Source organism: Equus przewalskii, chromosome 1 (genome assembly GCF_037783145.1).
Source record: "Equus przewalskii isolate Varuska chromosome 1, EquPr2, whole genome shotgun sequence".
Classification (NCBI taxonomy): Eukaryota; Metazoa; Chordata; class Mammalia; order Perissodactyla; family Equidae; genus Equus; species Equus przewalskii.
The window spans coordinates 121,194,944-121,266,259 of record NC_091831.1 but is presented as its reverse complement, the minus strand read 5'-3'; the positions used below and the strand labels follow the sequence as shown (position 1 = coordinate 121,266,259).

The 71,316-nt window shown below is 41.1% G+C and overlaps 3 protein-coding genes and 1 pseudogene across 11 annotated transcripts in view; 2 read left to right on the top strand and 2 right to left on the bottom strand.

Annotated features, from left to right (window-relative positions):
- HEXA (hexosaminidase subunit alpha) overlaps positions 1–19,032 on the bottom strand; it is a 24,810-nt gene extending 5,778 nt beyond the window's left edge. The window contains exons 1-6 of one of the 5 annotated variants that reach the window (XM_008527027.2): positions 18,326–19,032; positions 4,377–4,469; positions 3,407–3,472; positions 1,947–1,993; positions 1,321–1,431; positions 322–423 (exon numbers count right to left, since the gene is read on the bottom strand). In XM_008527027.2, the coding sequence (XP_008525249.2) occupies positions 322–423; positions 1,321–1,431; positions 1,947–1,993; positions 3,407–3,472; positions 4,377–4,469; positions 18,326–18,578 (672 nt within the window). In that variant the 5' untranslated portion in view covers positions 18,579–19,032. Of the gene's footprint in view, positions 1–321; positions 424–1,320; positions 1,432–1,946; positions 1,994–3,406; positions 3,473–4,376; positions 4,470–10,667; positions 10,745–14,907; positions 14,999–18,325 lie in introns of those variants that run through there. The other 4 variants (XM_070575761.1, XM_070575734.1, XM_070575745.1 and 1 more) reach the window with 4 other exon arrangements.
- An 11,888-nt stretch (positions 19,033–30,920) lies between these two features.
- LOC103555476 (NADH dehydrogenase (ubiquinone) complex I, assembly factor 6-like) lies at positions 30,921–31,763 on the bottom strand (annotated as a pseudogene).
- A 2,594-nt stretch (positions 31,764–34,357) lies between these two features.
- LOC103555468 (transmembrane protein 202-like) lies at positions 34,358–43,087 on the top strand. 4 transcript variants are annotated; one of them, XM_008527026.2, is made up of 6 exons: positions 34,359–34,482; positions 34,726–34,981; positions 40,998–41,147; positions 41,496–41,627; positions 42,344–42,502; positions 42,930–43,087. In XM_008527026.2, exons 1-6 carry the CDS (start codon positions 34,402–34,404, stop codon positions 42,983–42,985), a joined length of 834 nt encoding a protein of 277 aa, XP_008525248.2. In that variant the 5' UTR covers positions 34,359–34,401; the 3' UTR covers positions 42,986–43,087. The 4 variants fall into 4 exon arrangements, with proteins under 4 accessions (XP_070431896.1, XP_008525248.2, XP_070431905.1 ...); XM_070575795.1 differs by lacking the exon at positions 41,496–41,627 and having other exon boundaries at positions 34,358–34,482; XM_070575784.1 differs by lacking the exon at positions 42,930–43,087 and having other exon boundaries at positions 34,360–34,482; positions 42,344–42,686.
- A 17,076-nt stretch (positions 43,088–60,163) lies between these two features.
- Positions 60,164–64,116, top strand: LOC103555467 (transmembrane protein 202-like). 2 transcript variants are annotated; one of them, XM_008527025.2, is made up of 5 exons: positions 60,164–60,321; positions 60,658–60,904; positions 61,531–61,677; positions 62,263–62,394; positions 63,282–64,116. In XM_008527025.2, exons 1-5 carry the CDS (start codon positions 60,208–60,210, stop codon positions 63,839–63,841), a joined length of 1,200 nt encoding a protein of 399 aa, XP_008525247.1. In that variant the 5' UTR covers positions 60,164–60,207; the 3' UTR covers positions 63,842–64,116. The 2 variants fall into 2 exon arrangements, with proteins under 2 accessions (XP_008525247.1, XP_070431815.1); XM_070575714.1 differs by having other exon boundaries at positions 60,191–60,403.
- The last annotated feature ends 7,200 nt before the right edge of the window (positions 64,117–71,316 follow it).

Below are 71,316 nucleotides of genomic sequence, written 5' to 3'. Positions count from 1 at the left end.
CTATCACATCTATTATTTTAGCTGAGTGTCATAATGCCACTGAGATGAACAAGGTAGGTATTATGCCCATCTAACAGAACAGAAATAAATAAAAAGGGAATGAGACCAGGAGAGAGTATCTCCTGAAGGTCACAAGGCAAATTAATGGCAAAGTTTGGACTTGGACTCAGGTCTCCTAAATCCAAATCCAGAGCCTTCCCCTATGTTAGTGTGTCCCTAAAACTGGCTGGTTAGGATGAGAGCCAGTGTCCTTGCCAGCAGGGCCATGGCCAGGCTCAGACACTGACCTATAAACTTGGTCTTGGAAAAATTGAGACATACCTTTCTGGTGAGCTCTGGAAAAGTGAAGCTTTCATATGGGAAGGAAGGGTCATCGACCATATGCCAGTGGAAAACGTTGAATTTACTGTATGCCATGACATCCTGTAGGTCAGAGCACACACTGTGAACCCATCTCAGCCTCTCCAGTTTCAGTGTCAAACTTGGGAAGCTGGGCACACTGGCAGGTTGCTCCACACACCCCCATAGGCTCAACCTGCCCCAGCTTACTGTTAAGTGTTTATAGGGTCTCTCTATCACACTCTCCTATCAGCGAGTGCCTGGCATGGAGGAAAGAAAGACCCAGAACATTTTTTCTTTTCCTGGGGCACATCCAAAGATGGCTGACAGAAGCGGTGTCTCCCTTTTGAGATGAGTTCTAGCCACACTGAGAAGAGGGATGGTATGTGTACCCTGGAGTCTTCCAAAAGCCCCCAAATGCTCTGAAGACTAATTCTTCCTCCTGCCATTTGTTTTGGGTTGCCTGACTAGTGTTTAACCAAAGTGTGAGTTCTTTTGGGAATTTAGTAGTCCCATAACTCATAAATCTCAGAAGCCAAGACTGATGGATGTGTCCACTCCTTTGGTTCCAGCAGAGAGGCAAAGGAAAAGGTAGACACGTGAGAAGGATCAGTAACAGTCAGATAAGACCGCCCATCCAACCTGAGATAGTTAGGAACGTCCCCAGCTGAGGCTTTGAACATCTCTTTCCTATGACCTTGTCCTAACTAAATGAAAGTTACCCCGGTTTGGTCAAAGAAGCCAATTCCCCAAACCACCTTCTGCTAGCCTGGACATTGGTCCATAGTAGCCAGTGGGGTAGATTTAAATAACTCTTGTGATTTTTTTGAGTCCTAGAGCAGGTCATCTTCCACATTTTCCCCAGGAGCTCATAAAGTTACATAAATTCTCTGTAACTCTTTAGGAATATGGTACCTGGTTTATCCCTCGCCCCATCACCCCAGAACCCTAAGGGCAAAGAAGGCCTTAAGGCCTGGGTACCAGAGTGTTCAGGATGCTAGACAGTGGCAGGTAGTGGCGAGATGTATCCAACAACAAGCCCCGGTGAGGGAAGCGGGGAAAGTCCTCAATCTCCGTCTTGTTGATAAAGAACTGTGCCGAATAAACATTGAATGTGTCAGAATTCAAAGGGAACTCACTGTGGGGGTGGAAGAGAATGAGGAAAATCTCCCAGGATGCCCAAAAAGCTAATCTGTCACCGTTCTGCAGGGTAAGTATCTCCCCAACGCCCCACACCTCTACCTCAATGACCACAAGCGGGCAGTCTAGACAGCAACTGCCTCACGCTAGCCAAACACGGCTGTCCCACACACCACTCAGCCTACAAATTCTGGATTTTCACTGACTGTTAATATGTTTGCTTTTTTCAAAGAAGGTGGTCTAAGGTCATTAATAAATAATGACTCAGGGGAACGAACTTAGTAATTCCAAACAGGCCAAATCTCCCAAACCAGTTTCCACCCATATCTCCTTGTATACTCTTGTTGGGGCCATCTCAAGCCATCGGGACTCTGTCTAAGGCAAAAAAAAGATTTTTCCAGGACTCTCAACATTGGGAGCAAACCCCAGAGATTGAAAAGGAGCCCTTTTTGAGAGCCCACACTCACCGTGCCCTCAGGAGATCTCCATACGAGCTGGCTGAAAGTCTCCAGGCCTACAGGGAAGTAGGCAGAGCAAAAACTCAGGGAGGTGGGAAAAGAGATGCACCTGTTTGGAAGGTTCTCAGTGTGGCAGAGGATAATGCCTGGGCACACAGGAAAGTGGATGTGGTGTAGCCTGATGATTCTCAACACTTATGAAAAGAGGAACTAGGAAGCCAGTACCTATTTTCACTCTGTATTGTATTTTGGGAGGTGGCAATGTAAGGGGTTTCAGTGCTCCCCCTAGCAACACACTAACCCTCAAAACCCACATAACTCTTATCCATATTTCCTAAGCCTTGAACTCCCACGAATATTACGAAGCAAGGCCAAGATGTGTGCTTGTGAGGAGAGATGCAGGGACATGCCAGCTCGCAAGGGGTTAAGGCTTTCCATGGGCAATACCATTCAGGAGCTAAGGGAGCTGAGGAAAAGGGTCCCCAATCTGCTGCCCCTTCACTTCTCCCAGACTGAATGGTGAGAAAGTGATCATAAGCTTGAGTTTCCAAGAAGCCTGGGTCCACGGCTGGACCTAGAAGACAAAGAATCAACCACTTTTCCTCTTCAGAGCTTGAGAGGAGAACCAGCTAGATGGAGCTGAGGTATGACAGGCAGCAGCTGCCCCAGAGGACGGCTCAGTTTGCTGGATGCAGACTCCTAGATTCCAGCAAGGCCCAAGGGCAGGCATGTTGAGTCCAGAGCATTATATATTCCCAACTGCTGGGGCCCCACTACTGAAAACCCAGCAGAAGCCCCGTGAAGGACTCCCAGAGTCCCAAATTTTCAGAATGAAAGGATCTGTGAGACCTTCGTGGTCACTCAGCACCTAATTTGAGGCAGGCTGCTAGAATACTGTTTTGGCTTCTCTCTCTCATCATTCACCAGCACAGGTTTTACCAAAAGTAGTGGAGATATTGGGCTAACTCTGTATATGGGGACCAAATACCTTTCCAGTAAACCAAGAAGAAGGTCGTGGGCCTATCACTTATTAAGTAATAAAGTCCTAATTTTCTCCTGAAATATAGTTCTACGTATTTTTCTACTATTTACCTCTTTTTTGACATTTACCTATTTCTTTGATATAGTTTTCCTTTTTAAAGAACTTTTCCAATTACGTGGCTTTAGTGAGAGCTGAATAGGCAGTGTTTGTGGCAAAGCCAGCCCTCTTCGCCACTGGCACCCTCAGCGTCAGCCTGCAGCGGGAGCTGCTGCCACTGCACAGGCTGACGCCTGTCAACTTCTAGGACAGCTGTAAGGAGAACACTCCCATCAGGGAGATGGGGGAATACTCCAATGGTCTCCACAAAGGAAGCTTCCTAAAGTGGGGGCATTCACTGGGTCCCCAGTCCCGGGCCCCCACCCCTCCAATGCCAACCTTCCCACATCACCCTTTTCTCTACCTCCCCACATCAGCCCCACCTTGTTACCTCGGAGAGCTCCCCAGACAGTCTCAGAGAAGAGGAAATTCTGCTCATCGTTTATGGTTAGAGTGTCTGAAATGACAGAAATGACCCCATTTGGTTAAGGATTTCTACTCTCAGATTACAGATCACATGTTCTGTGTAAATCCTTGGATTAAAAACCAACAGCAAGATCACTGTTTTTTTAAATCTTTCAAAGAAGAGACGTCCCCAGAGCAGGGGCAGCTGCAGGGCAAGCAGGACTAGAGCCAGAGTGGGAGGGTGGTCACCCAGGGCCTCTGTAGAGATGACATGTGACAAGGGTCAGGCTGGAGCAGAGTCCTCGGCAAAGCACCACCTGCTTTGTGGGTCAGTTTCCCCCACCAGAAACGTGACTTCCTGCCAGCTCTTAGCTGAAAGGAAGAAGGGGACAGGGACATGTGGAGGGGTTAGTCCAGGTTACGATGTTCCCAAAGCCTTCATAATCACCCTCCTTTCCCTTTGTCTCCAGGCTGTGGCTGCTTCATCCAGGAGTGCGAGGGAGAAGCTGAGACTTGAATGTTCGCTTTGGAGACTGAGAAGTCCCCAAATGCTGCTGTTCATGGAAGACAGGAGGCAGTCACAGGACAGGGACTTGACTTCATCTCAGTACAAATGACTAAAAACGAATTCTCCCCCCACTGTAGAGTCACTTAGAGAAAAATCAGCAAAGTGTACAAATTCCTAAAATGGCAATGGAATTATACTCAGTCCAGAAGACGAGCGTCCTGTGGGATTCAGTGAGCAGCCAGTGTGATGTTCCACAGTCAGCCTTCAGACACTGGTTAGAATGCACAAGAAAGACTCACCTTCTAGGGCTCTCAGCACATGGTGACCATTGGTCCCCACAGTCTAGGAGGCTCCAGGCCTAGCATCAGCAACTTAGGCCAGGCCATCCAGAGTCAGAGCTCCAGACAAGTGCTTGCTTTTCTAGAATAGGGAACAGGGTGGTACTTACAATTCTCTGCTGACTCCAAAGAAGGAAGTTGGTCACACCCAGGAGTGGCCACATGGATAACCAACGAATTAATCTCCAATGTATGCTGTTTTTCTGTAAGGACAGGGTAAACTTAGTGTGGCTGACCTGCCAGCAGAAGCAAGAGGCAAAAACAAAGTCCTACAGGAGGGTCCCTAGCTCTAGCCCCTTTGGCTCACATGCTTGTGGTAAGAGGGAAGGGAGGACATTACCAAGGCATTACCCTTGGCACAGGCACTGCCTAGTCATCCGCCCAACTTTTTCATTTTGGCTGTGCTCCCCTCTCTCCCCAGTAACCAGCCCTGACCCATGTATACAGGGTCCAGCAGCAGCTCTTTGTGACCAGGGCTCTATATTTCTGGCTTGGTACCATCCAAGCACACGATTTTAGGACCTCAACAACTGCTTCTCAACTCGAGGCAGCTCCTCAAAGTGTGGTCTGCACATTAGCTGCTGATTTACAGACCGTGTTACTGGTTGGTCACTAGATAGGAAGCTTATATGACGCCAGAATGTAAATCAATTATGTCAAAGTAAACACTCTGTTTAGTTCTAATATTTTTTCCTAACAAGGTTTTCTTGATGAAGGGAACAGTTTTACACTGTGGTGCGTATGCTTCTCATCTCACTGCAGACTGGCGCATGAAGAAGCACTGCTCTTGAGGGCTTTGGATGAAGAGTTTCTAATTTTGTTAATTAGATGTGAGCAGATAATAGGAGGTTGTCTTATGCAAGGGGGCCTGAGATGATCCAGCTGGTGCTCCAGTCACCGGCCCATCCTGCTTCCTTCCCTCCGCTTCCTAAACAGGTTGTCTGTCTAAGGTAGACTTCTGCCCAACAGTGGAAAGCCACCCAGTATGAGCCAACCCACTATCTAATATAGTCCTACAGATCCCAGTCTATGCAAAAAAAAAAGCCAAAATACAAATGCGCTGTCTCTTCCCACCCTCCTACCGGTTCTTCTCCATGACCTTCAGGGGGGTTATAATTGTACCACCCCAAGCCTGAACCTCAATGAACTCACTCTATTTTTTTATGGAGCCACATGCAACCCCACTGGCACCACAACATCCATGACTTCCTATGGAACTACAAGGTCAGGAATAGGGTAGCCTGGCAGAAAGCACAGAGAGAGGATTCAGAACCAAACTGGAATCCCAAATGTTATCCGTATCTAGGCAGAAGGAACCCAAGAGCCTTGAACCATCCCAAACAAGCCTGCTCAAACCTCCTGAGCACCACCACATGGCTGCATCTCAGCTCTCAGCTCCGCCACGAAGCAAGCCAATCAGAGGCCCTTTCCTACCATCACATGCTCTCCCCTCCCAGTAAAGACCCTGTAGCCCCACTCTAATATTTGCCTAAACTCTGCAGGGAGAAGGGAACTTGAGGCTACTCTGGGCCAGGCCAACTCATAACTCTATTCCAAACCCTAAAAAATCACCCTCACAACAGAGAAAGACAACCAGGCTTTCAGGGCAGAGACCACTCTCAAAGCAGAATCTGTAGGGTCATTCCAAGCTCCCCAGGCAGACAGGCTACGTGTGCAAACCCAAGACCAAGGAGGGCTTAACTGAGGGGCAGGGGTGAAGAGCTACAGAAGAACATTCCTCCCGAGACTGTGTCTTCATCCCCTGCCTCCTTGTCCCCTTCCACCCTACACATCACAGAGCTCCAATGTCATCGTGCAGAGTCCACCTGCGTATCTACCCAAGTGGCCACTCAAAAGAGGGCAAAAGTCCTGAGCTTTAGTGTTTAGCCTCTGGACTTCAGTCCACAAATTGAGGAGAAATCACGACTAATCCATATGCAACTGCCACGGTAACTGCCCTGATGACAAGAGAGGTGCACAAATACCAGGTTTATCTGAACTATTACTTGCAAGAAAAAAAAAAATCTAATTGTTTTTATTGTTACTATTATATTTTTATTTTCTAAAACACCCTGCACTCCCTTCTATAAATCCATAGTCTTTTAGAGGGGAGGGCCACAGACTCCTTCGAAGATCTGATGAAAAGAAAGGATTTTTTTTCCCTAAAACAATGTCCCTAATTTAAGGGCTCACCCTTCCACCTCCTGCTACCAATCTTACGGTGAAGGGTCCCTGTCCTGAGTGCTCTCAGTGACTCATCTGGGTTTGAGCTGATAAGAAGAGACAGAGCCATGGTTGCTGTTTGAACAAGCAATGAGGGGGAGGGTTTGGAGGAGGCAGCAATGTGAGAGCTGGCAAAACAGGAGGGACACTGGGTCATTTAAAAGGATGTAAATAGAGTGTCATCATTGGAGTTTTCCGCCTCCAAGTTGCTACTCTGAAGAGAGCAGGAAACAAGCAGGGGACAGGCCAGCCGCCTCTGCACACACCCACACCCTGCACTGAGAAGGACAGAGGTGTGGGAAGCACGGCATGGCAAACAGCCCGATCAGCCAGCAGTCTCATGGGCACGCTCACAATGAGCCCAGGTGGGATGGCAGGAAATTCTGAAGCCTCAAGTGCTCAGGAAGCAGCATGGAAAACAGCAGCGAGCTGGAGAATCAGGAAAGGTTGGTTCTGGTTCTGGTTCTGCACTGCCAAGCTGCATGAGTCTCGGGCTCCTACTTGCTTGCCTGTAAACAAGGGCAGGGTGGGTCCAGACTCCAGCCCCTCCTCTTCAGAGCCAATACTTCTGGTTCCACAGACAGATCATATACTCTAGGGTCCCATTCCTCAACCACTGCCTCCTATCTCCGCAGCTCCCTCATCCCCCTGCTTTCACACAAACCTGCTCTTTTCTTTGGGTTCACTGAAAAGCTTGTATTTTTTTAAATTTAAGAACTGAAAAAATTCAAACAGTACAGAAGTGTTCACAACAAAAAAATAAAAGTTATCTTTAGCTCCCCTCCTCAGTGCCGTCTCTGAAGAGATAAGTGCTGTTAGTTTTCTACCCTTGTATCCCTTTTTAAGCAGAATTTAACCTTGTTCATGACAGACAGGTCCGCTCTGGATGTGGAACTCTGAGAACAAGGGAACTCTGAGGCCCTTTTACTACCCAAGTCCCACTGTTGAACTTTCTCCAGAAGCCAGTACAATGACCCTTCCATCACCTTTCTGTGCTCAGTCCTCTCCCATCTTCACTTCCTTCCCTGCTGGCATAGATGTGGTGATTCACCATCTCAAACACAGTCTACCAATACTCTCAACAACCTTTTTTTTTTTTTCTCTTGCACCCAGTGGACAGAACCCTCAACCCTGGATCAATCTAACATCTGCCTTCTGTGCACCTAATCCTGGCTACCGTGCCCCATGGGAGGGAAGGGAGAAAAATCACATAACAGCGTGGTTGGGCCACTGTAAAGTCAGGATCTCTCATCTTGACTGGGACCTCAATGCTGCCCTGAAAATCCATCTCTACCACTGCTTTTTTCTATTTTCTGCAACAGCTGTTTCAAACTTGTACCACTTTCTTCAAGTGTATGACTTGATCACTGCCTCCCTTACTTTCAGCAGACAATCAGGAGAGAATGCCCGTCTTCCCCTGCTCTCCCCTCTTCTGACAAAAATATCTGCAGCACACACTAGGGCTTTACCTTCGCCTCCTGCTACCTCGACGGAAGGGGTTCCCTTTCACCTGTGCTCTGGATCTCTCCTCAGGCTCCTTCGGTATAAATTGTTTCTCTTTTCTCCAACATCTTCAAATTATTTTTTCTGCTGATTCTTTCCCATCGGCATTAAAATATTTGCAAGTCTTCCTGGTCTCAACTCCACATCATCTCAGTCACTCCTTCTCTCACCTTGCAGTCACAAACAAACTCTAGAGGAAATGTAGCCTGAGCAGTTAGGTTCTGAACTTCAAAGTCAGACAGATCTGGGTTCGAATTTTGGTTCTAACACTTTCTAGCTGTGGGACCCTGGGCAAGTTATGTTCCCTCTCTGGGCTGCAGTTTCCTCATCTGTAAAATGGGGATCATGACAGCACCTATCTTATTGAGCTGTTGGGAAGATTAAATGAGTTAATGCATGTGAAGTGCTTGGCTCAGTGCTCGGCACATGACAGTGCTCATGGAGTTGGTCATCCTTAGTCCTCTTTTTGTACCCACTTCCTGACATCCTATCTACTCCTCAGTCCACGATAATCTGGCTTCCTTCTCCACCACTCCTCTGAAAATGCCTTTCCCAAGGTCCTGTATTTCTGTAACTAAGTTCAAGGATCCTTTTCAATTCATTCATTCATTCATTCAACAGCTATTTACTGAGCACTTACTATGTGCCAGGCTGTTCTAAATGCTGGGGATACAACAGTGATCAAAACAACAAAAATCCCTGCTCTCATAGAGGTAATATTATAGCGACCACTCACTTCTTCAAAGACCTCTTGGCAGCATCAGACACCCCTGACCTTCTTGAAACTAAACTCCTTTAGCTTGGAGGGCACTGCTCTCTCTTGGTTTTCCTTCTAACTCTTTGAATATGTTTGCTCATTCTCCTTTTCCTTCAAAAACCCTCACATGCTGGTTTTCCCCAGGGTCTCCAGGGTCCAGACTTCTTTTTTCCTCCTCGCTTACACTCTCCCTGGACAATGCCATCCATTCCCACAGAAGCCTGATGATTCTCAAATCTGCCTTTCCATGCCACTCTTCTTCTGGAGCTCCAGACTCATGCACCTCCACTCAAATGTCTCAAAAGCACATCAAATCTGAAATACAAAATTGAACTAATTCTTCATTCCTCTTCCTGGCTGATCTTCTCTCTCAGTTTGATAACAGCACCATCAATTGATTTACCCAGACCAGAAACCTCCTCCTTCTCCCATCTTTATGAGTAGATCTCAAGTTCATTCACTCATAACATTAACTGTCTACTATGTGTCAAACACTGCTAAGCACTGAGATTACAACAGTAAAAAAGAAAGACCCAATTAAGTCTTATAACTACAAAATCCTTATTATCTCTTAACACCATCACCACTTTTCCACTCCCATTGGGTCAAAAGCCTTAATCCAGCCTCTCACAAATTCCCACCTGGATAACTGTAAAAAATCTCCCAGTTCTCTCCCTGCTTCCATATATGCCCCATTTCAATCTACTATCCTCTGTGATCTTTTAATATGAAAATCAGATTATGATAATCTCTGCTCAAAATCCTACAAAGGTTCCCCATAGCTTTCAGGATAAAGTCCAGAATCCACTGGATGATTATAAGAACTCCAGCCTTGTATTTCTCTGTTCGTGAGCAGGAACTCTCACAGTTAACACAATGAACTCTTTATAGAACCATGAAAATGCCACATTTTCTCCATACTTTTCTTTACATATATTGCTTCCGTCAGTTGAAACAACTTTGCATTGCCTCCGCATCTCACCTGATTAAGAAACAGTTCTAGTTTTCCTTTTATAAAAATTTTCTATCATTCTCCCACCCTTTCCTAAGAGACTTTCCTATGTGATCATGAAGCAACATATACACACATTTTCACAACACTTATCTTAATATATGTTGCTTATTGGTCTATCTCCTCACCAAGCCTGTAAGTTCCTCAACAGTGGGGACCAATCCCAGTGCCTCTGTATTCCCAGTGCCTGACATATGGTAGTCATTCAATAAATGTTTGCTGAAGAAATGAATGAGGCTAGAATTTAAAAAATGCATATTTAATGCTATGTATGCAAAATGATTATCCACATGATAATTACTCATAAATGGCAAACAGTTAAGATAGAGATTACTTTTATACACCCGAACTTAGTATTTCTGAAGTCCTGGGATTGAAGTGGGGAATGGTAAGAAGACACCCTGGCACCCAGAAAGTGCCTTTCAAGACACTGCTCTGAAGACCCTTGGGTCCATAAATCCAAAGACAGCTCTTTGTACTTCTCTGGGAGGGAGAACTCATTCCTGTATTAGGGGACCTGGAAACTGTGCCCAACAGCCTCTCCCTCTACCTGCCCTGCTCCTCCCTGAATCCAAACGTTTAATTCACAGAATCTCAGCAGCATGGAGAAAACACATTCGTTTGGGTTATAAGTGGCATTTGGTTTGGCTTCTGGAGTGAGAACTGGGAAAGTCAACTCAGCTTTTGTCAACCTTCCCACTCTTTCAGGTCTACCCTGCCCCCATATGTCCTGGCTCTCTCCTAGGCTGGTGCCAATATTGGTCTCCACATCCATTTTGTCCCCCCTCCTCTTTATATACATCACATCTAGGCTTCCTCTCCCGATACTCAGCCTAATGAAAGCCCTTGAAATCATGCATTTCCCACTCATTTCTTCATTCCAACCAAGATATATTGAGCACTTACTGCGCATCAGGAACTGTGCTAGGTGCTGGGGCAGTTAAAAAGAAAAACAAGCCCTGGGCCCTGCCCTTGAGGAGCTCACAGTCTAGTGGGAGAGACAAATACAAACAACAATTACAAAACAGTGTGATAAGGGCTTCGGTAGATATTATAGCTACCTCCAGAAAGGGAGGAAGGCTGAACCTTGGAGGGCACCTCTGAGCAGGACCTTGAACCCTGAGTTGGCATTTGCCAGGCTACCAAGAAGGTGGTAGGTATCCCAAGCCTGGGAAACAGTCGAAGCGAAAAAACATTGGTGTGGCTAGGGGAAGAGGCAAGGCCAGCCCTGTCAAATTTCTCATCCCAGCAAAGCGGGCATCTGAGAACCCAACTGCCCTGAGTCTGGAGCCTCTGCATAGTGCTGAACTCAGCCTGGACCACGGTGCCTCCTCCCAGGGGTCTCAAGATTTTCCACCCTCCAGAGACTACTAATGCCTACTCAGAAGTGCAACCTCCCCAGCCCAGAGACGAATCCTGAATGTTCTCCCTTCCATCTTCTTTTGTAAAAGTTGTAGTTAAAAGTTTTCATTTTCCTCCTACTTTTGAAACTTAATCCATTCTCCTCCTCTCCCCCGACCCTCCCACTAGAAAGATAACATCTCCCTATAATTCTAGATCCCAAGAGATAACTTTGGTTGACATTTTGCACAGTCTTTCCATTGTCTTGTAGATACACAGATTTACTATTTATTTTTAAAACAAAAATGAGATCAAAATGCATAGCAGTTTGTAACTTTTTTCCACTTACCAAAATGATCTGCAGATCTTTTAATGTCAATATACATAGATTTATGTCATTATTTTAAGTGCTGAGTAGAATTCCATTTTTGGTATATACTTCAACTTTAAAAAGTTGGGGGCTGACCCCGTGGCTGAGCGGTTAAGTTCGTGCACTCCTGCTTCAACGGCCCAGGGTTTCGCTGGTTTGGATCCTGGGCACGGACATGGCACCTCTCATCAGGCCATGCTGAGGCAGCATCCCACATGCCACAACTAGAAGGACCCACAACTAAAATATATACAACTACGTACCAGGGGGCTTTGGGGAGAAAAAGGAAAAATAAAATAAAATCTTTAAAAAAGTTGAAAGTCCTAACTTCTCTCCTCTTTGTAGGCATTCGGGAATGCTTCTAAGTTTCTGATATTATAAACAATGCTCTAGTAAATATTGTCATATATATTCTTTTTTTAAACAGTTGTGAGAGTGCTGTAGGAAAATTCCTAGAAGTGGAAATGCTAGGCCAAAGATATGAAAATTTTTTATTTTGACACTGCCAAATTACTCCTCCAAATTACTGTAATGATCTATATCTAAACCAACATACAGGGGCCCATCTCTCCAAATCTTTCCAAAACTAGATCGTCTCAATTCTTTTTCACTTGTGCTATATATATATTCACTGATAGATAAAGAAAGACCATTGTTTTAATTTGTATTTCTTTAATGTATTAATTAATGTATTTAATCTATTTAATGACTGAACTTGAGCATCACTCTGCATTTACTTTATTTGCTCATTTAGAAAGGCCTCTTCTACTCCCTGGGACTATATGAACAGTTTCCTTTATTTCCTTCTACAGTTTTATGGCATATCTTTTATCTTTAGATCTTTAATCCACCTGGAATTTACTATTGTGCTTGACATGAGGTGAAGATTTGAATTTTTTCCAAATGGATAACCAGTCATCCCTACATATTTATTGGCTAATACAGCTTTTCACTGGAAATGTTTCTTTTATCATATATTAAATTCTCACGTGTATACGAACTCTTGCTTGTCTCTCAAACTTGTTTTCTTGGCAATCTTACAGTCAGGGAAATCTACCGTGTCATATTGCTATTATCTTTTGTCATTCTGCCCAATATATAATTGTCCCTGCTCATTTCTGGACCCACACTCTCATTCCCATAACTGTTGTTTCCTCTCCTCTGCCAAACCACCTGTATATCACCCACCCCCGGCAAACCCTCTCGAATCTCGTTCCATGGTTTTTTAACTACCAACATCCTCAGTCTCTTCCACTTCCTCCTTAACCAAAGCCTGGTTCTGCCCAGCAATACTACTTCACCTAAGACTTGCTCTGAGAGGCATCTCCTTCTCACTTCCTAGGGTTGACATATGGGGCTGATTCCAGGCCACCCATTCTCTACCATCAAGTGAAAAAAACACCTCTCATCTGTGGCCCATGACATTCGGCTGTAAAATCTTGAGCCTCTCCTTGTCACAACACTGCAACTGCCTAGTCACTTCTTTATTTACCCAAGACTTTGGATGCTGATGCTCAGTCTTCCTCTCCTTCAAGGCTGGCTATCACCCTAGGTGATTTCAACACTCAGGAGAAAGAAGTAACCCACGTTCTGGCTTAGCAGTTATCCAGCAACATTCTCCTCGTCCTCCTCAACACCCACCCATGGTCACATTTTGGACTTTCTTGTCCCCTAGAAGTGTTCCAATTCATTCTCTCAAGCTTCAGCACCATATAGCTAACTGCTAGATACTAGATACCTTACGCTCAACAGGTCCAAAATCCAACTTACTTTTTATAATTCTTACCCTACCTTTAACCTCTTAGTCAGTCTCTCCCTCTGTCTCTCTTTCTCTTTTTACTCCTTTCTTCCATCCCTTCTCTTCCTCTCCTACCATTCTCCCTATCTTTGTGAGAAGCAGCAGAATGCATTCAAATTGCTAAGCCATAAATCTGGAGTCAAATTATAGTTGCTTAATAAACACTAGTTGTACTAAGAATGGATGGAAGGAAGGAAGTCAGTCAGAAATGCTACTGGAATCTGATAATGATGGGTCGGGGATCAAAATATTCATAATTTGAGTGCTAACGATTAAATAATTAGATGTTAGAAGTTACTACTTGAACTAATTAACCCTAAAGTACGATCAGGGTTTAGTGTATTGGAGGCCAGCAGTTTTCCAAATCGCTAACAGGTACAGTGCTCAGTGAAGGTATTTATGAATAGATTGCCTCAAGATTGCACAGTGAAAAGAGCAAAATCTTTGTGGACAAACAGGCCCGACTGGAATTTCTGCTCCATCACTACTAGCTGTGTGACCCTGGACATGTTACTTAGCCTCAATGAGTCTCAGTTCTGAAACACAGGGTAACACCAATCTCACAGAGCTGTTATGAGGATTAAACGGTAAAACATACAACAAGTGCCAGACACTCAATAAATGCTCGTTTCCTTCCATTTTCTACTTCCCTTTTCCTAAAAAGTCCTTTTTGCCACTTGGCTGGAGGAGCCCAGGGACAGGGTGCCTTGTGGGACAACCATACCATAGAAGCAGCTTCCCTGAGGGCTTTTCATGAGTCTCCTAGAGGAGCCTGAAGGATCCACTACTGTGTGGTGCCACCTTGTATGGCAAACAGGCTGACACTCCCACATACAAAAGGGACATGAGCTTAGAACTCTGAATCCGCTGCAAACTAGGACTGCGGCCCTAGTCAAAAGACTAAAGCCATCACTGGGGGATCCTAGTACTAGCTACCACCAGGACAAGGTTGACTAAGACAGTAGCTAACCTTTTCATCTAGGACACAGTGTACCTAGTAAGGCTTCTCCCTCGCTCCCATTCCAAAGCTGTACAAAAGAAGGGGAGGCTGCTTACTGACACCCGAGCTGACAAATGCCCAGACTTCCTGCATCTGAGCATACAGTTCCAGAGGAAAGAGCTCTACATCAGACCCAACCAACCTCAAGATGTGGACACAACAACAGCACACCACTGCTGGCTAGGGATCAGGGTTGAGTGCACGGCCAGGAAGCTTAAGCAATAACAGAAGCTTAAAACAGAAGCAAAGGAAATGAAAGCGAGAAGTTCCTGACCTAATAAGGGGTCTTACTCACTATAGCCAGGAATAGAGAAGAACAGCAAATCCATTTCTCTATTACAATGAATTAAAGCGCCATAAACCTTGAGCTAGATCACAGAAAATCCTCCCCATATACACCTGTCTCACCTCGACAGATCCCATCTCCTCTCTTCAGCTGACCTTGATGTCAGTGGGCCCACAAAGGCGGGAGAAAGCTCCTATTCCAATTGGTTAAACCTCTTGATGATGCATACTGACTCTATTCTCATCATTTATTTCCAAGGCCAGCAGAGGAAATTTAGGAAAATGCAGAAAAATAACAGTAACCTCTTTCATTTCTAAAAAAAAGTATTGGTTGGGCAGTAAAACTCCTTACCTTCTGTATAATCCACAGGAAAAGGATTGAGGTTTATGCCTTTAACAGGCTAAGAAATCGACAACGTGCCCCAGCAAGAGGTTGTGCAGCTCTAAGGAAAAAAAGCCCACACCTGCTATTAGATACAAAACAAACCAAAAGAGAAGGTATCAACTGGCAAAAACCCTGCAATGCCCTACTTTATTCTCCTGTTTGGAGATGAGGAAGTGGGGTGGAAGGAGAAGGGAGGAAGGCAGCTCTGGGGCTCATATTGTTTATTTTTAATTTGTTTTACTTTTAAAATCACCAAGTTCTTCCTTGCATTGTACCCTCCTTCAAAGATTGTAAGGATATTCATCACTATCTCCTTATCTTCAGAAATGCTTGGAATGTAGGCAGCGGAGGAAAAAAAAGCAACAGCAGCTGCGTGGAAATTAGACGATTTGCCTGAAGGCAGACAGTTAAGCAAGAGGTTAATAAACATTTTCTGGCTGACTCCTGAATAAAATATGTTTGAGACCCTGAGTCCTCCACTGTATGTGGTCTTCAAGCAGAATATCCAAGGCAGGGGGAGCGATATCTACCACGTTCCAGCCATAGTTATAGAAGGAATGGCTTAAGAAGGTATTTTAGGAGATTCAGATTCTAATGCACCATGCCTGTTATTAACTTAGTCACTCATTTAATATCTGAGGATGAGCAAATCAAATATTGATAATGGCTGCAGAAGGATCTAGATACTCATATAATAATCTTCCTTCCATTCTAGAATAAAAGGACTGAGGAAGCGGCTGAGGATTACTCTGTTCAGGGACAAGGCATTCTAAGTAACTCACAGGGAGGTGCATGTGAACCTCAGAACAGGATGGGAACTTTATATTAGCCATTAAGTACTATGGCTTAATCAACTGGTTTCAGGAAAAGCAAAGAAGAATGCAGTCAAATGAAAGAATCAGATTTAGCCACTTGACCTGAAAAATTCAGGCTTTATCAACTCCATCAAGCACCCAAAAAAGTATTTGGAGCAACATTAGATGGGTGCCCTCCCAAATGATCACACCTTTGATTTGCAAACAGGATGTGGCTTAATAATCAAAACAGAGAACTAGGTTCATCCAAGTATCTAGAGCCTAAAATAATTCCATTTAACAGGTTTGACAACATGCAACACACACCCTCCAGTAGGCAGAAATGACATTTGTCATTTGTCAATGACAAAGACAATTAGCAAACACTAAACACCTCCACAGGTGTTTGGCAATTGGTGGGACCACAGCCAACCCTTGAAGGCAAATTCAGAACAGAACCAAACCTCAGTACCAGACTTGTTTTTCAGAAAAGAGAAATATGAATTTCACTGAGTTCCAAGTTCATATTAAAATCAGAAGTTGTGCTGCATTACAAAAAACACTGACCCATAGCCTACAAGGAAGTTATTTGCAGGAAGGGGGTGGAAAGTTGTTAGCTAAGATTTAACTTGCATATGTTGTTTTCTTTACTAAAATCAGCACCACAGAGAAATATACTGTGGTTCGGGTTCTGCGGATGTTGTTTTTCTCTCCATCAATTCATCCTTGTTTTTGCAGAAATAGGATTATAGCTCAAGTTACCTGAAAGCCTCCCCAGAAAACTATGTTCCAAATGGAAGGTGCTCCATGGGAAGAACCATAGAGAAGGAAGTTACCTGAATGTCTTTGGTCAGGTTCATCCAAACCAGTTTTCATTATCTCTCAATGGACAGGGACCCTCAACCAATAGAGCAAATTCATTCATAGGAAGGTAATAAATGGAAATAAACATCTTATTGAGTTTCTTATCTGTCTCAAAGTCTTTTTCATTAGGGAATTTACGGCACCCATTGCCACATAACCTCCTCATTTCTACTGTAGTGCTGGAGCAATGGAGATAAAGGTTTAATTTAGAAGTACAGAAATTATCCTAATTTATATAATAGCAGTAAACATTCTGATTATCTCCTGAGCATTTTATAATACATTGTGTACTTTTGCTTCATATTTCCCCAAGTGGACTGCAAAACTTGGGCCTACATCTTATAATTTCCTTGTAACCTCCAGAGTGCCCCGCACTAGGATAGCCACATACCAATTCGATGACAGATCTATTTTTTTTTGCACAAGCCAGACCCTAACTGTTCTATCCAAAATAAACATATTCTGAGTGCCAATCTTGTATAAGGCATTCTATTAATTGGTCATGAAGGATTCAGAGAAAAACGTGATCTACCACACCTACAGGGGCAGGCCTTTTATCCTCCCCACCCTAATGCATCTTTCCAGTTAAGGACTACGTTGATGCAGAGACTCTGTTTCTTTCCCTAAATCATCTGTCACTCTCTAAGCGCCATCTGTTTAATTAAATGCTCTTAATTCTGTACATCAAATGAGAACATTTGTCAAAGTAATTTAAGCACACTTGAAACATCATACAAAATGATGGCCCACACATAAGTAGGGCTCCCCCCGCCCATAAACACCTATACATCATAACCAGAGAACTAGATTCCAGGAGAGTTTCAAGAAAACTCCAAATTTTAAGCCCATAAAGTAATTTTATTCCTTTAAGTTGCTGACTCTACTTATGACTCTACTCATCAATTTTCTGTGAAATAATAACCCTTAAACACAATTTTCAGCAGCTGCCTTAGAGAAAATTGTCAGCCCTTGCTATTTTAGATGAATCCAGTATTCAAAGCACTCTTGACTTCGTTGCAATCCCACACTTTCCCAGACCTCATTCCTCCCCACTACCCAGCCCCCACTCTCATCACACACATTAGCCCAGCACTTTGAGCTCAATCATAATCCTTTGTGCTTCTGCTCAAGCCTTTCTTCCTTCCTGGAACACCCTCCTTTCAGTCCTGGCCAATTATATCCACCACCTCACTTAAGTGGCTGCTCAAAACTCATTGCCCTGTGGAAGTGTTTAAAGATTTACTGCACAGCTATGTAATTTTGCACAGGTCAATACATTTCTCATGGTTTGTCTCATCAATTTTGGGTGTCAGCTCTGGTCTCCTCTACCCAGCCCTGGTCACAGCCTCACTAGGACCCTGTGACACTTGAACAGGGTCAGAGGGATCACCTTAGATGTCTACTGGCACTGTATTTTCAGTAATTTGATATCCTGATTGAACAGGAGTTCGACAGCAGGCATTTTTGGAGAAACACAGCCTAGCGGCAGGACTTTGGACAAATCCTGGCCCCGGAAGTCAGCTCAGTGAAAGAGTGGAGGTGGGGAACTAAACGTTGGGGAGGCTGAGAGTACAGCTGGAGAAAAGGGGCACAAAGAAGCGGAGACTAGAGGGTGTGACTAGACTAGAGGGTTGGGCAAGAGAAGGGCGTCTCAGGCGCTTTTGGGGAGTTGTCCCGAGGCGGGCTCTCCCAGAGCGCGGAAACGAGGCCGGGCAGGGCCGACTCACCTGCGGGGTCAGGACGGTGCCAAAAATCCGACCCGAAGAGCAGGTCACGGTAGCGCTGGAAGGCCTCGTCCAGGACGGAGCAGCCCGGCTGCGCGGCCGAACTGACGTGGTACTGGAATTGGAAGTTGTGCGGGAAGATGGGGTAGCGCAGGTCGGACGTTTGGATGTACTGGGGCCAAGGCCATAGGGCTGTCGCCCGCCCAGCGAGCGCTGCCGCCAGCAGCAGAAAAAACCAGAGCGCGGAGCCTGCCATGGCTCGCCGGCCTCCTTCCTCCCAGCTGGCCGGGCCACGTGAGACCCTGGTCAGGTGAGCGGCGGCCGCGTGACAAGCGGCGTGTCACGTGACCGGAGGCGACTCCGCGCCAGCGACCCCGGACCTCGGCTCCGGGCGTGACCAGGAGTTCCTGCTGCGTGCCTCTGACTCTGCTGGGCTTCGGCACGGCTCTGGTGTAGGCGGCTAACGGGCCTGGGGGAGCAGTGGCTAAGGTGCCACCAAAGACGCCAGGCCTGCGGACCATGGAACTATAAACCCACCAGACTGTAGAAGCGCCAGGTGGAGAGGGGAGTGGGTGAGCGGGAAAGGAAAGTTTCCCAGACAAGAGACTTCTAAGACGAATCTTGAAGCAGGAATGAGAATTCACCAGGCCTGCTGGGAGTTAAAGGGCGTCCCAGACCACGGGAACTTCGGAAGCAGAAAAGTGGAGAATTAAAACCACAGGTCATTGTGATGTGAAATGCTGTAAGGTGGAAAGACTAGTCTGGGTGGCTCTGCCAGAGAGGGAGTCACAAGACCGCAAAAATGTGATCTACTTATGACTGGGGAAAAAACGTGTACTTTCAGAGCAAGCTTGCCGGCATCCCATTTCCTGCCTCTGGTGTGGGCTCTTCCCTTGATGGTTGATAATAAATCTCCTAGTAACTGCCCCCAAATCCCCTCCCTCACACAAAGTCCCACAAACCAGAATCTGAACTTATTGCAAGCAGTAAATTATTGCTTGGACTTTGGGCGCAAGATGGAGAATGCCCAGAAATAAGACAGGGGCCTGGTCCCACAGGGGCTTACATGGAAAGTCCAAGAGTCAGGACTTTATTCTGTGGGCCATGGAAAATCACCCCAAATATTTGCATTTTAGAAATCTTATGGTGAATAGTTGCATGGATAAGAAACCAGTTAAAAGGCCCTCTTTTGTTGGAGGTGGAAGATGATGAGAGCTGGAACTACAGCAGTGGGGAAGGAAGAAAGCTGTCAATCCAGGAAATAGTGGGTAACGGCAAGCAGAGGATTAATACAAGAGAGGCCAGAGGGCTGATCAGTGAGAGCTGCACAGACACTTATTGAGTCAGGGACCCTGTCTTCCTGGTTCACCACTGTATCATCAGAGCATCCCTGACTACAAAAGGAGGAGAAAATAATGCTATTGTGGCATTATTTGGCTCGTAGGTAATTTTTTTATCTTAAAATTACACTTTAGTATTAGTATTGTAATTCCCTGTCCGTTTGTCTGTCTTCTTCACTAACGTAAAAGCTCCTGCAGGGCAGATTCTGTGTTCACTGTTGTATTCCTAGTTCCTGGCACAGTGTCTAGCACACAGGAGATGTTCAGTAAAGACTTGTTAAATGAACGACTGAAGGGTCCTAATATCTCTTGTCCTATGTAGCATCTACTTATCCTTCAGGTCTTAGCCGAGACCAGACCAACAGGTGTGCTGTGGATGGAGTACAGGTGTGCTGAGACAGTGATCTCCTCAATCCTTAGGGTGGCCAGGCAGAGCCTGGGACAGCTGGACATCCTGGCCAGTCACCTCTAGCCAAGACCAATCTCCTGTACGTTCTGTGACGTGAGAAACTTTGAGAAGCACTTGGACATCACCTCCTTTGGGGTGCTTCTTTATAGCACCCTCATTTTAGCATCTTGTCCGTGTCCCCCACAGACCACATGCTGAATGAGAGGTATACAGTAAGTGTCCAACAAGTATTGCTGGGGCTGGCCCCGTGACACTGCAGTTAAGTGCACACGTTTTGCTTTGGTGGCCCGGGGTTCGCGGGTCCGGATCCCGGGTGTGGACCTATGTACCGCTTGGCACGCCATGCCGTGGCAGGCGTCCCACATATAAAGTGGAAGAAGACGGGCATGAATGTTAGCTCAGGGCCAATCTTCCCCAAAAAAGCCCCCAAAAGACAAAAAAAACCCCAAGTATTTGTTGAAAGAATGCATGAATGAGGAAACGTTTGTATTAAAAATTGCAAGACGGTCAGAATTTCCATGTGTAGATGAAAAGAGCAGTCCAGGAAGAAGGACTACAAGTCAGAAGGAAAACTCCGTCTAACTTGTTCACTTTAGGGTCCGCAGGTCCTGGAGCAGGGTCTGGCACACAGACGTTTAACGAATATTTTTGAATGAATAGAATGAAATGGCAAATGAACCTAGACAGAGATCTTTGAAGAACCTGGAGTGATACCAGGGAAGTGACCATTCTGTTTGTCAAGAACCAAGAGTGCATGAAGAGAAATACTGATAGAAACAATGTTAGTTCCCCTCTCCCGTAGGAGCTGTTTGATTAAAGCTCTTGCCCACTTTAAGCTTATATCTAAGTCAGATAAACTCATGGAAAAACATCAGAAATCCTATCCAGGGTTAGATCAACAGTCCAGGGCCTCTGATGTTGGGATTTTTAGACCAAAAAAGGGCAAATTTATATAGTTAGGGCAGTTATGTGGTGTTTAAGGCCCTTTCAATAGGGACTCCTTTCGCTTAAACTACATCCTGCTCCCCGCATCCTGACGGCTGCTCTGGACTAGGATTATCTTGTCTCTAGTCTGGTCTCTTAGGCCTTCGTGCCTAGAGCCTCAGTGGTTATAAATGCTCATGCTGGTGTGGGGACCTGAAATTGGCCACCCCAAGATATGTCTCTTTGGCATCAGGATTATTTGAGGCTGATTGCTTTTGATAAACTGGGACAGGGAAGGAGGCTCTGAGGAATGGAACTTGCCCTTCGTTAGGACACATTTACATTTGTAAGGTAAATCTCTATCTGTAAAAGTTGCCTCCCTCTCTGTACCAGGAAGAAGAAAGGAGATGACCTTCTCTCTAGAAACTCTTAATCAATACCAAAGGCAAGGACTTAAAATCTGCATTTTATTGTGCTAGTCTGGTAACCTCCTGTAACTGACTTCCCTCCCCCTCCCAATGTTGGCATTTCTTTAAGGATTAAGCGTCTTTCCTTAGGCTAGGAACTGATTGCTGTGCTCACCTGTGACCGCCCAGCTCCCGACAATCGACTTGCCTCCTGCTACGCCCACCACCAAGCTAGCAGACCACTACCTGCTGTGTCCATCAAGCCCTGTGCTGACGGGGCAATCTTGTGACTATTGTGGGAGGGACATTTCAATCACATGTGAAACACCCTGTTTGGGGGTATATAACCACTATGTGCATCCGACTTCTTCAGTGCCCTTTCTTCCTTCGGGAAGAAAGGCCCCGGGCCATGGTTCCTCATAAAGCTTTATTTAATTTTCTCCTGCTATTCTGTCCCATGTGAATTTAATTCGTTCTCCAGCCAGACGAACCCACATTTGGGAAGAGGAAATGTCTTCCTCCCCTACACTGGCCAAATCCACAGAAATAATCTGAAACTTCCTTGAGGGAGGTGGGATAGTGATGAAACCTGAAACTGGGTATATAAGTCCTTTACAGAAAATCATTCAGACCCTACATTATTGCCCACTGGAATTCCCCAGGTGGCCCTAAAGATTTATCATTTCCTGCATGGCTTCCTCCCATTCTCCCCCTGCATGTGTCCGCCATATCTTATTTTCCTCCCTTGACTAATAGGAAGGCTACAGCCTCGAAAAACCCTAGAACACAGATCCTTTCAACTTTTCTGTCCTTTGGCCATCTGCTAACATTTGGCTTCAGAAAACATCAGTGGGAGGCTAGCCCAGTGACACAGCGGTTAAGTTCGCACATTCCACTGGTTCTCGCCTGGGGTTCACTGGTTCAGATCCCAGGTGTAGACCTACGCTCCACTTGTCAAGCCATGCTGTGGCTGGCATCCCGCATATAAAGTAGAGGAAGATGGGCATGGAGGTTAGCTCAGGGCCAGTCTTCCTCAGCAAAAAGAGGAGGATTGGCGGCAGATGTTAGTTCAGGGCTAATCTTCCTCAAAAAAAAAAGAAAAAGAAAAAGAAAATATCAGTGGCACATTACTGTGATATAGGTTTTCAAAATGTCTAATTTCACTGATGCTACAGGCAGACCTCTTGGTGTTAAGAGCACAGTTAAAATGTCTTCTGTTGAGAGTGCCTTTTGGATCTTTCTCTTGGATTCTTTTTTTTCATGTTGGGGTTGATTATCTCTCTTAGAATTTGTCTCCCATGTGGGTGGCACAGAAAATGCCCTGGGGCTTCCTCCCACTTAGGAGAGAACTGGAGAGAGGAGGCAGGAGGTGTCCAGAAGAAGGTGGCCTGGAGCAGGATGTAGTCTAGGCAGAAGGACTCCCTGTAATACCACGATGGGGATGCCTAGCTTGCCCATTTAGAGTATTCATTAGAGATGTGGGTCAAGGCCCCAGCTAGAGTGCTTCTTGCCCTGGAGAGTCCTCAGTGTGTCTCTTCCAATGGGACCTGGCAGGGTTATAGCCATATTAGGTAGTTGGTCAGAATTCAGTGGTTTGAAGATTCTGCTCTCAGCCTCATACTATCTTGAATAAAGATCAAGCATCCATAAAATTCCATAGAGAAAGAATCAAGCTCTAACAAAGATTTAGGGAGAAGCATTATACTATTGAACTCAAGTCAATATATGATGTTTGTAATGCAGGTTTGAAAACTTTGTTTAATCCCCTATTTTAAACTTCTGTTTGAACTGAAACAACAACAAAACATTCCCCTCCCCCCCCCCCAAAAGGAGTACATGATAGAGATCTAGGGGAAGTTGTTGAGGACCATAAAAGTTTAGACCTAGAGGTGATCCTAGAAATGATCTAGTTTCCTTCTCTCAGTTAAGATAAGAGAACTGAACCCCAGAGGTGAAGTGCTGTTCCTCAAGAGCAAGAATAGGGTATTATTCAAAGTGGTACTTCCAGCACCTAGCACGGTGCCAAGTACATAGTGGGTGCTGAATAAATGTTTGTCAAATGACTAAATTCATTCCCTGCTATGCATAGTACAGCACTTTGCATGCAGCAGGCACGCCAACAAATTTTTACATTGAAATTGTTCAACCAAGTGCAAATATAGCCAGAGAGTGGTAAGGCTGGAAATAGACCACCAATGTGTGGCTTTTGCCACCAAGACTCTCTCTATTGCACAGGATTGTGCTTCTGGAAGTTCCTGCAGTCATCTAGTCTCCTTGAGATTGAATGCAGTTTGGTCCTGGAGCCCACTGTGCATACATCCTATTCTTAGCCCACTGCCTTATTCTAGAAAGGAATAATCATTAGATTTGAATGTGCATGCCAACTTTCAATTAACTTTAGAACTAGGAAGAAGCAATCATGCAGATAACTTAAAAGTCACTGTGTGTGGCCAATGCTTTTCTCCCTTGGCAGTAACTGATTTATCTTCCTAAAGAAAGTTTGCTTAAGAAAATATTAAAATCCATTAACCTTCCTTGAGTTTCCAGGAGACCAGTGGAAGGATAAAGAATTGTTCAGAGCCAACAGGTGAACACAGGGCTAATTAGTTGTTATGAGTTAATTAGAGCTCTAACTATGGAGACAAAGGTTAAAAAAACAGTGATCCTTCCCATTACTATGAGTGATGATATGTAATACAAGAATGCTTCAGTAATTAAAAAGATTCATGTTCTAGGTGCAAAAGATTAAAGACTTGATATTCTTGTTAGAGATCTTTAATTTGCAAGGAAGAGAACCCTAACCAGCTCAACAGTGAGGAGATTATCATCTTCACAAGCATCTAGACATAAGAAGCTAATTATAGCCAGGGTCAGGTGGGATAGAATATGTATTAGGAATCAGGAACTACCCTTGGTCTCTCAGGACCCATCTTGTCTCTCATCCCCACCCCTGCAGCTGCTTCATTCTCCTGCTATTCCTAATTTATTCCCTTAGTTTTCCAGTTTCAAATTCTCCAGAGAGAGAATGTGATTGGCCCAGCTAGGAAGAGATATCATCCTTGATCCAAACAGCTGTGACTATAGGTAAGGCATGGCAGGGTCATATAATCTCTAGATGGTCAAAGCTCCATCCTTGAACAAGTGCTAGTGTGGGAATAGATTCACTTAGAAAGGAATATGTGGGGAGGCAATGACTGTCATTTCTTTATTATAAAAGCAATACATATTTATTTTTGAAAATTCAAACAACACAATATTGTGCATAGAAGGTATGGCTCTCAGTTCACAAACTTGGCTATATAGGGATTAAAAGTTTGTTTTCCAGAATAATTTATTTTTTCACTTCATGACCCAAACCCCTGATCTGCTGCATTTACAAGGAAGTGTCATGTAGGGGAGGAAGAAATCCCTCTGCCTTCTAGGTCCTGCTGGCTGGCCTAAGAATTAAATTGACATGAGACAGAATAACAGGAGAAAATCAAACAAAGCTTTATAACGTGTATACGTGGAGAAACCCAGGAAAGCTGAGTAACTTGCCAGAATAGCCAAAGCCCCCACCATAAATACCATCTTCAGCTAAAGACAAAGGAGGATATTGGGGTAGTGGTTTGGGGCTTCAAAGGTGAGGAAGGCAATTCACATGGAGATGGGAAAGCAAATGTTTGGTAGACAGAACTTTGGTAAGAATGGGCTTAGCAAGGACTCTCACAGTCTACTGATACCCAGAGTTATCTATGGGGATGGCCTGTCCTAGGAACAGGCCTTCTATCTTAAATTCTTTTAGGCAGTTAGGGGGAAGGCCAAAGTTTCTTTCTGAGTCTTTTGTTCTTAAAATAATCAAGCCAAAGATACGCATTTTGAGGTGGCCAATTCTGATCCCCCACAGCTACCTCAGTTCTTCCTGATGTTTACACCCTTCTCTGGGATTATTTCACACTTTTGAGCCATTTACAGTGCCAAGGGACCACATAAAAGCCAGAAAGATAAAGACTACTGGCACTTTAGCACGTATTTCTATGTATGTATATGTATGACATAGTATGTATGGTCATTTCTGTGTATGACCATTTTCTATATACACACATCTATAATTTTTAACAACAAAAATTAGAGCATGATATAGCCACTATTCTACAAATTTTTCAGTTAACAATATATTGTATTATGTAAAAGAGCTAATATTCTGGGGCTTTTTCCCAGTTTTATAGAGACACAATTGATATATCGCACTGCATAAGTTTAGGTTGTAGAGCATAATGATTTGACTTACATATATTATGCAATGATTACCACAATAAGTTTAGTTAACATCCATCAGCTCATATAGATACAAAAATATAAACATATATATTTTTCCCCTTGTGTAGCTCTTACAATCTACTCTTTTAAGAACTTTCACATATATTGTTTGTTACTGTTAGTGCCATTGAGTTGATTCTGACTCCTAGCAACCTGTATATAGGAGAGGTCATTGCTACTGTTGACGCCTTGAAATTAATTTTTAAAAAGATGTCTCTAATAATATTGATAAGCTCTAGCAATAAAGGAACAGTATACATGACTTCCACATCATTATAGAAAAAGAAAAGGACCAAAGAAAATTATGGATCATTCTGGAAAAATAAAAGAGAGAGGGGAGGAATCAACAAAAATGTGTAATTAACAGAAAATATAAAGAATAAGCGGATAGGAATAAATCCAGTCTATCTAAACTATCACACTACAATCATGCATGGCATAAAAACATTTCAGTCGACAACAGACTGCATATATGATGGTGGTCCCATAGGATTAGTAGCATATAGCCTAGGTGTGTAGCAGGTTGTACCATCTAGGTTTGTGTAAGTACCAGAGGGGAGGAAGAAGTTTTCCTCTACTCTTCCAGGTTCTCCTGACTGGTCTAAGAATTAAATTGACATTAGACAGATTAATAGAAGAAAAAGAAACAAAAGTTGAATAACATGTACACATGGGAGAAACCCAGGAACAACAAGTAACTCACCAAAGTGGCCAAAGCCCTTACCTTAAATACCATCCTCAGCTAAACACAAAAGACGGTGTTGAGGGTGGGGAGGGTCAGGGACTCCAAAGGGAAGGAATGCAATTCACAGGGAGGTGAAAAGGAGCAAACATTTGGAAACAAGCATTGTTTGGCCACACAGAAACAGAAGATCACAGAAGGAGCCCAACAAACAGGCTTTTCTAGGTTCCTCCCTGTCTGCCACCAAGTTCATATTATGCTAACAAGACAGCTCACTTCCTGAGACAGGTTTTTTAAGTCAGAATTCTTTTAGGCAGTTAAGGGGGAGGTAATAAGAAAAACTTTCTGAGTCTTTGGTTTCTTAAAAATAATCAGCCTAAAGTAATAAAGCCTCATATTAAAAAGACACATTTTGGGGTGGCAAATTTTGTTCCCCTTCAGTACATTCTGTGATAGTCACACAACCATGATTAATGACACATTTCTCATAATATATCTCCATTGTTAAGTGACACCTAACTGTAAATGTAAATAGATTAAGCTCCCCCATTAGAAGACAGACTCTCAGTTGGAGCAAAGAATAGTCTAAATATTCTTGATGAGAGACATTTAAAATGATACCAAAGTGATGACAGTAAAAGAATGGTATATCAAAGATACACCAGGAGAATGTTGTAGGGGAGGAAGACATTTCCTCTACCCTCTCTGGTTCCTTCTGGCCAGACAACGAATTAAATTCACATGAGACAGAATAACAGGAGAAAATTAAACAAAGCTTTATAACATGTATACATGGGAGAGGCTCAGGAAAACTGAGCAACTCAGCCAACTGGCCGAGGCTGCCTGTTTAAGTATCTTCAGCTACAGACAAAGAGGACATTTAGGGTAGTGGTTTAGGGCTTCAAAGGGGAAGAAGGCAACCCACATGGAAATGGAAAAGCAAATGTTTGGTGAATAGAACTTTGATAAGAGTGGGCATAGCAAGGACCCTCCCAGTCTACCGGAACCTGGTATCTATGGGGATGATCTGTCCTGGGGACAGGCCTTTATTTTAAATTTGTTTTAGGCAGTTAGAGGGGAAAGGTCAAATGTTCCTCCTGAGTCTGAGCCTTTATTGTCTTCAGATCGAAATAATCTGCATACCAGAGTGGCGCATCTTGGGGTGGCCTGCCCTGAACCCTATCAATGTAAACAAAAAAGACAGCAAAGGGAGGCATTTATTAACATCTGACAGAACCCAAGGCAAAAAATTCATATGGAACAAAGGTGAATATTGTTAATGATAAAAGGTATAATTCACGAAGAAGATAGATATCATGAACCATTACACACCTAACAATGAAGAAACAAACATATATAAAGCAAAAACCAGAAGAAATATAAGGGAAAAGAAAAAATTATAATCATGGTGAGAAATATTAACATTTCTCAGAGAATATTTTATCAAGTGCAGAAAAAATAATACAAACATCTCTAATAAAGATCATTAATGATTTAAATGTTATAGATTTAGAATCTTATATCCTACACAAATATGTTTAAAACTTTGTGTCTTATACATTGTTTTTAAATGCCTATAGGAAATTTGGAAAAACTGGCAAAAACACAAATAGTACTAAATTCCGAAAAGTAGAATTCTCTTTTTTTGAAATTATTTTTGTTTTTATTTTTTTAGGAAGATTAGCCCTGAGCTAACATCTGCTGCCAATCCTCCTCTTTTTGCTGAGGAAGACTGGCTCTGAGCTAACATCCGTGCCCATCTTCCTCTACTTTATATGTGGGATGCCTATCACAGCATGGCTTTTGCCAAGTGGTGCCATGTCTGCGCTCAGGATCTGAACCGGCAAACCCCAGGCTGCTGAAGAGGAACCTGCGAACTTAACCGCTGCACCACTGGGCCAGTCCCTAAAAAGTAGAATTCTTATAGGACATGATTTTTGACCATGATACATTAAAACTGGAAAAATCTAAATATGTGTATTTTTTTAAATTTTAAATAATTCTTGGGTCAACTATGAAAATAAATATTCCCAACAGTATACCAGAATGATAATGTATCCTGTCTAAACATATTTTATTACAGGAATGCAAAATTAGATAATATTAGGAAACGCATTCAGAGAATGTTTATATTAAATAGATTAAAGGAGAAAGACCATATTCTAGAGGTTAAGAAGGAATTTGACACAGCCATTCTAAATTTAAAATCTTGATAAAATACAAATAGAATGAAACTTCTTTAACCTGAAAATGAGCATACATATGAAACAAAAAGCAATAGAGTCAGTTCCATTAAAGTCAAGAGTAAGATAAGGACACCTACTGCCCTCACCAAGAACTATTTTGGGGGTGCTGGCCCCGTGGCTGAGTGGCTAAGTTCCTGCACTTTGCTGCAGTGGCCCAGTGTTTCGTTGGTTCGAATTGGGGGCGTGGACATGGCACTGCTCATCAAGCCATGCTGAGGCGGCAGCCCACATGCCACAACTAGAAGGACCCATAACTAAGCATACACAACTATGTACCAAGGGGCTTTGGGGAGAAAAGGGAAAAATAAAATCTTAAAAAAACTATTTTGGAAGGTCCAATCAATGCAGTAGGACAAATTTTGTAAAAGAGGAGACAGATTACCATTATTTGTACATGATATGCTGTTTACTTAGAAAATCCAAGAGAATTATCCAAAGGAACTATTAGAATAAAAATAATTCAGTCAAGTGGCCTGATAAAAAAAAATGTAGAAAAAATAACTTCTTTATATTTTGCAATAACAAATTAGAAAATGAAATGGAAAACTTTGAGTCACAAAAGCAAAAGGGCTAATGTATATGAAGTACCTGGCACAATTCCTAGTAGATAGGCTATATAAATAAACTGTAATAATAATAATATTTATTTTATAAACTCCTGGAGGTGAAATTACCAAGACAAAAGAGACATTTTTAAGATTCTTGATTTATATGCCCAAATTATTCTTTTAACTTTTTTGCTGTTGTTGTTGAAGAAGATTGGCCCTGAACTAACATCTGTTGCCAATCTTCCTGTTTTTGCTTGAGGAAGATTGCTGCTGAGCTAACATCTGTTGCCAATCTTCCTGTTTTTGCTTGAGGAAGATTGCTGCTGAGCTAACATCTGTGCCAGTCTTCCTCTATTTTGTATGTGGGGTGCCGCCACAGCGTGGCTTGAAGGTCTGCCCCGGGAACCTGAACCTGCAAACCCTGGGCTGCTGAAGCAGAGCATGTGAACCTAACCACTATGCCACCAGGCTGGCCCTCTTTTAACTTTTTATTACAGAATAAAATACATATAAATCTCTGATAATCAGTGCCCAGATCAAGAAATAGGACATTTCCTCACCCCCAAACCCCCTTGCATGTCCCCTCCTAGTCCCTAGTCATCTTCCTCCAGAGGGTTTCCCTGACCTCTGACAACACAGATTAGTTTTGCCTGTTTTGTACTGCATATGAACGGAATCACACGTATGTACTCTTTTGTGTCTGTCTTCTTTTGCTCAGCTTTATGTTTACGAGACTCGTTCATATTGCTTGCATGCTGTAGATTACTCATCTAGCTGTATGGTCTTTCACTGTGAGAATGTGCCATGATTTCCTATTCTGTTGATGGGCAGTTGGGTAGCTTCCAATTTGGGGCTATAATGAAGAGTGCTGCTGTGAGCACTGTAATGCACGTCTTCTGGTGGACAGATGGACACTTCTCTGTGGCACACCTACCTAGAGTAAAAAGGGCATGTGTTTGTTCACCTCCAGCAGATACTGCCAAGCAGTCTTTCAAAGTGATTATACCACTTTACACTCCCAACAGAAGTGTCTGAGGTTTCGGTGGCTCCACATACTTGGCAATACTTTTCATTGGAACCATTCTGGTGATGTGTAGTGATTTTGCATTATGGTTCTAATTGGTATTTCCCTGATGACTAATGAAGCTGAGCACATTTTTATATGTTTATTGGCCTTTTTGATGTCTTGCAAAGTGTCAGTTAAGGACTTTGCTCATTTTTATATTAGGTTGTCTCTCTTTCCTATTGGTTTGTGAGAGTTCTTTATATATTCTTGCTACAGGTCCTTTGTTAGATATATGTATTGCAAAGATCTTACCCTACTCCATGGATTGTCTTTTTACTCTCTCAATGGTATCTTCTGGTGAACAGAAGTCCTGTTAAAAAATACTCTTGGCCTACTTCAATGTCACAAAGATGTTTATGTTTTCTTCTAATCAAATTGCTTTTTCCTTCAGTGCCATGAAACTTCTTCTTCCTTTTTATTTTTTTTGGGTGATGAAGATTGGCCCTGAGCCAGCATCCATTTCCAATCTTCCTCTTTTTGCTTGAGGAAGATTGTCACTGACCTAACATCTGTGCCAATCTTCCTCTATTTTCTATATGGGTCACCGCCACAGCATGGCTTGATGAGCAGTGAGTAGGTCTGTGCCCAGGATTTGAACCTGTGAACCCCAGGCTACCAAAACAGAGAGTGCAAAATTAACCATTATGCCACCAAGCCGGCCCCACCATGAAACTATTTTAATATCTTTTTTTCTATGACTGAACATACAAAGATAATGGAAGCAATGTATTCTTCTCCTGTAAAGATGGGTGGAATATATTAAAATCCACTTGTTGAATTTTCTCTAAATAGTCCTCCAGAGGAACCAGAAGAAAAATAGGAAATGCTTTCACAAGAACACTTTGTATGTAAGGACCTAGCCTGCTGTCAGTGCAAGTAGGCCTGGCTAGAAATGACATATATTGCATCTCTCACATTTTTACCTCGGTTCTTCATAGAACATCCTCTTGTGAAACCCCATGTGTTGTATTGGTCAAAGATATAAATATTCAAGGGAGAGCACACCCTTCTTCTGCTACCACTATAGGACGTTGCTCTCAAGCATGTGACAATACCTTGTGCTTTTCCAGTGTGGCTTGTGACATGATCTTCATGAAGGTCATTATACCCAATATTTCTGGTGTCAAATAAAGAAGAGAGTTCTGTGTGTTTTCAGCATAATTTTCCAGTTCCTGGATATTGCAATATGCTTTGTCATCCAATTTTTTTCTCCTTCATCAATGACTCTCATAAGCCATCTTTTAGTCAAATTATGTTTCTTGACAGCAGCTTTCCATCCACTTTTTTTCTCAGTCCTCTATGTGGGAGATCTGGTTTTCCATCCTTCCTGGGTCTCTGTGAAGTCAATCTGGGGCCCAGAAACGGGGCCTGCCTCTGCTGGTGCACAAACCTTCCATAGTTCAATGGCCACAGGCTGATGTGTGTATTGTTACAGTACATATTGTCCACATTTTTTTCCAAATCTGCATTCTCATCAGTCCAATTGTTTTGTCAGAGACTGAGTCCTTAACCAGCCTGAGCCAGTCCACACTGAAGGGCCTCAACGCAGAAGCACAGCTCTGGGATTCTGCAGGGAGCAGCAGGAGCAGAAATAGCCTTCATAATCTCATTTCCACAGCAGCCCGTGTGGTGTTGGGTCAGTGCCCAAGGCGCTTGGTCCACTGGCCTCAGCCACTCTCTGCCTGGACCCTGCCGGCCCCAGGAATCGCTGTGCTTGCCCACTAGCTCCAGGGCAGCTGGCTGCAGCACACGTTGGGGACCCCAAATTGCTTTTTAAAGTAAGTGAAAGGCAATATACACAGCCACCAGATATGAATAAATGCTTGTTTTGTCATATGCATCCAGGCCCCAGTAAGTTCCCAGCTGGCCAGAACCTCCTACCTTTTGGTAGGCCTGAGGTGGGCCTTGAAGTAGGCCTAGGAATTGAATGATCTTGACCTGTTCCTTCAATAGCTAGAGAGTTGCATCATTTACTAAATCAAACACTGCTCACAAGACGACCTGTTACCCCACATTACATCAATATCATCTCTTTGGTAATGTGCTTATTTAGTGCTACTAGTGACAAGGTGAAGAGTGACACATCCTTTCCATTAACATGAGTATTTCAGCTGTCTCAGGGCGGCCTGTGCCAAGATCATGCTCAAGCAAACTTGGAAAGACATTTTAAAAAATAATAATAGATAGTATTTACCAAGCACTTATTAATTACTTAATAAAGATAATATATATATCAATAATATCAATTTTCATCAATAATAAATAGTATTTATTGAGCACATATTAACATGCTAAGAGCTGTATGTGTATTATCTCATTTCATCTTCACAATAATTCTATGAGGTGGGAAGGATTATTATCCCAGTTTTAGAGATGAGGAAACTGAGGTTCAGTGAGGTTAATGAAATTTCCCAAAGGAACCTTGCCAGTAGGTGTTGGAACTAAGTGCTACAACCAGGATGGAAAGGCAGGCCTGCCTATTCAAAGCATATAGCTAGCTCTCTAGCCATACATGTCTATCTAACAACCATGCTGTAAGAGTCAGTTTGCTGCTGATGGGAAAGTCTTTCCTATAATCATGCCAGTAGGGTTAGAGTATTCCAGCAATCGAAGCTTTTCAATATAATTGCACAGCATGGCATAAAAGACTAAGAAGCTTTGTGATCCAGCACTTGCCTCGATCTGCAACCCTCAACTCTTACCCTTGATTTTGTGCCTAGTAGAACCATACTTCTTCTGGTGCCCTGAGAACTTCATGCTGTTCATGGCTTCTGACCTTGAGACACACTATTCTCTTTGCTTCATACGCCCTTACACCTCGATTAATTGGCAAATTCCTTTAAAATCCAGCTAAAACATCCTGTCTTCCAGTAAACCTTCCTTAATTTTCCTCTGATAGTGTTAACTATTCTGTCCTCTTTCTCCCCCTCTGTACTTTGTATAAAAATGTATTGCTCACTCATTCACTCAACATTAAATACTGTTTTTTCCAGGTACTAAGCTAAGTACTGAGAGGCAGAGAGTCAAATAACACATTTTCAGAAGGAGGACTGCTTGCTAAGGCATGGACATAAACCCGCTACTGCCGGTAGCTCCTGCCAGCTGGCAGAAAGCATAGGCCTCAACAGGCTGGGGTGGGTGAGGAGAGGGCATGCTAGGAGAAAAGGGTGATAGGACATTCTGATTCAGCCCAAACTTAAGAATCAAAGTTTATCTTGTTTGTGGAAAACAAGAGCTGGCAATCCCGCTGGGCATTTATTTGAAGCATGTTCATGCTGTGGAATAGGATGGCATCTGTTCAACATCTTGGATTGATTTTGAGTGCTTGTGGGGAAAGGAGTTAGGACCAATGCTGACAGAGTGGTTTGAAAAGGAGACTTTGAGATACTCTGGGCACAAGTTGTGCTGGCTGTAGAACTAGGAAAAGGCCATTCTCCTCACTTCCGCGTAGAACCCAACACTGCTGCAGTAGCTTGAGTTGTAGCTTTCCATACATTGGCTGGTAGACCCCTGGGCTAGGGATTCTGGCATTTTCACAGTGGGTCCTTTCAGCAGTGGCAGTGGCCAGGGTGTAGCACCCTTAAACGCCTTCATGAGTAGACAGCATTGAAGAGTGAGAACCAAAGCAAGAAAAGAAGAAAAAAGTGGATGCTGCAAGGACTATGGTTGACAGACTGGTTCATGAGCCTAGTGAGACACATCTGGGCCTTCCAGTTAGAGCTGGGTCAAGAACATAAATTCTGGCCTACTGATGTATAGATACATATCAGTAGATTAAGATCATATATATAATCTTAAATTATAACCACAAGCTATTGAGTTCTGGAGACATCTGAGCTAAATGTTTTTATTTGCTTTTAGGGAACTGTGTCTTATTCATCTTTATGTCCCAGGACTTAGTACAAACCCTGACACACAGCAACTGCTGTCAAATTATTTGTGGATTTATTTAATAAAGGAGTTGGGAGGAGTCCGAGAAGGGAGGGTGAACATCACACCTTAAAATGTAATGATTTCTTCCTGATCTAACTAGACCTGGAATATGAAACAGAAATGGGATCTGTGCCATGGGTTCTGGCCCCTTTTGGTTCTGCCAGCATGTGAGAGGAGGTGCTGAGACAAATTCCGTGGCAGTTAGGAAGTGAACTGCCTGCCAAGATGGAGAGGAGGAAAGAATTAGTCTTGACCTTCCACAGTCCTAAGGTTCCCAAAATTAAGGGGAACCGGAAATACCAAAGGGTAAGGAGGTACCTAATTATAGGTCAGATGGGAGGAAGAGGATTTCCTTAAAGGCGGGCCTAGACAGAGTGTCCTAAAGATAGAGAAAAGACCCCCCTGACGGTCTTGGTTTTTATAGAAGGGATAGGAAAAGATATTCACAAATCACACCCACATGGGGATACTTGAGGTACAGAAGACTAGGAGACCCGGGGGATCAAAGGTTATCTGTGTGGGTAGGCAATATTTCCCTCATCCTTGTAGCCTACCCTCCCCACCAACAAACATCCGAGTGCCTCGATGCCACCCCAGAGGCGGCAGCAGCATGTGGATCAAACACACACCTACATCCGAATGTTCTGTGGCAGCCTCTGTGGTTTTAGCCTCCTGATGCTGATCTGCGTGTCCCCACTGAATTGGGTGCAGTTCCTGGTGATCAAGAATGGCCTTGAGCTCTACGCAGGACTCTGGATCACATGCAACCATGAGCTGTGCTGGAGCCACACACCCAAGCCACCCTGTGAGTGCCACTAAATTAAATGCCACAGGCCCCACAGTTCAAGAGCTTTCTGCCACATTGGCCCTTCGTCTTTCTTCCTCCAAGATCTTTTGGCCCTCACCTCTCCAAGTCCAGGATGGATCTCAGCCAGGTGGTGAATATAGCCATCCTTTTCTTTGGTGTCTTCACAGTATACCCTTTCTCCTTCATACCCCAGGTTGTTTCCTCTCCCAAATTATGAGTTGATACCCTCTTCACTCTCTGGGAAGAACTCTTTTGTTATTTATGAGCTGTTACTGTGAAGCAAGGTGATTGTTATTCTAATATGGTTTGCAGAAAGAGAAGAGAAGTGATTGATCATAGCTGGGAGATAAAGCAAAGTGTCTCTGCCTCCATGAGATTGAATTTTCAAGGTCAGATTGTTCTTCTGCTAGCAGTAGAAAAGAAGTTAAATGCGTGTCAGAGGTGTAATATAACAAATGCCAGCTATTTAGAGTAAATTACTAATGTCTAATTTTATGTTAATTTAAGTAAATCTGAAAATCCAACACAAAATATTTAGAAATAAGCTTCTAGGTCTAGAAGATACCATATGCATGAGATTTTCAACCAGAACCAAGACTTAAAGGAAAGACATAATTGGGGCCGGCCCTGTGGCGCAGCGTTAAGTTGGCACCTTCCTCTTCAGCAGCCCAGGGTTCGCTGGTCCGGATCCCGGGTGTGCACATGTGGTAGGCATCCCACGTATAAAGTAGAGGAAGATGGGAGCGGATGTTAGCTCCGGGCTAGTCTTCCTCAAAAAAAAAAGAAAAGAAAAGGAAAGAGATAATTACGCTCAACAGTTTCCCCATCATTCATGAGAGAGACATTTACACAAAGAAGCGGTTACTGTGAAAGAAAACATACATGAGTAAAGTGTCTATTTCTCGTTCTCAAATAAGCAGGAGTCCCAGATCCTGAGGTGAGGGGGCACCTGGTCCTAATCCTGAGGTGGAGAGTCAGTTACTTGGCCATGGGCTGCGGCTTTTGGAACCAAGGGGCAGGATTCTAAAGCAAGATCTTGGGAAGAAATTAAAATCAAAGGCAGGCAGACAATTGAACTGCATCTTCAGCTCAAAAGAAAAACTACAGAAAATACTTGCCACAAATATGAAAGATAAAAGGTTAATGGCCTTAATACATAAAAAAGTACAAATTATTCTTAAGAAAAAAAATACCCAAATACTTAAATTCTTTGTGAACAGACAATTCACAAAACAGAAACTACAAATGTCTAATAAACATAGGAAAACTATTTTAACCTCAATCAATCATTAAAGAAAGGCAAATGAAATGAACAATAGGATAGAAATTTTCAACCATGCCATTAACAGAGATTTTTAAATGGCAGTACACAATGCTGCAGACTCCTGTACGCACTGGGGACCACATAAATGGGTATAACCAAAGCTACATGATTTATGTGTATCCAGAGATTTACATTCACTCGTTCCATTTCTAGATGAGTGGAGTATAAGATGTAGGCATAAAAATTAAGTTGCAATTATGCTTATGTAACTGGCTGCCCAGGCTAAAACTCAGGCCTTGAGATTATTATTTAAATCTTTAATGAGTCAAAATTTTGAAGTTTTTCACTTAAAGCAGTAAATAGTTTATTTCTTTGGGTCTTGAATTCATCTATGAGGTCAGCTGTTAATTGTTTACAGAAAGTCAACAGAGTCCTTTAAGTATACAATTATAACTCAAGTCTCCACCCTATTTCCATTGTTAACTAGCCCTAACTCTAGGGCTAGTAACTAGTCTGCAGTCCAGATTTCACAAGGAATTCCCAAAATGTAATCAGTGTGTCCAGGCCTCATCAGCCTATGACATACATTATTATATAATATATATAATATGTTATTATTCCCCAAATACATTATTATCCAAATTCAAGAACTTTGAACTTTTAGCTATTGAATTGCAAGAATTTAGCCCCTCTCCCATGATATTCCGAGTCATTTCTGAGAGTTCCACAGAGGCTGTCTAAGGTGGACTCAAAAACGTGTGTGCTCGTGTTCCTCTGTCCTGGACTCACTTCAGGCTGTTTTACCCCTGCCTCTGACTTCACCTGGTTCTAGATGACTGATAGCCTCTGTGCCATAGCTATTGCTAATGCCATGAAGAAGAGGTGGGGAGTAAAAGACATCATTCTTCCCTTTTACTACTAGATCTCAAATGTGGAACACATCCTTCTGCTAATTCCCTCACAGCATAGGTGAGATCAGACTGTAACGTTCAGGAATGCGTTGCCACAGAGAGTAAATTGAACTGTTTTGCAGAGGGTAGGGAAGAAAGGGCAGGTCTTTTGCTCAAGGCACTGGGCACTCCAGAGCCAGGACCCTGGGAACCATCATACAGTAAACGTCGTCAAGTTGTCTGGGGATCCTTTATTCTGGCACTCCAACCGAGTTACAAGGGAATCTAAATACTAAGCAGGTTTCACAGCTTCGTCTCCAGGGTGCTAGGTCTCCATCCAGGATCTTTTCCATTTCAAAGCTACCCACTTTGGGCACTTCCCTGAGTCTGGGGAAGCTCTGTCTTGGCCTTATGTGCCTGGAATGAAGGCACAATAGCAGCAGCGTAGAGATTTAGATTTGGATAAATAAGTAGGCTGATTGCCCAGCTTGTCTCCAGCAGCACCTTCTTCATCCTCAAAAATCACTATCTACACTTTACCTCCACCCACTCAGTCTGGCTCCTTCACAGTTAAAAGGGGCTGGATCCTTTTGGGCCACTGCCCCCCTCTCCTGGCTTTGATTTTTGCTGAAGGACATGGGGTGCGGTGAGGGGAGTCCCATGGCCAAATCTCTTCGGAACAGCTGAATACCGGGTGCTTAGCTTTACTATAGCTGGCTTCTCTCCTCTGCTTCTTCCTTCTTGTGTCATCTTGTCTTCTCATGGCTTCCTTCCAGTGTGTTAATATCCCTAAAGTGGAAGAGCATCTAGTGTTAACTAAGCCTATTTGTTTACAAGAGTTGGGTGGCATATAGCCCTGCCTCTCTCACTTTCCAAACCCCACCCCCATCCCCAGCACTGGGCAAAGTTTTATTTTCATCACAGTGGAAGGAGATCCTGCCCATCAGTTACAAACTGCCAAATGGTTTCTCAATTCACTGAGAAACACTACTGCTTTCTGGTTTGGTGGTGCCCCTTCCAGTCTTGGTAGCTTTTACTTCCTATCTGATGGTGCCCTGAAGTCTGGAATCACTGTTTGGGGTGATCCTGAGAGCACCAGCAAGGATCCTCCCAAGGTTTTCAAATGATGTGGCCTTCTTCATCTCTTTCCAAATTGAAAGTGGTATGCCCGCTCTTCCCAGGGCATTAGCTTCACTGCCTTCAGCAAACTGGGACGCTTGCCTGGCTATTCCTACAACCCAAGTCCACATCAAAGTATTTCACTTAAGGAAAGCTTCAGAAATGTTTAGATACTGATGACCCACATGGGTGTTTCTTGTATCTAGGGCACTCTTCTCTCCCTGGACCAAGGCTTCTTACTGACACATACAAGTAGGGTCTTGTGTAACTTAGGTCCTAAGATTTCTGAAACTTTAATGGGTAAGCTGCTGTAAAAACTGTTGTTTAAAGCTGAAATAGGTTTTGATCTTATGGGAGATAGAGGTTCAAATTCAGCTTTCAGACCTTTGTTTTGCTTTGTTACACGAATAAAAAATCTATGAAGTTAACCAAAAGCAGCTGTTTTAGACTCTGAAGCTAAGTGTTTGGTTTGCTTAAATAATTTGTTTATGTGATTGTGACTGACAGACTGGGTTCCTTTGCCCTATAAGGACTGTGAGACTGTTCTACGCCTCAGATCTTTAGCTGCTCCTATGGAGTGGTGAGTGGTCTTGTCCATGTAGTTTTCAGGAGATGAGGAGCTAAGACAGAGAAGATTGTAAGCAGAACATAAAAGTACAGTCTTCTCCTCGTGGTAGAAGAAAGACTGGATGGTAACACACCTTAGACAGGAGTTGGAAGAATCTCACAGACTCCCAAGGGCAGGAAGTTTGCTGGACCTTAGGGGATTCTGGAGGAGGCTGTGATGTGAGACGAAGAAAATCAAGCCAGCTAGTCACCCAGTCTCTCTAGAGTTGCTTTGTCACTCATCTTTGTTTATACTTTGTTTTATCTCTACAGCTCAGTTTTTCCTGTTTATTAGTGTGTAAGTGCCTGAAAATTAATAGTCTAGTCTAACTTTACATCTTCTTGGTTCAAGCAAGCAAAAGAGGAAATAGGCATCAGTTAGTCTCAAATCCAAATTTCCGAGCATAAGAATCAAATTGGTCCAACATAGGTCACATACCCTTCCTTACGTCCTGTTAGCCATAGTCAGGGGCCTGTAGGCAAGGGGTCCAGGGCTATAAACAGAGACTGCTGGGGCCCGTGGGGATTGTGGGCTAAATACTGAAAAAGATGCCTATCCTACTGGGCTTCATGCGGCTCAATCTGGGCAGATGGTTCTGACTGGCTACATATACTGCTAATTCTGAATGACTCAGTTTTCAGAAAATGTGCTGCTCTTGGGTTATCGTGTTTTAACATAGCTAACTTTTTGGGGCCGCAGAGTAACTCACTTCTGTGGGTAGGAGTGAGGTTTTTTTCTTAATGGAAATTACTGTTTTTATCATGTTAGTAAGTAGTATGTTCTAGAGAACAAAATAAGACTTAAGAGGCAGATCTTAGACTGGAACAAGCTTGATACATAATTTCTTCTTTCTGGGTTACTTGGAAGCTGGACTTGGATTAGGCATAGAAGTGCTTAGAGAACTTTCAGTGGTAGGGATGAGCTGGCCCCTGCTACATCGAGACAGAAAAGAAGCTAGACAAGGAGGCACCCTAGAAAGGATATTGAAGATATTGCAGGATCTGTGGTATCTCAGAAAAGCTATATCTACTTGCAATTGTAAGTTTATTTATTAAACCTTCAGTAGAACATTGCTGGGGAAGTCAAGCGAAGGGTCTGTTCTGTGTTAGGAATGTGGTAGCAAAAAGTAAGGGTTAGCATGCCCCCTCTTCTCTATTACCAACAAAGAGAGCAGAGATCTGGAGCCAACAGATGAGAAAAGAAGGAGTGTTCCGGGACTTAGCAAAGGCTACTGGAGCACGAGAACTTTAGCAGAACTCTCCTTGAACAAACATGAGATAGGAACTTGGGATCTCTCAGAAAAAAAATGAGAGGTATTTTTGGGGTGTTAAATTCCTGCAATCCAGTAAATTGGGACTTGAGATCATTACAACATAGGAGTTAAAGTAAATGTGACTTCATTTTGCAGTCACAGGCTGACAAGGCCTATACATACCAGATACATTTAAAAGAGAAAAAGACAAATAAAAACAAACTCCAAGTTCAACGATAGCTAAATCATTAAGCAAAGCATGTTAATTTGATGGACTATTTTGTAGCCACTAAAAATGATGTTTATGACAAGTGAGCTGGGAAAGATCTTGTTATATAATCTTAAGAAAAACGAATCACATGATATTCATTATTATATCCATTATGTACAGAGGATAGAAAAATACTAGAAATAAATAAAATAAAATGCTAACAATGGTTGCCTCTGGGTGGTGAGATTGTGGCTGATTTTCTTCCTGTTTCCTGGTACTTTTGTAGTCTTTCCAATGCTTATATTGAACATGTGTTACTTTTAGCATTAGAATTAGGAACGAGAAAAAGTTTTAATGTGTGTTGTTATGTTAGTATCACATCTCTTATAAGCTAGTTTATATTTAAGTTAATGTGTTAATGCACCCTGAACTATTTGTATAATATTATCTTTAGTTTTACAATGAAGGCTTGCCTTCATAGTAAAGAAATTCCAAGCACCAATGAAGACCTGGGAAAGAAGATCCTTCTTTGTGCCCTGGATGCCACACAGCAAGCTCAGCTTCATCCTCCTTAGCCCTCACTCCCTTCTCTCAGACCCTATCTGATTTTCTTAAGGTGGTGGGGGCCCGCACTAGACTAACCAAGCCTTTCCTTTCTCCTCCTCGGCAGATTACCTCCAGTATTCCAGGGCCTTCTTCCTCATCTCTGTCCTAATCATACTCATTGACCTTGGCTGGCTCTTCAGCTCTTGCCTACCTAGAAGAGGAAGCATGACCACCAACTTGGATCTGAAGGTATCCATGCTCAGCTTCATCTCAGGTACAGACCTAGACGAGCAGGTTTATGTCATGGTAAAATTGTCAAGGGAACGAAGTTTCTCCGTGGGGCTTTCATCCTCTTTTTCTTGTCCCTTTTCTTTTCTTCAGTATCACATCAAGTTGCCAGCTATCTGCCCTGTCTTATTGTATAAAACACACTTTAGCTGACTTATGCTTGGGGAGAGGTAGAGGCCCTTTTCTCCCTGCCATCTTGGTCAATCCCCAAATTTTTATCCTTTTGGTCCTTTCCATACGTATAGTGCCTGAAAGCGGAAGAAGAGTTGGGGGTGGTGGGTCAAGGCAGACTGAAGACACTGATAGGTTATAACATCTTTTCTTCTGGTCCTAGCCACCTGCTTGCTCTTCTGCCTCATCCTGTTTCTGGCACAGGTTCATTGGTATACTAGAGATGCCATGGAGTCAAATCTCCTATGGGCCTATCATCTTAATTGGTGGAGTGACTTCTTATACATGCTTGCTGGTGAGTTAGTACCTTGCCTTATGCTAGAAGGATGGAAGGGGAAACTATTTCTTGAAAGGGAAGTAGAATCTAGGAGAAATAGAAGCACAAACTGTTCTTTTTTTTTTTTAAGATTTTATTTTTCCTTTTTCTTCCCAAGAGCCCTGGTACATAGTTGTGTATTTTTAGTTGTGGGTCCTTCTAGTTGTGGCATGTGGGATGCCTCCTCAGCATGGCTTGATGAGCGGTGCCATGTCCACGCCCAGGATCCGAACTGGTGAAACCCTGGGCCGCCGCAGCAGAGTGCACGAACTTAACCACTCTGCCATGAGACTGAGCCCCAGCACAAACTGTTCTTATTCAGAGCAACTATACATTGAGAGGTAGTGTGGTATAGTGAAGAAAGCATGGATTTTGGAGTCTGAAAATCTAGAATTAGTAACCTGTTCTACCACTAGCTGAAGCATTGACAGCTGAGTAACTTGCTGAAGACCACACAGAAAGTAGTGGAAATATGATTTGCATCCAAGAGTTTCAAGCTTTGTCCTAATCATGTGAGAAATACTATAATGAAATGGGAGCACAGGAGGGTAAAGTAAGTCTGCTGGGGGAGAGGAGGGTTGGCTTCACTGAAAAGAGGGCTTTGGAACTGAGTGTTTAAAGAATGAATAAGAATTTTAAAAGCAGAAAGACCATCTGTCTATTGAAACTCAGCTCTATTTCTTCTCTTCCCCTAGGAATCATCTCCTTCCTCAACTACATAACTTCCAGATCTCCTCCCCTTGATCAAAATGTCTCTGCAAGTCCCATAGAGACATCAAGGTTGGGGGTTGGTCCAGTGACTACAATATCACCTGCTGAAGATGAAGTGGCGAGGTCTGAGATGGAATCTCCAAGTGAGGAAAAGAATAAGTTACCAAATGCAGAACTGTGATGGTGATAGGAAAACCCAACTACTGCTTGTCTTAAAAATGGAGGAGAAGCTAAATGAGTTGGGAATGATTGTACAGATTCTAGGAAACTCTCCTAATATCATGTCCATATAACTGAAAGAGACAGCATTAAAGCCAATGAAATGTCTTTTGTGTGCACTGGATCCAAAATATGTATTATAGTCATAAAGAAAGTAATGAAAACTCACTTATGAAAAATTTCCTAAAAGAAAACATTAGTCTTTAGGGTCACGAATGAAAGAAACTGGCAGTAGATGCAGTGTGTGGATCAGAGATCTCTTTGGGCATCAGGGATCTCAGGGACCAGAATGGTCCATGGAGAAAATGTCAACTAATTCTGTTTGCAATTTTTTTTATTATATGGCTTCAGGCACATTCAAGATGGAAGGCATTTGGACAATTTTATTGAGTTCGAATTGGAGATAATTACCAGAAATGGAATGAACACCGTGGAGATCATACCTACCACCCAGAGGAGCTGAGAGGTTCTAGGTGGATTCCAGGGAGTCCACGAGGTCCCGCAGGCCTGTGACTCTTTTGATTATTTTAGACATCAGTTATGTTTTACTGAGGCAAATGAGGCTGAAAGGCTTTCTTCAGTCTAAGTATACATGTGGACCAAGTTGTAAGATTTTCCATGTTTTCTATACCCTATAAGACTAAGGAAAGAGGGGGGAGATTTCAGGCAATCACATAGATCTCTTTATGGCTAAAGATCCCTTTCAAGCCCAGATCAGATTCCATGCAGAAGGTCCCTGACACTCATTTTGTCCTTTTTCCTTTAGTAGCTGCCACTACTACTCCACTGGTGGAAGACCATTCTTCTCCACTCCAAGCCTGGCTGTGGAATGGACTATAGTGTCCAGCTCCACCCCTTGCTGCTCTTAAAGATAAGCCCTTGGGTCTTTTTGGTTTAATTTAGAGATTCACTGGTATCCTTTGCAGAAAACAAACATAATAGACATGGAACAATTATGTAGTTCTTATAATCCTGGTCTCTGATCAGTAATTCCCAAACATTTCCAGATGGTAACTGGAAGCCCCTTAGGTTAATACTTTTGCTTTTATTCCTGTGGGTAGGAGGTTAGCAGCACACGCATGTGTGTACTCATACATAGAGATGCACATACAAACACACATATACACACACACCTTGTTTTGACCCTGCCTTAGAAAATCCTTTTCTCCATGTTGGCGCCTCTTCTTAGCAGGTGGTCTTAGTTACGGCAGAATTACTGGTGCCACCTTACTTCAAGTGCCCTCATTTCAGAGTCTCTTCAGGTTGTTCCTGGGCCTCTGTGTGGTTGTAAGAATAGACATGTAGTCAAGTCCAATTCCCCCTCCTCCTGTCACCACTCACAAACTAAGTGTAGCCCATACATTGACTAATTAAGGACTCATTGGGCTCACAAGCTTTACTTACAATTCAGTTTGAATACTTTAATTATATGACTAGTTGACAGGGAGCTGGTACTGGCGACTTTTCAGGGAATGGAAGTTTTTGTTTTGTTTTGTTTTTGTTTTGTTTTGTTTTTTGAGGAAATCACCCCTGAGCTAACATCTGCCGCCAATCCTCCTCTCCTCTTTTTGCTGAGGAAGATTGGCCTTGAGCTAACATCCGTGCCCATCTTCCTCTATTTTACATATGGCATGCCTGCCACAACATGGCTTGATGAGCGGTATGTAGGTCCATGCCCAGATCTGAACTGGCGAACCCGCGCCGCCAAAGTGCAGCTCACAAACTTAAGCACTATACCACCAAGCCGGCTGCTTGGAATGGAAGTTTTAAGTGGGGTGAAGAAAAGGAAGGTCTGAGTGAGAGTGGAAGATGCTAAATAATAAGAAAGTAATGATAAAGGCCCTAGCTATTAGGGGAGAATAGGTAGGAATTATAAAAACAGTTTTCTACTTTCCCGGTAGGTTAAAGCAGAGACAATCTTTCATGGCTCCTTTAGAAATTGAATACTCTATTTTCTCTTTCTCTCTTTCTTTGCTTGTAGAGGATTCCTTAAAAAGCTTAAGTGATTTTCCAATAAGATAGTTCACTAAATCACCCTTTGATAACATCTCTGCTGCTCCAAATACATTGTATGATAGATGAAGTGGACAGAGAGAGAATAGAGCCAAAACAAGACCAGAGAAATAACAAAAACACAAAGTTATGATTTAAGTTAAGCTATAGATTTAATAGGCTCTAAGTCCAAAAGTAAGCAGAGGCGAACAGGAAGCCAGAGCCTGCGGCGTGAAAAGAACTAACAGTGCTTCTCAAGACATGGGCTAGAGCCAAGTCCACAGCAGGGCTCATGAGTACCCCACAGGGACTCATGAAAAGAAGCTAAACAGAAACTGTTGCCAATCACTGACTGGGGCTGGAGCTTATTTGGAACTACAGACCCGGAGAGGTCAAAGGACGCATACACAAGCTTGCCTAACCAAGCAGCCCATTGATTCATTAACTGGGTCTATGATATTTCCTGATAGCATAACAGAACAGGAGATCTTAAACACCATATTACGAGAACTGACTTTGGACTGGGACCTTTGGCCAAGATAAGGAAACCCTACCCCCCACCCCCACCCAAAAAAAGGATGGAATGAGTATATAGGGAGAGAAAGAAACAAAAAAGCCAACAAAATTGTTTTGTGCCTGCATATAGGAATTCCTACGTAACTGCAGGTAAGCATTCCAAATATGTAAAGAAATGTTCAGAAAAAAACCTCAAAGTCAACAATCAAAATATGAATTCATTTCAGATTAATTTGGGTAGTATTCTTAGGCTGCACAAAAAGATACATGACAGACCAAAAACTATGAAGCAAAAATAGATATAAATAAAACAAGGACAAATTTAAATGAAAAAGAACCAATTGGAAATCATGGAAATGAAAAATATAGTCACTGAAATAAAAAATTCAATAGATAGGATAAAAATCTAGATGGTACACAGCAAAAAGGGAAAATATTTTATTTTCAGATATATTTAGAATATTTGCAAATTTGAACAAATACTATGTCTGAAAAAAGCTTCAATAAATTTCAAAGGCTGTCAATCAGTCCACGTTTCCTGAATATGAGGTGATTAGGCACATGTGTGTGGTGATGGATGGTAATTAGTCTTTGGGTGGTGAACATGATGTAATCTATACATGAATCAAAATATAATGATGTACACCCGAAATTTATATAATGTTATAAACCAAAATTACTGCAAGAAAAATAATTAAATTAGAATTCAATAAAAAGAGAATGATAAAAATTTTTTTTATATATTTTTGAGAACTAAAATGTACTCCCTAAAAAAATCATGAGTAAAAAGGAAGTCACAATGGAAATGGGAAAATATTTAGAACTGAACAACAATGAAAGAATTACTACAATCAAAAGCTGTAGATGCATCTATTTAAAAAAAAACAAGCAACAAAAAATAGTTTAAAATAAGTTATTACGAATTCAGCTTATGAACTTGAAAAAGAATAGCTCGAAAACCAAAAGGAGAAGAAAGAAAAACTTTAAAGTAAACATGAGTAAAATATGAAAAAGTCTTTAGGTTCCAACAAAAACCTAAAATCTAGTTCTTTGGGAAAAAATGGAATAAAAGGCAAACTACAAGCAAATGTAATTAAGAGAAAAAAGAAAAGCATAAATAAATAATATTAGGAATAAAAAAGGACTTCATAACATTAATATATTATATATATGTTACTCAAGCACATTTTGTTGTTTAAAATTTCTGTCTCTCTATTACTCTTCATTTGTGTTATGTTCCTCTGTGTTAAAACCTCCCATGATGGCTTTAGATTTTCTCATTTTTTTCCTTGTAATCCTATCAGTGTCTGCTTAATATTTTGAACCAATAAGCTATAACATACCCAAATTAATCTGCAGATTTGATGCAATTCCAAACAAAATCTGACAGAGTTTTTTTGTGAAGAATAACAAGCAGGTCCTAAAATTTAGGACAGTGCCTTCTTTTCTCCTTGCAAAGGGACAAGAAAAGCCAAGAAAATTTTGAAAAATAAGAAAATAGAGGGGCTGCCCCCGTGGCCGAGTGGTTGGGTTCGCGCGCTCCGCTGCAGGCGGCCCAGTGTTTCGTTGGTTCGAATCCTGGGTGCGGACATGGCACTGCTCATCAGGCCACGCTGAGGCAGCGTCCCACATGCCACAACTAGAAGGACCCACAACGAGGAGTATACAACTATGTACCGAGGGGCTTTGGGGAGAAAAAGGAAAAAAATAAAATCTTAAAAAAAAATAAGAAAATAGAGACATTTACCCTAAGTGATATGGAGATGACTTATCAAGCTATTAGAATCAAGACAGTGTGGTATTGGCAGAGGTTTAAACAAAGAAGTGGACAAGAATAGAAAACCTAGACACACACACATGTGGAAATTTGACACCTGATAGTGGTAGTATTAAAAAAAATGAGTGAGTAAACTATAGACTGTCCAACTAGTGGGGCTGGTACAACTGGTTAAATAGGGGGAAAAGACATAAAACTAGATCCTTGCTTCATCATCATGTTTTTAAAAAGAAGACGTCTAGATAGATTGAAGACCTAAATGTAAAAAGTAAATTTTAGAGACCTCCACTGGCCAATCTGGAGGAAATTTGAGCATCAAAAAGAATAATGAGAGTAATAGATTATAACACTTGGAATGAAAAAATTAATCCATGAGTTCGTAGTGACACTCAACAAGGCAGAAACAGTCAAAGGGCAAGAAAAGAGGAGGCAGATTTTCTTTATAGAAGAAGTCAGCTAATAAATATGGAAGGAATGGTAGAAATTGAGAATCATTATTTTATAAATCCCAATATAATTGAGCTGAAGGAGACTAAAGACGTAAAAGAGTTAGTTGAAATGCACTGATTCTGGATTTAAAAAAAAAAACATTTTTAACAATTGGGAAAATTTGAGTACAGAGAGTCTGTTGAGGGTTGTATTGAATTCACGCAGTTTTTCTCTGGTATTGTAATGATGCTGTGGCTATGTAGGAGAATACGTTTGGTTTTTTTAGGAGATATGCTGAAATATTTAGAGGTGAAGTGGCATGATTTCTATACTCTACTCCCAGAAGATTTGACCAAAAGGAAAAAATCCATATGAAGACAGAGAGAGAAATATAAAACGAATGTGTCAAGATGTTAATAGTTGGTAAATATAGGTGAGGGGTATAAATGTATTCATTTTACTGTTCCTCAGCTTTTCTATGTGTTTTAGATTTAGCAAAATAAAAAAGATTAATATTTTTCAAAGCAAAAATTTTAAAGAAAAATGCGAAAACAATTTTTATGACTTTGGGAGTTTTTAAGATGGAAAAAATTTATAAGCCATGAAGAAAAATCTTGTTAAATTTGACTATTTTAAAATTACCACTTCTGTACTACAAGCTAGAACGGAAAGCAAAGAGCTAAGCTCACCTGTAGGAAGATATTTACTATATATATTACTGACAAAGGATCAGTAACCAGAATACATAAAGAATTTCTATGTAAAAAAAAAAAGGAGAAATGAGGTCAAATAATCCAATAGAGAAATTGACAAAGGAGCTACATAAGCAGTTTACAAAAGGAAACCCAAGTGGCGATAACGTAAAAAACATATTCAACTTCACCAGTAATTATGGAAATATAAAATAAAGCAGCAAGGATAAAATGTTATTATAATAGTTACAACACACATTATGATAGTATTAATATAATATTAGAGTAAAACGTATAGCTAAATATCATAATAAAACTATTGTTATATTTAAAAGTCTGACATTGTCCAGTGCAAATTGGAGTTTTATATACTGCAGGTGGGAGTGTAAATTGGTTTAAAAATGCTTTGGAAAGGACTTTTTCATACTTAGTAAACTGGGGATTTGTACATCCAGTAATTATATCTCTAGATGTTAACCCCAAAGAAAGATTTTATCATATGAATAAGAGATACATATAAGGATAGTCAGAATAGCACTTTTGTTGCAGTGAAAAATTAGAAAAACTTAAATATCCATCAACAGAACCATGGGTTTCATTTTGTACTGCTTTCCCTCTTGCTCATTCAACTCCAGCCACACTGGTTTCCTCGCAGTTCCTTGATCCCTTCAAGCAAGCTCCCACCCCGCGGGCCTTTCGTTCCCTGCTCTCTCCTCCCACCATGTTCTTACCCCAGAAATCCACTGATCTTGAATCTTCACTTTCTTCAGGACTCTGCTCAAGTATCACCTTTTCAGAAAACCCTCCCCTGACCATCTGTCTAGAAGATTACTCCTTCCCCTCCTTCTCTGTGCCCTTAACTTCCTTTATATATTTGATATATGTTTACTTTCTGTCTGCCACTCTTCCTCATGGTAGATTGGATCATTGTTTTCAATTAGAACATAAACTTCAGCACAGTGGGGATTTTATGTTTTGTTTACTGCTGTATTCTCAGTGACTGGAACAGTGCCTAGCATGCATAGATGCTTAATAAATATTTGTTGAATGAATTAATTAATGCATTTGTTCCAAAGCCATAAAACTATTGGTGATCCCAAATGACAAGTGTTCAAGTGTGCAAAGAAATAATTATAAGGGGCTCTGTTATAAATGTAGTCAGTCAGAAACTGACACAAAGGCATAGTGAGTGCTACCCCCAATCAAATAAACAAGCAGCCTCTTACATTGGCAATAGGTCCATACGAGACTGAGGGATAGTTGATGAAAGAATCGGAAGTAGAAGGTTCTGACAGGACTTCAATAAAATAAATATCTACTCAAATATTAGCAACACCTCTGAACTAGAGGCTGTTTTCAGGACCAGAAGGGGCACCAGCTCAGTGTCCCACAGAAAGTGAAATGGGCTGTCGTCATTTATGAACTGACTGGGAGCAAAAAGAGAAGTCAAAGAGGCCTTATGAAAGAGCCCTGTGTATATAGATAGATAAAGGAACAAATATTAAAGAGAATGGGGCAAAATGTTAATAAATGAATTTAGGTAAAGGGTATTCTTTTACTATTCTTGCAACTTTTCTCTTTTTGAAATTATTTCCAAATTTTTTAAAAAGAAGGAAACTACTTATTCCACTATATCCAGTAAGAAACAGAATGTGACTAATCCTGAATATGACAACTTTTGTGGTCTTGAATGACTTAGGTAGCAATTGTCTAGTTTTTTATATGGAGCAATGGAACATATGTTGTCAAACTGGCCAGATGCGTGTTGCCTCTTACTGGAATGACCTTCTCCTGCGTCTGCTTTTCATATGTTCCTTATACTGCCTTTTGCTGTGCCTGGAGGTTTCTTGAGGATACCTCTTACTATTTCACTTTGTCATCTCCCTCAGGTGTGTTCAGATTGAGAACCATTACAGTTAGATTTTTGTGTGTGTGTATGAGGAAGATGGGCCCTGAGCTAACATCATTTGCAAATCTTCCTCTTTTTGCTTGAGGAAAATTGTCACTGAACTAACATCTGTGGCAATCTTCCTCTATTTTGTATATGGGATGCTGCCACAGTGTGGCTTGACAAGTGATGCCAGGTCCATGCCTGGGATCTGAACCTGCAAACCCTGGAGTGCTGTGCAGAGTGTGTGAACTTAACCACTATGCCACCGGGCTGGCCCCATAGAACCGTTACAGTTTTGAGCAAGTAGTAGATTCTGCCTCTTGAGCTGGGTGCCCAGTGTGCCACCTGTCTTAGTTTGAGTTCCTCCAGAAGTGAATCTCAGTCAAAGATTCAAATATAAGTAGGTTATTTGGAAGGTGCAAATGGAATGTGGAGAGGAGCTGATGCTCCAACTGGTGTCAGTGCTTTTTCCCTTTCATACTTTGGTCTCCATCTTGGGATGTTAGGCTACAAACACTACTCTTTCCCATCTTATGTTCAGTCATGTAAGGTGGGAAAGAGAGGAGAAGAGGGGAAGTAAGAAAAGGGAAAGAAGGCAGCCAGTAAAAGATGTGTTTTCAAGCTAACTATCACTATCGTCAACTGAAGTTGAATCCTGCGGAGAAAACGGGAAACAGTACGAAACTCATACTTCAGAGTTATATCTCCCACACAGAAGCGAAGGGAGCTGCTTGAGGGCTACTCACAACTGGTTGTTAATTCCCCAGAACATCTGGGCCTGTTTAGGAGAGAAGGCTTTAGGCAAAGAGATGCAGATGGAAGTCTGCTAGAAAACACTTAAGTGTTAAAGCCCAAGGGAAAAAGGCAGGGCACTAACAGCATCTGTCACTGGACCTAAGGACATCTATAGAACACCCACTAGTGAGCCAAGGAACTGACTAGCACTAGGGCCCAGAAGGGCAGCCCAAATTAAAGATGCTGTGTAGTTTTCCTCTTGACAGGCAAACACCATCTACCTTAGTTGAAACTAGAATACTCCTACTTAGGGCATTGACAGTCCATCTGCAATCACTCTATACGTAAAGATTCACTCTGTTTTCTACCACATTATACAATATCTTACCCCAAACACTTCTTTCCCATCTTATGTTCAGTCCTAACATCCTAAGATGAAAAGAATGTAAAATGTAAGTTATGATGCCATTTGGGGCATTAAGTTCAGCTGCTATCAATGATAATGGGAAGAGGATGAGCCAGAAAAATAAGAACCTGCTTCCTACCTCAAGAACCATTGAGAAAATTCTCCCAGGCAAAGCCAAGGAAGCTTCGCTATTTCATACAGTGAGGAGGGAGCCTGCCTCATCCTTGACCACTGAGACAGATCTATTCCTCTGTACACTACGTCCACATCTGGTTTACCACTCAGATGTTGGGCCTGGCTTGTTCTTCTTTGAATTCATTTCCCTTTCGTTCATTCAATCAACAAATATTTATTGAGTGCATACAATTAGTCTGGCAGATAAACAAGATAGGTACATACCTTATTCTCTGAAGCTTATAATTTAGTGGAGGAGGCATATTATACAACAAATAATTACTTAATTACAATTGTGTTATATGCTAAGGAAGAAAAATATAGAATAGTGTGAGTGTGGAACTGAGGAATTACTCAATCCAGGCTGAAGTGGAGTGTCGGGGAAGCCTTCACTGAGGAAGTAACATTTCATCTAAGACTTGAAGAGCAGGATTTGGCCAGAAGAAAGATCATCTGAAGAAATGCATTTACAAGAAGAAGTTTAGGACATTCCTGAGACTGAAAGAAAGCCAACGTAGCTGGAAAGCAGTAGTCACAGAGAAACACAGCATAGGATGAGGCCAGAGAGGTAGGAAGAGCCGGTTTATGAAGACAAGGAGATTTTGGAAGGTTGGGGTGGAGGAAGATCAAGATAAATTTTTCCTGTTCTAAAAATTTATGTAAGGGGAAATATACATTCTATTGTGTTCAGTCTCTTTCACTCAATATAACATCTATGAGAGCCATTCATACTGTGTGGACAACAGTTTACTCCTTTTTATTGCTGAGTAGTTATTCAATTATATGAATATGCCACAGGTTCTTTATCCATTTTCCTATTGATGAACAATTGGGTTGTTTCCAGTTTTGGCTATTGTGAATGAAGCTACTATGAATATTCTTGTAAAGCCCTTTTGCGTACCTAAGTTTACAGTTCTCTTGGGTAAATACCTAACAGAGGAATTACAGGTCATGGGGTATAGATTTATGCTTAACTCTAAAAGAAATTGCCAAATTGTTCTCTAGAGTTGTACCATTTTACACCCCCACCAGCAATGTATGAGAGTCTCAGTCCTTCCACATGTTTGCCCACGTTTGTTGTCAATCCTTTTAAATTTTGTCATTCTAGTGAGAATAAAATAGTATCTCATTGTTTTAATTTACATTTCCCTGATGTCTAATGATTTCAAGGTACCTTTTCCACAGCCATTTGTATATCTTCCTTTGTAAAGTGTCATTATTCTTCTGCTCATTTTTAAAACTAGGTTATCTTTTTATCATTAATTGTAGGAGTTCTTTATATATTTTGGATACAACTTCTTTGTCAGCCAAGTTTTGCAGATATTTTCTCCCAATGTGTCATTTGCCTATTCATTTTCTTAGTAGTGTCTTTTAATGATCAGAAGGTTTAAATTATATTAACTACACCAATTTCCAATCATATTCATTCATCCCTATAGATCTGAGTTACCACTTCGTGGTATGTCTCTTCAGACTGAAGAACTTTTTTTAACATTTCTTGTATTAGTGGTCTGCTGGTAATGAATTCTCTCAATTTTTATCTGTCTGAGAATATCTTTATTTCATCTCAATTGTTGAAGGATAATTTTTCTGGATATAGAATTTTGCATTGACAGCTTTATCTTTCAACGCTTTAAAGATGTCATTCTACCCCATGTTCATTGTAGTACTATTTACAATAGCCAAGACGTGGAAACAACCTAAGTGTCCATTGACAGATGAATGGATAAAGAAAATGTGGTGTATACGTGTGTGTATATATATATATGAATATTATTCAGTCATGAAAAGGAAGGAAATCCTGACTTCTGCGACATGGATGGAGCTTAAGGGCATTATGCTATGAAATAAGTCAGACAGAGAAAGACAAATACTGTATGATCTCACTTACATGTGGAATTTTTTTAAAAACCCAACTTGTAGATACAGGAACAGATCAGTAGTTGCCAGCAGTGGGGGTTGGGAGGGTGGGCAAAATAGGTGAAGGGGATCAAAAGGTACAAACTTCCAGTTGTGAGATAAATGAATCCTGGAAATGTAACGTACAGCTTGGCAACTATAGTTAACAATACTACATTGTATATTTGAAAGTTGCTACAAGAGTAAAAGTTCTCACCAGAAGAAAAAAATTCTAACTATGTGTTGTGATGGATGTTAACTAAACTTATTGTGGTAATCATTTCACAACATTTACATGTATCAAATCATTATGTTGTATGCCTAAAACTAATACAATGCTAAATATCAATTATATATATATTTTAAAAGTCATTCCATTATTTTCTAGACTCCCTTATTTCTGATAAGAAGGCAGATAAAAATCATTCCTGTCACAAGTGGCTTTACTCTGGCTGCTTTCAAGGTTTGGTCTTTGGATTCAGCAATTTATGATGTGTTTAGGTATGATTTTCTTTGTATTTATCCCTTTTGGTTTCTTTGAGCTTTTTGGATCTGTACATTAATACCTTTCATAAAATTTGGTAAGTCTCCAGCCATTATTTCTTCTGCTTTTTTTCTGCCCCTTTCACACTTATTCTAGATCTCCAGTCACATTTCGTTTTTTGATTTTCATCCAACTGGACTCTGACACTGTTTATTTTTCTTTGACCTTTTTTCCTCCTCTATTCTTCAGATTGGTGAATTCCTTTAAATTATCTTCACATTCACTGACTCTTTTTCCCCACTGCCTCCAACCTGCTATTACGTCCATACGGTGAATCTTTCATTTTAGTTATTGTATTTTTCAGTTCCAGAATTTCCATTTAGTTTGTTTTTATATTTTGTATATCTTTGGTTAGATCCCGTATCTGTCCATTTGTTATGCATTTATCTTCTTTTAAGTCCTTATAGAAATTTATAATGACTATTTTAAAGTCCTTTTCTGATAATGCAACATCTGGATCATCTTGAGGTTGGTTTCTTTTGACTGCCTTTTATTTTAAAGATTTTATTTTTCCAGTACATGGTTGTATATATTTTTTTTTCAGTTGTGGCATGTGGGATGCCGCCTCAGCATGGCTTGATGAGAGGTGCCATGTCCGCGCCCAGGATCCAAATCAGTGAAACCCTGGGCTGCCGAAGCAGAGCACATGAACTTAACCACTCTGCCATGGGGCCGGCCCCTTGACTGCCTTTTTCTTGAGTATGAATTACGTTTTCCTGTTTGCTCATAGGTTTAGTGATTTTTTTGTTGACTACTGGACATTATGTTTGATACATTGTTATGTTCCTCTGAAGAGTGATTTTCAAGTCTTTTGCCCACTTTTAAATCAGGTTGTTTTCTTATTTTTTAGTTTTAAGAGTGCTTTGTCTATTGTGGATAACAATCCTTTATCAGATGTGTTTTTTTGCAAGTATTTTCTCCCAGTCTGTTGCTTATCTTATCACTTTTTGGACCATGTCTTTGCAGAGCAGAAGTTTTTAGTTTTAATGAAGTCTAGTTTATCTAGTTTATCTATCTAGTTTATCTATTTTAACAAGTTTATCCATCCGTCTATCTATCTATCTATCTATCTAATCTAGTTTATCTAGCCTGGTTTATTATTTCTTTCATGGATTGTGCATTTGGTGCTGTATTAAAAAGTCATCGCCGTATCCCATTATCACCTATTTTCTCCTATGTTATCTTCTAGGAGTTTTATAGTTTTGTCTTTTGCACTTAGGTCTATGATCCATTTTGAATTAATTTTTATGAAGAGTGTAAGGTCTGTATCTAGATTCATTTTTTTGTGTGTATATATCCAGTTGTTCCAGCACCATTTCTTGATAAGACTATCTTTGCTCCATGGTATTGCCTTTTCCTTTGTCAAAGATCTTTGTCTATATCTGTGTGGGTCTATTTCTGGGCTCTCACTTCTGTTCCATTGACCTATTTGTCTATTCTTTCTCTAATGCCAACTGTCAATTGCTGTAGCTTTATAGTAAGTCTTGAAGTGTCAGTCCTCCGACTTTGTTCTTCGTCGGTATCACATTGGCTATTCTGAGCCTTTTGCCTCTTCATAAAAACATTAGAATCAGCTTGTTGTTATCCACACATAACTCAGTGGGGCTTTGATTGAGATTGTGTTGAATCTATAAATCAAATTGGTAAGAACTGACATCTTGACAATATTGAGTCTTCTTATCCATGAACATGAAATATCTCTCCATTTATTTAATTCTTTGTTTTCTTTCATCAGAGTTTTGTGTTTTTCCTTATATAGATCTTGTATGTATTTTGTTAGCTTTATACCTAAGTATTTCGTTTTGGGGAGTGATAATATAAATGATATTGTGTTTTTAATTTCATATTCCACTTGTTCATTGCTGGTGTATAGGAAAGTGATTGACTTTTGTATATTAATTTTATGTCCTGCAACCTTGCTATAATCACTTATGTAACACTCCTCTTTATTCCTCATAACTTTCCTTTCTCTGAAGTTTCCTCTGTTTGAAATTAATATAGCTACTTTTGTTTTCCTTTGATTAGTGTTAGCATGTATATCTTTCTCCATCCCTTTGTCTTTTATTTACATGTGTCTTTATATTTAAAGTGGGCTTCTTTTAGACAATATATAGTTGGGTCTTGTTTTTTAATCCCCTGTGAAAACCTCTGTCTTCTAATTGGTATATTTAGACCATGGATGTTTAAATTAATTATTGATATAATTGGATTAATATCTACCATATTTGTTACTATTTTCTATTTGTTGCCCTTGTTCATTGTTCCTATTTTTGTCTTCCACTCTATTTTTGCCTTTCATGGTTTTAACTGAGCATTTTATATGGTTCCATTTTCTCTCTTAGCATATCAGTTATACTTCTTTATTACTTTTTTTAGTGATTAACCTTGAATTTGCAAAAATACATTTACAACGAATCCAACTCCTACACTGCTCACAGGTAGTGCAGGTACCTTATAATAAAAAAAAATGGTGACTTCTCCCTCCTGTTACTTGTATCATTGCTGTCATTCATTTCATTCATACACATGTATGTATATACATAAATGTACAGAAATGAATTCATAGTTACTATTATTATTTTGAACAAATTGTTATCTGTTAGATCACTTAAGAAGAAGAAAAGTAAAAGTGCTTATTTTGCCTTCACTTATTCCTTCTCCATTGCTCTTTCTTTACATAGATCCAAGTTTCTAACCTATATAACTTTCCTTCTCTCTGAACTTTTTAAAATATTTCTTGCAAGGTAGGTCTACTAGCAACAAATTCCCTCAATTTTTCTTTGCTTAGGAAAGCCTTTATTTCTCCTTCACTTTTAAAGTAATTTCACAGGGTACAGAATTCTGGACTGGTGCTTTTTTTCTCCCAACATGTAAACTCCACTCTCTTCTTGCTTGTGTGGTTTCTTTTCTTTCTATTTTTTTTTTTTTTTTGAGGAAGATTAGCCCTGAGCTAACTACTGCCAGTCCTCCTCGTTTTGCTGAGGAAGCCTGGCCCTGAGCTAACATCCGTGCCCATCTTCCTCTACTTTATATGTGGGACGCCTGCCACAGCATGGCGTGCCAAGCAGTGCCATGTCTGCACCTGGGATCCGAACCAGCGAACCCTAGGCCACCGAGAAGCAGAACCTGCGAACCTAACCACTGCTCCACCGGGCTGGCCCGCTTGTGTGGTTTCTGAGGAGACGTCAGATGTAATGCTTTTCTTTGCTCCTTTATAAGTAAGGTGTTTTGTTTCCTCTGGCTTCTTTCAATTTTTTTTTTTTTGAGGAAGATTAACCCTGAGCTAACATCTGCTGCCAATCCTCTTCTTTTTGCTGAGGAAGACTGTCCTTGAGGTAACCTCTGTGCACATCTTCCTCTACTTTTTATATGTGGGACGCCTGCCACAGCATGGCTTGCCAAGCAGTGCCACGTCCACACCCAGGATCCAAAGAGGCAAACCTCAAGTGCCGAAGCAGAACATGTGAACTTAACTGCTGCACCCCTGGGCCAGCCCCCCAATTTTTTTTATTTATCTTTGATTTTCTGCAGTTTGAATATGATATGTCTAGATGTAATTTTTCTTTTTTGGCATTTATCCTGCTTGGTGTTCTGTGAGCTTCATGGATCTGTGGTTTGGTGTCTGACATTAATTTGGGAAAATTCTCAGTCATTATTGCTTCAAATATTTCTTCTATTCCTTTCTCTTTATGTGTATAGTACATATTTTGTAGATATCCCACAGTTATTGGATATTCCATTCCATTATTTTCACTCTTTTTTCTCTTTGAATTTCCATTTTGGAGGTGTCTATTGACATATTCTCAAGCTCAGAGATTTTTTTCCTCAGTGGTGTCTAGTCTACTAATAAGCCCATCAAAGGCATTCTTCATTTCTGTTAGAGTTTTTCTTTTTATCTCTAGCATTTCCTTTTGATTTTTTCCTTAGGATTTCCGTCTCTCTGCTTACATTGCCCATCTGTTCTTGCATGCATCTACTTTATCCATTAGGGCCCTTAGCATATTAATCATAGTTGTTTTAAATTCCAGGTCTGAGAATTCCAATGTCCCTGCTATAACTGAGTCTGGTTCTGATGCTTGCTCTGTCTCTTCAAACTGTGTTTTTTGCCTTTTAGTATGCCTTGTAATTTTTTCTTGATAGCTGGACATGATGTACTGGGTAAAAGGAACTGTAGTAAATAGGCCTTTAGAAATGTGATGGTAGGGCTGGCCCCATGGTGTAGTGGTTAAGTTTGGCATGTTCCACTTCAGTGGCTTGGGTTTGTGGGTTTGGATCCCGGGCACAGACCTACTCCACTCATCAGCCATGCTCCTGGAGGCAAAATTCACTAAAGTGTGGGGATCTCCCTACAACTGGGTCTCCCCAGAGTTTTTTTTTTTAAAGATTGACACCTGAGCTAACTGTTGCCAATCTTCTTTTTTATTTTTTAATTGCTTTTTCCCCCCAAATCCCCCCAGTACATAGTTGTATATTTTAGTTGTGGGTCCTTCTTATTGTGGCATGTGGGATGCTGCCCCAGCATGGCTTGATGAGCAGTGCCATGTCCGCACCCAGGATCCAAACTGGCAAAACCCTGGGCCGCTGAAGCAGAGCACACGAGCTTAACCACTCGGCCACAGGGCTGGCCCCTCCCCAAAGTTTTTAATCTCTGAGACTTGTCCATGCTGAGCCTCCAGCAATTCATCAATTACAGTTCAGATTTTTCTTCTCTGGTATTGGTTCCTGCAGAGGTTTCCGCTCTAGTAAGTTGTGATTCTCTGTATTCACCTTCCTCTCTCTCCAATTTTGGGGGCTACAGTTCGCCTCGTGATCTCACTTCTCTGACAAATCTAAGAATAGTTGTTACTGATTTTTCGGTTTCTTTAGCTTTTTGCTTGTTGTTATAATGGAGTGACAACTTCCAAGTTCCTTGCATGTCAGGCTGGAAACCAGAAGTCCACCCTTTCTCTTTTTACCTTTTTTATTTTTATTCCATCAAAAAACATCCCCTGAATCATTATAATGTTCCAAGCACTGTGCCAGATGTTGAGTATACACAGCTGAATAGGATATGTTCTTGCTGGTGAAGGAGTTCACAAACCAGAAGGAAATACAGACAAATTGTAATACTATGCATAAAGGTTATGAAAGAGGTAAGCATAAAGTGTTGTAGGAGCACAAAGTCTGCGATTGAGGGTTGGATTCAGAAAAGGCTTCCTAGAAAAGGTTAGACTAAAATGAATCTTGACTAATGTTAACTCAGACAAAAATGAGGTGGGAAGTGTGAGAGATACCCTGTGCAAGATAGATACCATTTGTACCATGTGCAAAGGGAGGACCAACATGGATTTAAGAAACCATAAAAAGAGTAAAATTGTTTGGAGCACAAGGAGAGAAGGAGGGAGAGAATGAGCCTAGATGTCTCTAGGCTTTCTGCTGCATGACAATAAGGACCATGTTTGGCAGGAAACAGATGGTTTGCTCAAACTTGTTAATCTGCGAGAGTTAAGGGACTATTTACAAGGTCCCCTTTGAACTGAAAATTGTTTTGGAAAATCATAAGTGGGAAAAGTCATTACCATTCCTAGGCCTGATCACTTAAGTGAAAGGAGCAGTTAGTAGGAACAGAAAAGAGTGGCTCTATGGAGAGGGCTGCCTGTCAGGAGCTCTATCTTACGTAAAGGGACATGGACAACCCTCAATAATCTGGTGAGGAGAGAATCAGTGAATAAACACACTGATCTCTGGACCTCTGACCTTCTGCCTGTGCCTGCCATTGGTCAAATCTAATCAGAAGCTGGATGGCAAGGGAACACGTTGATGTAGTCCATATCAATCAACCTCCTTGAACAAGGATGGAGAGTGGCTCCAGAGGGACACATGGAAGATACCCAACACATCACTGCACCCTCAGTACTAAGACAACACTGGGCACAGAGGAAGTAGTGAATGATTGAATGAGGTTGGATAGCAAGCAGAAACTTCATCTTGCTGAGTTTTACCAATTCATGTTAACGAGTTATGATTTTACCTCATAGCAGTGGGAAGCAATCAGAGTATTTTAAGCAGAAGAGAGATATAATAAGATTTGTATTTCAGAGGCACAAATCTTGGTAACTTTGTGGAGAACAAAATGAAGGAGAGCAAGTCTAGTAGCAGAGAGACCAGGGAAAAAGCTGTTGCAGAAATCCAGGACCGAGATGACTAAGAGATGTTCTAAGGGAGTGGAAACAGAAATATAAGATGGGCATGAGAACATTAAAGAGGGAGAATTGGCAGGACACATTGTGATCGACAGGTGGGAGATAGAAAAGGGCACAGGACAAGGGCACAGGGTGGAGAGAAAGAGAACGTCTCCATTTCTTAAAGACCTCTTGGGTGTGGTGTGTCTGTGAGAAACCTGGCTTTGGCAAGCAGTTTGCTGTAGGTGTCTGAAGCTCAGCAGAGACCTGGGTGGGAGAAAGGAATTGGACCAGATCTAGCAAAGGAGTCAGAGACATTTTACTCCTGTTATGTGTTCTGCCTCCTGTGGGTTCTGTCCCTTGGGGTGGGGGATGGGAAGGAAAGGGTGTTAGGGCAGAGCAGGTTGGGTTCTATGGCAGTTGAGAAGAGCAGTGAGCCAGAAGCTAGGATGAAAAGAAGGGATGGACATGCCATGACCTTCGAAGGTGTTTACAATGCCAGCATACTGGACTACCCAACACACAGGGTGCGGAAGCCTTTTGTAGGCTGGGTAGTGGTGGAGTCTTTTTGGAAAAGCAGCTTGTGTATGGCAAGGGGGGAATATCAAGGTGGGAGAAGCAAAAGTCACTCCATTTGTTTTTTTAAACTGGGGACAGGTGAAAAAGGAATAATTTTTTAAAGTTAATATTAAAAAATAAAAATCTGTGGGAGGCTCTGGAGCCAGGGGAGAAAAAGACCCTGAAGTGTGGAGGGAGGAGGAACTCCCCCCTGTGTGGGGCCCAGGGCTTGTCTTTACTGTGAGTGGGGATGGAGATACCTGAGATGAGCTTCCTTTCCTGATACTCTCTTTCCTTCCCCACAGCCAGTTCTCCCCTACCGCGTGCACCGCTTCTATTCTATGGCACCCCACCAGCGACAGCTCCTGACCCAAAGCTACGTTCGCCTGTTCTGTGCTGGCCTCATGGGCTTCACCTTTGTCTTGCTGCTCTGCTTGACTCCTTTCCACTGGGTGCAGTTCACGGTACTGAAAGACAAGAAGAAGCTCTTGGCGGGGCTCTGGACCTTGTGCCACAATGATCTCTGCTGGAGCCACAGACCAGAGGCACCCTGTGAGTGCTTTCCAAATCCTAGAGCCCCCTCCTTTGCTACATCTGCTCAGATTCCCCACAGCTTGCCACTCCCCCGGTCTGCTTCCCACAACCCTGCCCCGTCTTTTCTCCCCTCATTCACAAGCATGTCTGGACAGCTCCTCCAAACATGGTAAATTTGCCCAAGTTTGTCTTGACTAGATTCCCCCAATGACTTAAAAACCATAGCCTCTTAATTATCGGAAGCTAATGCCTAGTGACCTTGTGTTTCTCTTACCTTTACACTCACAACTTCCCTCAGAAAAAGAAATATTAGTTATTTACAACTTAAAATGAAAGTTACTTCATAACATACCTCCCAAGGTTATAGTTATAATTTCAACTTTTCTCTCATTGTGGAATAAACTATTTCTTTCCTTGTTAAAGAAATTCCACATGTTAATGAGGAGATGGGAAGAGGGTCCTTACTGGTGCCTGTGAAGCCACCCACTTGGTAGCTTCTTACTCTGACTCCATTACATGTAAGACAAACCCTAATTCCATCCTTCTCTGTCCTTCACTCCCTTCGCTAGACCCCATCTAGCCTTCCTTACGGGTAGGTCACCTCTACTCCAGCTAAGCTTCTCCTTTTCCCCTTTCCCTGGCAGACTATCTCCAATACTCCAGGACCTTCTTCCTCATCTCTGCCCTCTCCATCCTCATTATTATTACATGGCTCAGCATCTCTCTCACCAAAAGGCCAGGAGACAAAACCTACGTAGATCTGGGCATATCCATCTTCTGTTTCATCTCAGGTACAACATGATGAGGTTGGAAAAGTTTGTCCCTAAAGTCTTGTATTTATTCGCCTTCCTGTGCCATTTCCCCTTCTTTTACCAAGTCATTCCCAGTCTCACATGAATATTGCTATCATAGGACCCTTGTCTCTTCCCAAAGAGAAGAAAGCTTTTGATAAACTTTTACTCCTTACACGGCTAGTGCCTCTTAAAGAGGGGACCCTGAAGAGATTATGCTTAACGCAATGGAAACATCCCTAAGAGTTGTTATATGATGGACTAGTGGGGAGATATTATAGGCTGGAGACCCTTCTGGCACCCAGAATATTACTATGTAGCTAGCTAGCTACCTGTCTTGTCCATCTTATTTACAGGCTCCACTTTGACAACCTTATTCTAGTCAAAGCAAAACCCCTTCACTCTCCCATCTTAGTAATTGCCAAGTGGGTCTTCTCATGACCATTGCCATGTCATAGGCCTCCATGGCATAGCTGAGATGGCTGAGGGTGACAAGGAAGTGCAAAGAGAGGGAGGAGGATGGAATGGGAAGGATGACAGAAGGAGGGTTATGATGGGTAGTGATAGTTTTCCTTCTGATCCCAGGCACCTGCCTACTTCTCTGCCTCATTTTGTTCCTGATGCAAGTGAAATTGTACAGTGCGAACGTCTTGGAGCCCCGTTTCCTATTAGTCTACCGTCTTAATTGGTGGGGCTGCATCATCTACCTGTTAGTTGGTGAGTTAATGCTCCTGTTAAACAGAGAAGGCACAGAAAAGGCAGTTCTTCATGGTTGACCCTTCTCCCTCTCTCTTTTTTCTTTCTTTTTGTCGTTTGCTTGGTATGTTAGAATCCCACAGTTTGGAGGAGCTCTGTAGAAGGCATTTCCATGTCAGTGTACAATCCTTAAAAGCAAGTGCTTCCAATTTATCTAAAACATTTTTTCCATAATAACCCTCTGCAGACAGGAGCAAAATTCTTCTGTCCTTCTAAAAGAAAGTTCCTAAATTCCCCTCTCTTTTTATCATATCAAATAACCTCTCTACTTTTACGGATCTTCAAAATAAAGCGTCAGCGTGTGTTCTTCTGAATATTACCAATATAAATCAGAGTAATAACATAGGAGTTTTGCCTATATAACACTTCTCCTTTAATCCTTCTAAGCCACATACTTATTTTTATTAATTAACTACAACAGTAGTCCCCAGACCATTGCATCACAGAACCTATTAGTAAAATACTTTTTAGCAAGCGTGCAAAAAAGATAATGTTTATTTATAAAATATGTACATGTATTACATCACTAATATGTTTATTACATTGTAAAATATTCTCAAAAATAGAATTTAAAGCACAATTTTCTAAAAATGCAAAGAAAACTACTATTTTCTTCCTGCACCCCAATGAATTGGCTTGCATATCCCTGGGAAACACCATACTACAGAAAAGCTGGGGTCAGTGTTTTGAATGCCAGGTCCCTAAAGATAATGAACAGATATTCAGAAATATTGTTAAACAAAGTCCACTATAATTAAGCCAATGCCACCCTTTGGGGTGTTTGATGACTTGAGATTTTATTTATTACTAATCCACAATGCTGACCCTAACATTTTCTTTTTCTCCAGGTCTCCTCTCTGGACTCAATCACATAAGTTCTCGGGTTTCTTCTCCAGATCAAAATCTCCTTGTGATCCCCATAACAAGGACAAGGATAAGAAATATAGCCACAGTGGAATTGGGTCTATCTGAGACAAATGTAGGTATTTCTCCATGGATGAATCAGGCACAAGAAAGGCAGTCAAATTCAGTGCCACGATCAAGGACCCAAACAGAGGCAGGGACCCAGACAGAGCTAGAGACTCAGACAGGCCCAGAGACCCGAAAAGTGCTAGGAGCTCGGCCTGAACCCGAGGCCCAGGCTGAGTCAAGGACTCAGACAGAGCCAGAGATAGGATATGAATCAGTAACAAGGGAAGGGTTAATAACTCAGGCAAGGTTAGCTACTGAGATAGAGCCAGCTGACACAGTAAAGCTACGGCCTGAGACAGAGAAGACAATAGGGAATGAGACTAGTGACATGTCGAGCAGTAGACTTGAGGGTAATAAAAAGAAAATGACCAAAGACAGGGATGATGAGGACAGAAATTTAACTGAGAAAAGTGATGATGACAAGACAAAAAATTAATCTTAGATATAAGGACAGAGATCTCAAAAAAACCAAACAAACAAACTAGCACAGAGGTTTCCCTTCAGGGTTGAAGGTGTTTTTTGGGTCTGTATGAAAATTAGTAGGAGTATCAGAGATAATTCTGAGATGACAGTATAATGACCCTGTTGAACCCTCCTTAGATTATGTCTCGTTCGCTGAACAAGTTACATTATGATTGAAAGAAAGTCGTTTGTATAGTTTACGTCAAAGTCACCAACAACTTAAGAATCACAATGAAAGTGATGAAAAGCTTATTAAAAGAAGTTTCCATGTTACTGTTGTGTGCTGTGACTGGGAATGGTGGGCAATAGATGGAGTGCCCACACCACCAAGCTTTTCCAGATTTCCACGACCACCCATTGGAACATCTCAGCAGAATGGAAAGAACATTCAGTTTAGAAATTCAAGTGCTCACTTTTGGTCCTCACTCTCCTGATCAGTCAGACTGGCTTTTGAGATACATTCAACTTTGTTGGGCCTAAGGTCCTTCACTGACCAGATAGACTCTGAGATTTCCTTTTGTGCTAACTGTTTATGGCCATAAATGATAAACAATAGAGAAGTTGTTCCTGTTGGTCCATACGACCCCAGGTTATTTTTGTAGGTAACCTAGTCTAGTCAGAGTAATTAAATTCAGTTCTTTACATCCAAGCCTATTTTTGGCAAGTCATTTCTCATTTTTTATTTAGATATCTAATTTAAAAATGTAGGTTATTCCCACTGTTTTCAACTATTTGCAGGAACTGGATAGGAAGGAAAAAGATAAAGGCAAAAGGACTCAGACTTTCTGAGAGGGAGTGTACTATCTAGACTCTGGGAATTTCGGGGAGGCCTTAAATGGCTTCGCAAAAGGGATTGTGCCCTTTGAAACCAGAAGCTAATTTTCTGGTTGGCAATATTAGTAGCTCACCGTGAAAGCCCACTCTTAACTCCTTAAACAGTCACTATTTTACTATTGCTGCCTGACTGTACATCTTACTAGTTAGTCACGTTCTCTGGCCCTTAATTTTATCGTCTTTAAAAGTGGCCTCAACAAATGATATGATCCTCATTCCACGTACTTTACTTTCTGGAACATTAGATTAAAAAAACAGGAGAGAGTAGAGGATGGACAGGGCAGGAAGCATTAAAAGACGTTCCTCCCGCTAAATATGAATTAACAGATGTCTGTTTTAAAGCACAAATTCTCAAAGGGGATAGTCAAAATTTTAGCCACACCTTAATTTAGGTCACTTAAATCGATCAGATAACTACATAGCCAAATGCTACAAAGCAGATGCTTTGATAGTTGAAAGAGGAGAAAGAAGAAGAAACTTTGCAAAGGGAAGGTCTGGATGGGGGCAGAATTTTGAGAGCTTTCAGGCAGGACAGAGGGGCTGATTACCTGGAGGACAGGGACACTGAAAGAGTAGAAAGAAGTAGGGGGAGATTGACAAGGACAAACTTTACCTCCCTTACAATTTTGCCTAAAACCGTGGAGGCATCAGATGTTTGACCGGTTTGGGAACTTGTAACCTCCATTTTCTTTTATTCATACGCATCTTCCCATGCATTATGCACCCATCCATCAAAAATTTAACAAAGATTTATTGAACATTAACAAGCAGTTCACTATGTAGGAGGAGATAAAGGCAATAAGAGTAAAGGGTAAAATGTGGGTTTGAAGAGTTCTAATAGCACACAAGAGGCCTAGCACACCCAATTCACTCTAGGGACTTAAGAGAAAAGGGCTCAGAGTTGGTAAAACATGAATGAGCTCATTCTTGACAAAGAAAAAAATGACTATGTAGACTTCATCTAGGAGAAAAATCACTCAACAAGTCTTTGGTGTGAAGCTGACTTTCCCAAAGATTTTTGGAATCAGAGAGAACAATACTATAGCAACACAGCTTAAAATTGTATTTAAATAAACTTCTTCTTAAAAAGTAAAAAGCAAATGAAAAAATTTCCTCAGCCATTTTTGTTCCTTGGACTCTAGCCTCTTCTCATAAATGCTTGGCTTTCCTATCTCCCTCCTTTCCTGTGTCTCCTTTTACTATTTGCTGCCCCATTCTCTTTTGGAGCAATATCCATTGTCCTCACATTTTCTTACACACAGAAACATCACTTTTCTCCAATCTTTACACCCAATATCATCCCTGGGTCTCCCTATGGAAATCCAAGGGCTCAGCTAATTATTTTAAAACACTGTGTTTAAAACTCTAGTTTTTAGCAAAGGTCCATCCCCCTAGTATTTGAGGAGTGGTTTACTTAGTTTTCTCAGTTACATTTTCTCTTTGCTGTATTTTGCAAAGCTGTTCTGCAAATTCCCTCTCCAATAGGAGACAAATACAAGACAAAGCACAATATTTAATTCTCATTCTTCTAGGAAATTACTATAGCTTTTCTACCTTTAGAAAGGCTATTTGCTCCACTGTTCTCCTCTTCAAGGTGCGCCTTTGAATTGTCCTCAGGCCTTCCTGGGTGACCAAGCTAGTTCAAAAGGCCTGCATCTGGAGTCAGGTCTAAGGAGGAGAAAGTACTAATGCCTCATTGCAGAGTGTCAGCTGTTCCATCCTCCTGCTCCGCCTCACTGTCCCAACTTACCATCAGAGCCAATAAAACACTTTCATACTTATATGGAGCAACATAGTCAACACTCAGAAATCAACTTCTAGTTTTAAAGTGAGTGATATAACTAATCAGGAAATGTAACAATAAAATACATTCATAATACTAAAGAACAATAAAATATCCAAGAATAAACAAAAATAAGACCTGAAAAAGAAAAAGTGGGAAGAATCACTCTCCCTAAAATTAAGGCTTGCTATAGAGCTATGTAGTACAGCATGGTATTGGTGGCAGGATAGACACGTAGATCACTGGGTCAGAACGGAGAACACAGAAATAGATGTGCACAAATATACTCCACTGAAATGCAAAGAAAGTTTAATGGAGGAAGGTTGCCTTTTCATCGAGTGGTGCTGAAGTAATTGGACATCCTCTTGCCAAAAAAATGAACCTCGACCTAAACCACACACCTTACACAAAAATTAACTCAAAATGGATCACAGACTTAAATGCAAACTGTAAAACAATAAAGCTTTTAGGAAAGAAATTAGGAGAAAATCCTTGGGACCTACAGCTAGATGAAGAGTTCTTAGATTTGGCACCAAAAGCAGCAATAAAGAAAAACACTGTTAAATTGGATCTCATCAAAGTTCAAAACTTTTTCTCTGTGAGAGACCCCATTAAAAAGAGGAAGAAAAATACAAGCTACAAACAACTGTGGGAAAATATTTGCAAACCACATATTTGACAAAGGAGTAGTATCTAGAATATAGAACTCTCAAGATTCAACAATTAAAAAAACACATAAATGGAATAACGCAATTAGAAAATGTGCAAAACGTATGAACAGGCATTTCACCAAAGAAGATATACAGATAGCAAATAAGCACATGAAAAAACATTCGACATCAATAGACATGAGGAAAATGCAAGTTTAAAATCACAGTGAGATATCACTACATACCCATCAGAATGGCTAAAATGAAAAATAATGATACTCCCAAATGCTGTTGGGGATGCAGAGAAACCAGATCACACATACGTAGCTGGTGAAAAGGTACAATGGTACAACTACTCTGGAAAACCATTTGGCATTTCCTATAAAACTAAACATGCAATTACCATATCACCCAGTAACTGCACTCTAGAGCATTTATCCCAGAGAAAAGAAAACTTATATTCACACAGAAAACATGTACGTGAATGGTTGTAGCAGCTTTATTCATAATAGCCCCAAACCAGAAACAATTTAAATGTCCTTCAGTGGGTGAACGATTAAACTGTGATATGTAAACACCAAGGAACATTACTTAGCAATAAAAAAGAACAAACTATTGATACACTCAATTTGGATGGATCTCAAGGGAATTATGAGAAAAACTAACCCCAAAGTTAATATACTGAATAATTCACTTTATACAACATTCTTGAAATGCCAAAATTTTAGAGATGGAGAAAAAATTAGTGGTTGCCAAGAGTTAAAGATGGGGGGAAGGAGCAGGATGAAAGAGGGTTGTGGTTATTAAAGGACAACAGAGGGGATCCTTGTATTGATAGAACTGTTCTATATCTTGACTGCAGTAGTAGACAGATGAAACTGAACGTGTGATAAAATTGAATAGAACTAAATACAATAAAGCTTCTAGAAGAAAACATAAGAGAGTATCTGTGACATCAAGGTAGGCAAAGATTTCTTAAACAGGACACACAAACACAAAAAATAAGACTAACAAGAGCCAGCCCTGCTAGCCTAGTGGTTCAAGTTTGGCACACTCCACTTCGGCAGCATGGGCTGGTTTCCAGTTGTGGAACCACACCACTCCTCTGTCAGTAGCCATGCTGTGGTGGCAGCTCACATAGAACTAGAAGGACTTACGACTAGGATATACAGCTATGTCCTGGGGCTTTCCAGAGGGTGAAAGAAAAAGAGAGGAAGATTGGCAACAGATGTTAGCTCAGGACGAATCTTTCCCAGCAAAAAATAACACTAATCATAAAAGAAAAATGGATACCTTGGATTTCATTAACCCTAAAATCTTCTGTTCATCAAAAGATACCATTAAGAAGGTGAAAAGGCAAGCCGCACTAGAAGATATCTGACAAAAGACTTGAACTATCATGAAGAACATTGGTTTGCAGGGTTTTTTTTTCAGTGTGTGCTATTCTCTGACCAAGAAATCCTACTCCTAGGTTTATTCCCAACAGAAATGCATGTGTGTGTTCATCAAAATTCACATACAAGAATGTTCATAGCAGTTTTGTTCATCATAGCCACAAACCAGAAACAACCCAAATGTTCACCAAAAGAAGAATAAATCAATATATTGTAGTATATTCATACAGATGATACACTACAATTAAAAAGGAAAAACCACTAATACATACAACAATATGAATGAGTCTCACAGACATTATGTTGAAGACAGACACAAAAGATTACCTAGGTATGATTGCATTATATGAAGCTAAAGAACAAGCAAAATGAATCAATGGTCATAGAAGTAAGAATAGTGGTTACCTTTGGGGAGGTACAGTAATGATGGGGGTCTTGGAAATGTACTATATTGTTGTCTCGTTGGTGATCACACACATTTATTCAAATGTAAAATTCATCAAACTAATAAATGAGTTAAGCAAGGATGCAAGATCAATATACAAAAATTAATTGTATTTTTATACATTAGCAACGAACATGAAAATAAAAACAAGAAAATAATTACATTTACAACTGCATAAAAAAGAGTAAAATAGGTAGAAATTTAGCAAAAGAAGTGCAAGATTTGTATACTGAAAACTATAAAACACTGTCCATTTCAACATTGTTGAAAGAAATTAAAGATCTAAGTAAGTGGAAAGACATGGAATGATCATGGATTGAAAGACAATATTGTTTCAATGGCAACCTTTGCCAAATTGATTTATAGTTTCACCACAATCCCTATCAAAACCCCAGGTTTCTCTTTTTTTGCATAAATATACAAGTTGGTTATAAAATTCATATGGAAATATGTAGTACCACGAACAGCCAAAAACACCTTGAAAAAGAAGAACAAAATTGGAGGGCTCACAGTTCCTAATTTCCAATCTTACTACAAAGCTACAGTAATCAAGACAGTGTTGTACTGACAGAAGCGTAGACACATAGATCAATAGAATAGAACTGAGAGTCCAGAAATAAATCCATATATTTGTATCACACAAAAAGACTCAAAATAGATCATAAACCTAAATGTAAGAGGTAAAACTATAAAACTCTTAGAAGGAAACATGAGTAAATCTTTGTGACCTTGAGTTAGGCAATGGTTTCTTAGATACTAACACCAAAAGCACAAGTGACATAAAAATAAATAAACAAATTGGACTACCTCAAAATTAACAACTTTTGTGCTGCAAACAGTACCATCAAGAAAGTGAAAAGATAATCCATATAATTACAGATGACTCACAGAAAATGAAATCCAAGTGGTTCCTGAATATATTTAAAAATGCTCAACCTCATCAATACTGTACTACCATTTTTCATCTATCAAATAGACAAATGTTAAAAACTTTCACTCTTGGAGTGAAGAATGTAAATTGATACTACCTCTGTGGAGGGCAATTTGGCAGTAAGAATTGAAATGTTTAAAATGCACTTACTCTTTTCAACCTACCAATTCAATTTCTAGAAATTGATTTAATCCTACAGGTATACTCACACATATGGGAAGTGATTTACATATGCAGTCATTCACTGCAGGATTATCGGTAAAAGTAAATCTGTAAACAATTTAAATGTCTATCATAGAGACTGAAAAATAAACTATCATTTATTCAGTCAATGCTATTAAGCAGTTAAAGAGAATGAGGAAGATCCTTATGAATCAATAGGGAATACTGTCCAAGATAAAAAAAATGTTTAAGGTGAAAAAGAATTATATGTACTATTATATATGTTAGAATTATATAATATATGTAACATTTATATATACACACATATATAAAGCAAATTCGATACAAATAAATATATAATTTTAAAGGTAAAAATGAATTATACAAATTACACAAATTCTATTTATATACTTTTTTAAAGATGAAAAATAAATTGTATGTATAAAACAAATTATATATACATAAACATTTCCAATTAAAAAGAAGAGAGAAGTGATAAAAAATCAAGCCTATCTCCTTACCTCAGACTCTGTTCTCTCCAATTCATACTGCATACCTCTAAGTTAAATTCCTAAAACGCCAGCCTTCATCACTTTAATACAAATGCAAAATAGTGATTCAGTAGATTCTGAGTGATCCGAAGTTCTGCAGTTCTAATAGATCTTAGGTGATGCTTCTGTTGCTGCTTCCGTGGACCACAGTTTGAAAGGCAAGGAGCTAGAATATAGACTTTGAACTCACATGACATTTACTATATGCAACTTTGTTTCATAACATGTGAACATCTTGCCTACTTAATTGCATTTTACATTCCAAGAGAGCTTTCAGAAGCACTTGAAGGGCTGATTATTATTTCCGTCTCAAAACATTTTTTCCTCCTGCTTCCTTGACCTAAGAGTCCCCAAGTTTCATTTATACCTCAACGGCCTCACCTTTCAATCTTTGTATGGTAAGTGCTTAATAAATAAATAAATCTTTTATGCAGATCCATTACCTATTGTTAAGTAGACACTAACGTAAGCTATGCCCTGGCTCCTGAATGGGGTTAGAGAGCCTTTCTCAGACTGTGTCCTCCAATGAGAATTTACAGATTATGCAGGTGAGCTAACAGCCATGTCAACGAAGACTTGATGAAAAAGCCAGGGACCCAGAGAGTCCAGGGCATACACTTGTTGATTAGATTATCAAATACAATTTTGTTATAGTTTGAGGGTTTAGAACTGGTCACGTTATATTCGTTTTAAAACAAA

Excerpts from the sequence above, each read along its gene's own strand:
- LOC103555468 (XM_008527026.2), top strand. The coding sequence starts at position 34,402 with ATGGAGAGGAGGAAAGAATTAGTCTTGACCTTCCACAGTCCTAAGGTT. Across the intron at positions 34,483-34,725 it reads GGAACCGGAAATACCAAAGG|CCTACCCTCCCCACCAACAA; the intron begins GTAAGGAGGTAC and ends TCATCCTTGTAG. Across the intron at positions 42,503-42,929 it reads GTCTGAGATGGAATCTCCAA|GCACATTCAAGATGGAAGGC; the intron begins GTGAGGAAAAGA and ends ATATGGCTTCAG.
- LOC103555467 (XM_008527025.2), top strand. The coding sequence starts at position 60,208 with ATGGCAGTTGAGAAGAGCAGTGAGCCAGAAGCTAGGATGAAAAGAAGG. Across the intron at positions 61,678-62,262 it reads CATCTTCTGTTTCATCTCAG|GCACCTGCCTACTTCTCTGC; the intron begins GTACAACATGAT and ends TTCTGATCCCAG. Across the intron at positions 62,395-63,281 it reads CATCATCTACCTGTTAGTTG|GTCTCCTCTCTGGACTCAAT; the intron begins GTGAGTTAATGC and ends CTTTTTCTCCAG.